A 72,089-nucleotide genomic window follows, 5' to 3' on the forward strand; every position below is an offset into this window, starting at 1 on the left:
TACAGCTAAAGCTATACCTACAGTCTACAGATACAGTTATACCTACAGTCCACAGCTACAGTTATACCAAGAGTCCAAAGCTACAGTTATACTTACAGTCCACAGCTACAGTTATACCTACAGTCTACAGCTACATTTATATTTACAGTCTACAGCAACAGTTGTACCTACAGTCTACAGCTACAGTGATACCTACAACCCATAGCCACAGTTTTACCAACAGTCCACAGCTACAGTTACACCTACAGTCCACAGCTACAGTGATACCTACAGTCTAAAGCTACAGTTATACCTACAGTCCACATCTACAGTTATACCTACAGCCTACAGCTGAAGATATACCTACAGTCCACAGCTACAGTTACACCTACAGTCCACAGCTACAGTTATACCTACAGTCCACAGCTACAGTTGTACCTACAGTCCACAGCTACAGTTATACCTACAGTCCACAGCTACAGTTATACCTACAGTCCACAGCTACAGTTATACTTACAGTCCACAGCTACAGTTATACCTACAGTCTACAGCTACAGTTATACTTACAGTCCACAGCTACAGTTATACCTACAGTCTACAGCTACAGTTATACCTACAGTCCACAGCTACAGTTATACCTAAACCCCATAGCTACAGTTATACCTACAGCTACAGTTATACCTACAGTCCACAGCTACAGTGATACCTACAACCCATAGCTACAGTTATACCTACAGTCCAAAGCTACAGTTATGCCTACAGTCCACAGCGACAGTTATACCAACAGTCCACAGCTACAGTTATACGAACAGCTCACAGCTACAGTTATACCTACAGTCTACAGATACAGTTATACCTACAACCAATAGATACAGTTATACCTACAGTCCAAAGCCAGAGTTATACCTACAGTCCATAGCTACAGTTATACCTACAGCCAATAACTACAGTTATACGTACAGTCGACAGCTACAGTTCTGCCTACAGTCGACAGCAACAGTTACAGTTATACCTACAGTCCACAGCTACAGTTATACCTACAGCTACAGTTATGCCTACAGTCCACAGCTACAGTTATACCTACAGTCTAAAGCTACAGTTATACCTACAGTCCACATCTACAGTTATACCTACAGCCTACAGCTGAAGATATACCTACAGTCTACAGCTACAGTTATACCTACAGTCTACAGCTACAGTTATACCTACAGTCCAAAGCTACAGCTGCAGTTATAGCTACAGTCTACAACTACAGCTTTACCTACCGTCCCAAGCAATAGCTACAGTTATACCTACAGCCTACAGCTGAAGATATACCTACAGTCTACAGCTACAGTTATACCTACAGTCCACAGCTACAGTTATACCTACAGTCCATAGCTACAGCTACAGTTATACCTACAGCTACAGTTATACCTAAAGTCCACAGCTACAGTTATACCTACAGCTACAGTTATACCTATAGTCCACAGCTACAGTTATACCTACAGTCCACAGCTACAGTTATACCTACAGTCCATAGCCACAGCTACAGTTATACCTACAGCCCATAGCTACAGTTATACCTACAGTCTACAGCTACAGTTATAACTACAGTCCACAGCTACAGTTATACCTACAGTCCACAGCTACAGTTAAACCTACAGTCCACAGCTACAGTTGTACCTACAGTCCATAGCTACAGTTATACCTACAGCTACAGTGATACCTACAACCCATAGCTACAGTTAAACCTAGAGTCCATAGCTACAGTTATGCCTACAGTCCAAAGCTACAGTTATGCCTACAGTCCACAGCGACAGTTATACCAACAGTCCACAGCTACAGTTATACGAACAGCTCACAGCTACAGTCATACATACAGTCTACAGCTACAGTTATACCTACAGTCTACATCTACAGTTATACCTACAGTCCAAAGCTACAGCTACAGTTATACTTACAGTCCACAGCTACAGTTATACCTACAGTCTACAGCTAAAGCTATACCTACAGTCTACAGATACAGTTATACCTACAGTCCACAGCTACAGTTATACCAAGAGTCCAAAGCTACAGTTATACTTACAGTCCACAGCTACAGTTATACCTACAGTCTACAGCTACATTTATATTTACAGTCTACAGCAACAGTTGTACCTACAGTCTACAGCTACAGTGATACCTACAACCCATAGCCACAGTTTTACCAACAGTCCACAGCTACAGTTACACCTACAGTCCACAGCTACAGTGATACCTACAGTCTAAAGCTACAGTTATACCTACAGTCCACATCTACAGTTATACCTACAGCCTACAGCTGAAGATATACCTACAGTCCACAGCTACAGTTACACCTACAGTCCACAGCTACAGTTATACCTACAGTCCACAGCTACAGTTGTACCTACAGTCCACAGCTACAGTTATACCTACAGTCCACAGCTACAGTTATACCTACAGTCCACAGCTACAGTTATACTTACAGTCCACAGCTACAGTTATACCTACAGTCTACAGCTACAGTTATACTTACAGTCCACAGCTACAGTTATACCTACAGTCTACAGCTACAGTTATACCTACAGTCCACAGCTACAGTTATACCTAAACCCCATAGCTACAGTTATACCTACAGCTACAGTTATACCTACAGTCCACAGCTACAGTGATACCTACAACCCATAGCTACAGTTATACCTACAGTCCAAAGCTACAGTTATGCCTACAGTCCACAGCGACAGTTATACCAACAGTCCACAGCTACAGTTATACGAACAGCTCACAGCTACAGTTATACCTACAGTCTACAGATACAGTTATACCTACAACCAATAGATACAGTTATACCTACAGTCCAAAGCCAGAGTTATACCTACAGTCCATAGCTACAGTTATACCTGCAGCCAATAACTACAGTTATACGTACAGTCGACAGCTACAGTTCTGCCTACAGTCGACAGCAACAGTTACAGTTATACCTACAGTCCACAGCTACAGTTATACCTACAGCTACAGTTATGCCTACAGTCCACAGCTACAGTTATACCTACAGTCTAAAGCTACAGTTATACCTACAGTCCACATCTACAGTTATACCTACAGCCTACAGCTGAAGATATACCTACAGTCTACAGCTACAGTTATACCTACAGTCTACAGCTACAGTTATACCTACAGTCCAAAGCTACAGCTGCAGTTATAGCTACAGTCTACAACTACAGCTTTACCTACCGTCCCAAGCAATAGCTACAGTTATACCTACAGCCTACAGCTGAAGATATACCTACAGTCTACAGCTACAGTTATACCTACAGTCCACAGCTACAGTAATACCTACAGCTACAGTTATACCTACAGTCCACAGCTACAGTAATACCTACAGCTACAGTTATGCCTACAGTCCAAATCTACAGCTACAGTTATACCTCCAGTCTACAGCTACAGTTATACCTGGTGGGCCAGGAGGAGAGGTAGTGTATGGTGGGGCAGGAGGAGAGGTAGTGTATGGTGGGCCAGGAGGAGAGGTAGTGTATGGTGTGGCAGGAGGAGAGGTAGTGTATGGTGTGGCAGGAGGAGAGGTAGTGTATGGTGGGCCAGGAGGAGAGGTAGTGTATGGTGGGGCCAGGAGGAGAGGTAGTGTATGGTGTGGCAGGGGGAGAGGTAGTGTATGGTGGGGCAGGAGGAGAGGTAGTGTATGGTGGGCCAGGAGGAGAGGTAGTGTATGGTGGGGCAGGGGGAGAGGTAGTGTATGGTGGGGCAGGAGGAGAGGTAGTGTATGGTGGGTCCAGGGGGAGAGGTAGTGTATGGTGGGCCAGGAGGAGAGGTAGTGTATGGTGGGGCCAGGAGGAGAGGTAGTGTATGGTGGGGCAGGAGGAGAGGTAGTGTATGGTGGGGCAGGAGGAGAGGTAGTGTATGGTGGGGCAGGAGGAGAGGTAGTGTATGGTGGGCCAGGAGGAGAGGTAGTGTATGGTGGGGCAGGAGGAGAGGTAGTGTATGGTGGGGCAGGAGGAGAGGTAGTGTATGGTGGGGCCAGGGGGAGAGGTAGTGTATGGTGGGGCAGGAGGAGAGGTAGTGTATGGTGGGGCCAGGGGGAGAGGTAGTGTATGGTGGGGCCAGGGGGAGAGGTAGTGTATGGTGGGCCAGGGGGAGAGGTAGTGTATGGTGGGCCAGGGGGAGAGGTAGTGTATGGTGGGCCAGGGGGAGAGGTAGTGTATGGTTGGGCAACAGCCAGGGGAGTATGGGTAAGGGGATTTTGTCACCTGAATGTTTCGGAGTTATGACACCTCTTCACAGATCTCTCTCATCAACACTCATACATTCACAAAGTTGGTGGCTGAGTCACATTGCAGTCCCTTGGCTTTGAACCAGCTGATTAAGATAGAGACTTTGAGACTATTCTGAAGACTATTACCACCATATAAGCCTTTTCAAAGGGGTCATATGAAATAGTATAAATGTATAGCACACATGCATAACTCTGATTGGTAATGAGATGGGGTCATTTTGTTGCCTCATCCAGTGAAACGCCCACTAGCATCGCTCCAATCTCCGCTCATCACTCTCTCCCCGAGACCTCCAATCAATCTGCAATAAAATACTGAGAGGACAGGAAGGACTTAAACGCTCCCTATCTCTCAGCAACTCACTCACTCAAACTAGCCAACTACATTAAGGGGTGGAAGTGGAGACGGCGGTGGCGGGGACATTCTCTCACCCTCCCTCCCTTCCCTTTTCTTACATTTTGATAGCTTAATAACATACAATTGACTATCTGAGTGCAATCTGACGGTCAGGGCCTTTTCCACTAGTTTTCCCCAGGCGAAAGGCTCTGTATCTCTGGGTGTTAACCTGGTCGAGCCACAGGGTAGGTGGCTCTTGGGGGTATATCTGTGTCCCAAATGACACCCTGGGATCTGGTCAAAAGTTGTACACTACTGTATATAGGGTACCCTCTGAAACTCAACCTCAGTCTCACACTGTTCTCTCTCTCTCTCTCTCTCTCTCTCTCTCTCTCTCTCTCTCTCTCTCTCTCTCTCTCTCTCTCTCTCTCTCTCTCTCTCTCTCTCTCTCTCTCTCTCTCTCTCTCTCTCTCTCTCTCTCTCTCTCTCTCTCTCTCTCTCTCTCTCTCTCTCTCTCTCTCTCTCTCTCTCTCTCTCTCTCTCTCTCTCTCTCTCTCTCTCTCTCTCTCTCTCTCTCCCACTATAGCCCGGGGCTAGGAGAGAATGTCACATTTTTATTGAATTAGGGTCTATTAAACATAATTAAATTGCGCTGAATCTTAAGACGGCTAAGTGGCAATATAAGGCAGTCGCTGAGCAAGGCTCCGTGTCCTGCTGATACTAGAGAGTAGGAAAACTATTGAATTCAACCCTGGAGTGGTTCCACTTCAATGGCTGCCCTATATACTCACATATAACATTGACTTTCCTTACAGCTGGCCAGGTCAGGGGAGGAAGATAATGGCTACTGTAAAAGGGAATACGAGGTGATGCAGGTGTGGACAACATTTCTCTACACTGAGGAGCGTTTTTCTGTTTTTTTCTCTTTTTCCCCCTTGATAAGGAGTTTGGATATCAAAGCGTTTTTTTTTATCAACATCCTGAACGGAGTAGGGGCTGGGTTGTTGTGTACACCACTGCGTTCTGCTTTCAGATATGCTCTGTGTTATGTTTCCTCCACAGACATGCTAAATAACAAAACAGGCTATTTCAGCCAGGTTGCCTGCTGTACTGCAAAAACACTCCAGATGGCAGGGAGTGATCACTAAGTCCTGGCCCCTCCCTTTCCTGTGTGAGAGCTGTCAGTCTTAGGGCAGGTGTGTAGTGTGGTGATGAGATGGTGTCTGATGGCTGGGTGAAGCAAGAGAGTGTGCAGCCTGTCAAAACAACACATCTATGTCTGCTAGGGAGTATCCCCTCTCTCACCCAGACACACATCAAACTGCTGTTTGGACGTGAAGACTTCAGAACAGAGAGAGGCTGAGACAGAGGCCCTCAGAGCACAGAGACTGATAATATTGTTCTGTTCACAATCAACTGCTACTTTTACTGTGGAAGCTCTCCCTCCCTCCCTCCCTCCCTCAGAAGCTGCCAGATGGATATATTTAAAGAGAGGGAAAAAACTAACAATTCATGCCAAATTATCACTACTTAGAGAGCAAAGATACCACTTCTATTTTTTTAAAGCAGTGTGTTTGTGTGTGTGTCTGTCTTCTTTTCCCCTTTTCCATTTCATGTTGAGAACAAATGGAAGAGGAAAGGTTTAGCCTAAAAGAATACTTTACCCTGCTGGGAGGCAATTATGAATGGTGGTCGGCTGCAGGCTTGTGTTTAGCCCCACGTACAAGCTGACATTCAAGCTTCTTAATCGCTTTCTGAGGACGCCGCCTCTGTTCCTCGCCCTGCTTTCTATCTCACACCCCATTCTCTCTCGCTCTTGCCCTGTCTTTCTCTCCCTCTCCATATCTCCCCCTCTCTCACACTAATTTAAGGTGTAAAATGTACTCCTATAAAAACTGTAATAATATTTACAAAGGCACATTTCACCTGTCCTTACTTTAATCTTCCTTGATTATTCTCTAAATTAAACGCAAAAAATAACTTATTAAAAGAATCTTCTTGGATATATTTCATGTGTAAATTGTATAAGACTGTGAGAAGAACTTAGTAACATTAAATGTTACTGCTGTGGTTTCATTTGCTATTGGTGCCTCGCACATCAAATTTAACCTGTAATATGTTTTTCCTTTTGAATCTGAAAATAATTTCCAAGTTCTATTATTAAAATAAATATTGTGCGATTCGATTTTTCACAAGCATAATTTATTTTTAAATGTAGAGCTGATTTCACAAAAAGACTATGCAGTAAAATAGTTATTGATAATATGTGGTAACATATTTATTTGGATAGTCCATCTGAAGATGCTCTGCAGACTATCAAATATGAATATCCCCTTAACATGACCTCAACTGAACAATGCCAATCAATTAGTGCACATGCCTGAGTACACTTCTCAAGGCAGGCTCCACGCAGCTGTGGAGTGTCATTAAGTCGTGGTCTATTTACACTCTATTACCGCTCCCTCCTTGGAGAATAAGAGCACAACATTTAAAAAATAAATAACATCAAGCTTAAATTTAAGACACATTTTGAACATGCCTCAAATGACCATATCAAAGAGTTATTTGGTGTTTATGTAGCTAGCGCTATAAAAATAGATAAACTGTTAAACTGCACATGCAGGGATCTGCAGAAGAGTGCATTCTGGGGCAGGACGGGACCTTCTGAGAGGTGTTGAGAGGAGTTACACAGTGGTAAAATATTGATGAAGTTCCCCTAAACACTAGTGTTTTAGAGCACCGGCCTAATCGCAGAGTCCACACACACTGGAGTGCAGGAGTATACACAAGGATCCGCAGACTTGGGAGTGCATGACTCGGTGCAGAATAGTACTGTTCAGTTCTAAAATACACAAAGTAGCCATCAAGCCTCTGTTTTATATAAAATACCGCATTCGAGGGCAATATGAAAATATTCAGATAAACCTCCACCTCTGTTCTCTGTCTGTAATGACTACCAGTCTGAATCAGGAAGCAGTGTGGAGCCACTTCCTGATTATTAAGGGACATCTAAATACGTGAGATATCGTAGCGGTGGTGGCAAGGAATAAATCCTCTTTGCTGCCGCGGGTTACCTTCACAAATAACGATTGCAGAAAGAAGGAAGTGGAGACTGATGACAGAAAGAAGAAAGAGAGAAGAGAACAAGAAAAGCTAAATAAAAGCTGTTATGATTAAGACCGAGTCGGTGTCATAAGTCGCTCCCCTGCGTTGGTTTCCCCGCGGTAACTTTGTCCATCCCAGAATTAAAAAAAATGATGAGACCCATTTCCCCTGTGTTCCCTCTGGGTTTCTTTGTGGAGGACTTGGCTGTTGTGAAAGATAACTGTGGCGGAAAAGAGCTCTCTCCCCATGCCTGCAGCTGCTCTAAAGTAAAATGCCTCTTTACCCCACTGAATAGGAAACTACCTATTTTAATCCTGCTCCGTTTTTCCTCTTTCTTTGTGCCTATTTGAATCTTAATGAGCTTTTCACCTTTTAAGCAGATGGCTTAGGCTGGATTTCTCCATGAGAGTAGGGGTGAGTCTCTCTGTCACGTTTTGCACAATTTGTTTCAACTAGCCGAGTCCTTGAGGGGGTTTTAGGGCCTTGAGTGAGTAATGTGCTGTTTCTCCTCTCTCCTCTCCTCACGGCACCCGCCCTAATGAAATCCGCTGAAGGAAAAAACAGCTCTCCCTCTCTCTCCTTCTTTCTCTCTCCTTCTCTCACTACTCTCGCTCTCTAATTTGGGGCTGAGCACAAGCACAATCTCAACAGGAAGGCCCTGTCTGTCTGACTGCTACAGAGGTAAATGAGAGGAGAGAGAATGGGGGGGTCATCAGTTCTGGAGAGCTGTGTGACAGACAGACAGCACAGGTTTGTGTGTATGATGATTAAGTTTAAGTGAGAGAGACAGCGCAGGTCTGTGTGTTTTTAACAGCGCAGGTCTGTGTGTTTTTAACAGAGCAGGTCTGTGTGTTTTTAGAGAGACAGCGCAGGTCTGTGTGTTTTTAACAGCGCAGGTCTGTGTGTGTTTAACAGCGCAGGTCTGTGTGGTTTTAACAGCGCAGGTCTGTGTGGTTTTAACAGCGCAGGTCTGTGTGTTTTTAGAGAGACAGCGCAGGTCTGTGTGGTTTTAACAGCGCAGGTCTGTGTGTGTTTAACAGCGCAGGTCTGTGTGTGTTTAACAGCGCAGGTCTGTGTGGTTTTAACAGCGCAGGTCTGTGTGTTTTTAACAGCGCAGGTCTGTGTGTTTTTAGAGAGACAGCGCAGGTCTGTGTGTTTTTAACAGCGCAGGTCTGTGTGTTTTTAACAGCGCAGGTCTGTGTGTGTTTAACAGCGCAGGTCTGTGTGGTTTTAACAGCGCAGGTCTGTGTGTTTTTAACAGCGCAGGTCTGTGTGTTTTTAGAGAGACAGCGCAGGTCTGTGTGGTTTTAACAGCGCAGGTCTGTGTGGTTTTAACAGCGCAGGTCTGTGTGTTTTTAGAGAGACAGCGCAGGTCTGTGTGTTTTTAACAGCGCAGGTCTGTGTGTGTTTAACAGCGCAGGTCTGTGTGGTTTTAACAGCGCAGGTCTGTGTGTTTTTAACAGCGCAGGTCTGTGTGTTTTTAGAGAGACAGCGCAGGTCTGTGTGGTTTTAACAGCGCAGGTCTGTGTGGTTTTAACAGCGCAGGTCTGTGTGGTTTTAACAGCGCAGGTCTGTGTGTTTTTAACAGCGCAGGTCTGTGTGTGTTTAACAGCGCAGGTGTGTGTGTTTTTAACAGCGCAGGTCTGTGTGTTTTTAACAGCGCAGGTCTGTGTGGTTTTAACAGCGCAGGTCTGTGTGGTTTTAACAGCGCAGGTCTGTGTGGTTTTAACAGCGCAGGTCTGTGTGGTTTTAACAGCGCAGGTCTGTGTGTATTTAGAGAGACAGCGCAGGTCTGTGTGTATTTAGAGAGACAGCGCAGGTCTGAGTGTTTTTAGAGAGACAACGCAAGCCTGTGTGTTTTTAACAGCGCAGGTCTGAGTGTTTTTAGAGAGACAGCACCAGTCTGTGTGTTTTTAACAGCGCAGGTCTGAGTGTTTTTAGAGAGACAGCGCAGGTCTGTGTATTTTTACCAGCAGAGGTCTGTGTGTTTTTAACAGCGCAGGTCTGTGTGTGTTTAGAGAGACAACGCAGGTCTGTGTGTTTTTAGAGAGACAACGCAGGTCTGTGTGTGTTTAAAGAGACAGTGCAGGTCTGTGTGTGTTTAGAGAGACAACGCAGGTCTGTGTGTTTTTAGAGAGACAACGCAGGTCTGTGTGTTTTTAGAGAGACAACGCAGGTCTGTGTGTTTTTAGAGAGACAGCGCAGGTCTGTGTGTTTTTAACAGCGCAGGTCTGTGTGTTTTTAGAGAGACAGCGCAGGTCTGTGTGTGTTTAGAGAGACAGCGCAGGTCTGTGTGTTTTTAACAGTGCAGGTCTGTGTGTTTTTAGAGAGACAACGCAGGTCTGTGTGTGTTTAGAGAGACAACGCAGGTCTGTGTGTGTTTAGAGAGACAACGCAGGTCTGTGTGTGTTTAGAGAGACAACGCAGGTCTGTGTGTTTAGAGAGACAACGCAGGTCTGTGTGTTTTTAGAGAGACAACGTAGGTCTGTGTGTTTAGAGAGACAACGCAGGTCTGTGTGTTTAGAGAGACAACGCAGGTCTGTGTGTTTTTAGAGAGACAAAGCAGGTCTGTGTGTTTAGCGAGACAACGCAGGTCTGTATGTTTAAAGAGACAACGCAGGTCTGTGTGTTTTTAGAGAGACAACGCAGGTCTGCGTGTTTTTAGAGGGACAGTGCAGGTCTGTGTGTGTTTAGAGAGACAACGCAGGTCTGTGTGTTTAGAGAGACAACGCAGGTCTGTGTGTTTTTAGAGAGACAGTCCATGTCTGTGTGTTTTTAGAGAGACAGTGCAGGTCTGTGTGTGTTTAGAGAGACAGTGCAGGTCTGTGTGTGTTTAGAGAGACAGTGCATGTCTGTGTGTGTTTAGAGAGACAGTGCAGGTCTGTGTGTGTTTAAAGAGACAATGCAGGTCTATTTGTTTTTAGAGAGACAACGCAGGTCTGTGTGTGTTTAGAGAGACAACGCAGGTCTGTGTGTGTTTAGAGAGACAGTGCGTCTGTGTGTTTTTAGAGAGACAGTGCAGATCTGTGTGTTTTTAGAGAGACAACGCAGGTCTGTGTGTGTTTAGAGAGACAGTGCAGGTGTGTGTGTTTAGAGAGACAGTGCAGGTGTGTGTGTGTGTGTGTGTGTGTGTGTGTGTGTGTGTGTGTGTGTGTGTGTGTGTGTGTGTGTGTGTGTGTGTGTGTGTGTGTGTGTGTGTGTCCTACCAGCCAGGACGCTCTCCTGCTTGGGGCAAATTCCTTTGGTGGGCGTCACCATCAGCCTCTCGTCCTCCGGTGTCACCTGGATTCCGATTTCCACCGGTTCCACCACTTTCCTCAGCTGGCAGTGGCCGTGGCGACCCTGGTTCTGCTGGTGGGGCGGGGAGGGGCTGCTGCGGTCAGCGGCCATCTTGTCGTAGCAGCCGTGGCCTTGCAGCAAGGTCTGGCACTGCTTCTTCTTGTGCTCGATGAAGAGCAGGATGTCTCCCAGGGGAAAGTTCATCTGACACTGGCCACAGGTGAGCAGGTCGTGGTCAACCAGACCCATGGCCAGGCTGTCGGATAGGCTGGGGTCCAGCAGGGCCGGGTGGGACAACAGGGGGTGAGGGAGGGTGAGGGAGTCAGACACGGACAGTCCACCGTCCACATGGTCAGCCTCCGCCGCTGTGGGAGCAAGAGAGAGAAAATATTATTAATAGTGAGATTTGTTCTGTGGAAGTGTAGAACAGAGCTCTGGGGTATAGAACTGTCTGCATTGCTGTGGAGTCAGTGCTTTTCTGTTCTCCCTGACTGCTACAACCACCACACACCTGGCAGAGCCCTCCCTGAATGTGTCATCTTACATACGCACGTACGCTCTCTCACACACACACACACAGAGCGGCGAGCGGCGGACATTTTGATAAATCTGCATGTGTGGGACAGAGACCGAGCAGAAAAGTAGGTGCTATTAATACTCAACAGAGAACTGGAGATGATGGAAGTGAGAGAAAGAAATAGAGAGAGACAGAGAGAGAGAGAGACAGAGAGAGAGGGAGAGAGAGAGAGAGAGAGAGAGAGAGAGAGAGAGAGAGAGAGAGAGAGAGAGAGAGAGAGAGAGAGAGAGACATACAGAGAGCGAGAGAGAGAGAGAGAGAGAGAGCGAGAGACACATACAGACAGAGAGAGAAAGACACCGACAGACAGACAGACAGACAGACAGACAGACAGACAGACAGACAGACAGACAGACAGACAGACAGACAGACAGACAGACAGACAGACAGACAGACAGACAGACAGGGAGAGAGACAGACAGACAGGGAGAGAGACAGACAGACAGGGAGAGAGACAGACAGACAGACAGGGAGAGAGACAGACAGGGAGAGAGACAGACAGGGAGAGAGACAGACAGGGAGAGAGATAGAGAGACAGAGAAAGAGAAAGAGAGACAGAGAAAGAGAGAGAGAGAGAGACAGAGGGAGAGAGAGAGAGAGAGAGAGAGAGAGACAGAGACAGAGAGAGAGAGAAAGAGAGTGAGGGGTATTTGCCACGACCATGAAAGCATGAAGCTCTGCAGATCTGCTGGCTGATCTGTCACCTATATAAACAAGAGACCACAGAACACAGAACATGCTCTTAGGCCCTCTACTCTCTCTCTCTCTCTTCCTCCTCTCCCTCTTTACCCCCTTCCTCTCTCATTGCATCCATTTTGAAATCTCATTCTCACCTTTCAACACGCGGCTACAATCGCCTCTTTGTAGTCCCAGGCTCTCGCTTGGTGTTGCCACCTTCAGCATAGGCGACAGAGCCCTGACAAAAAGCCCACCAGGGACGTCCTATACTTCTACCAGTTAGACACACACTACTGTTGCTGTTCTATTTGACAGTTTACCCCCCCCACCCTGAGCTGAGCAGAGCGTCTCTCTACTGTACTACGGTTGCTGTGTTGTACTGTGGTGCTCAGGTTCAGGTTCAAGCGGGCAGACAGCATGTTTGTAGATACGTGGGGTGTATATAAACTGTGATGCTATCGCCACGACAGTCATAGGTAAGATGTTATCCTCACACACATACACCAGTGGCGCAGAGTAAAAGGGAGAGAGAGAGAGGGAGAGAGGAGTCAAGGAGAGAGGTAAATTGGTACGCAGGAGAGAAGCTGGGGGTGAGGACAGAGGTAAAGACAGGGGTTAGAGTCAGTGAAAACGACTGAGAGAAAGAGAGAGATATATAAGAGAGGTAGAGGTAGTGTGGGGGGGAGAGCCACTAGTAGAGAGAGGTAGATAGAGAGAGGAGACGGACCCACTGGTTGCCCTCTAGGTTACAGAGAGCTGGTAGTCCCATCCACCAAACTACCAGGTGTGAAACAGGGAAGGGACTGAGGGGGTATGCTAATTTGGTATTGAGCAGACCTAACTCACTCCATTAAATTAATCAAAACAGGAACATTTCACATTTGGCTAGAAATTCAAAAAGAAATGATCTTAACAGAGAAAAATGTCCTCCTGTGTGCTACCTATATTCCCCCACAAGAATCCCATGTTTAATGAAGACAGCTTCTCCATCCTGGAGGGGGGAAATCAATCATTTCCAGGCCCAAGGACATGTACTAGTCTGTGCCAGCCTAAATGCCAGAACTGGACAAGAACCTGACACCCTCAGCACACAGGGGGACAAACACCTGCCTGGAGGTGACAGCATTCCCTCCCTCATATGCCCCCCTAGACACAACTATGACAACATAACCAACAAAAACAGGTCACAACTCCTGCAGCTCTGTTGGATGCTGGGTATATACATAGTCAATGGTAGGCTTCGAGGGGACTCCTATGGTAGGTACACCTACAGCTCATCTCTTGGCAGTAGTACTGTAGACTACTTTATCACTGACCTTAACCCAGAGTCTCTCAGAGCGTTCACAGTCAGCCCACTGACACCCTTATCAGATCACAGCAAAATCACAGTCTACTTGAACAGAGCAATTCTCAATCATGAGGCATCAAAGCCAAAGGAACTGAGTAATATTAAGAGATGATACAGATGGAAACCGACCAAAAAAACTATTAGGCAACAACAAATTCAATCCCTTTTAGACAACTTCCTGGACAAAACGTTCCACTGTAATAGTGAAGGTGTAAATTTGGCAGTAGAAAATGTTAACAATATATTTGACCTCTCAGCATCCCTATCAAATCTAAACATTTCAAACAGAAAACTGAAGAAAATTAACAACAATGACAAATGGTTTGATGAAGAATGCAAAAACCAAAGAAAGAAATTGAGGAACCTGTCCAACCAAAAACATTGAGACCCAGAAAACCTGAGTCTGCGCCTTCACTATGGTGAATCACTAAAACAATCCAGAAATACACTACGGAAAAAGAAGGAACAGAAATCAGCTCAATGTAATTGAAGAATCAATAGACTCTAACCACTTCTGGGAAAATTGGAAAACTCTAAACAAACAACAACACAAAGACTTGTCTATCCAAAATGGAGATGTATGGATAAACCACCTCTCCAATCTTTTTGGCTCTATAACAAAGAACAAACAGCAAAAACATATACATGATCAAATACAAATCTTAGAATCAACTATTAAAGACTACCAGACCTCACTGGATTCTCCAATTACCTTGAATGAACTACAGGACAAAATAAAAACTCTCCAACTCAAAAACAGCTCGTACATTACCTCAGTGAAAACAATGTACTGAACAAATGTCAAACTGGCTTTTTACCAAATTACCGTACGACAGACCACGTATTCACACCCTAATTGACAAACAAATAAACCAAAACAAAGGCAAAGTCTTCTAATGCTTTGTTGACTTCAAAAAGCCTTTGACTCAATTTGGCATGAAGATCTGCTATACGAATTGATGGAAGTGGTGTTGGGGGAAAAACATTCAACATTATGAAATCCATGTACACAAACACAATTGTGAAATTAAAATTGGCAAAAAACACACACATTTCTTCCCACAGGGCCGTGGGGTGAGACAGGGATGTAGCTTTAGCCTCACCCTCGTCAACAGTGAAGAGGTGACTCCGGGATGCTGGCCTTCTAGGCAGAGTTCCTCTGTCCAGTGTTTGTGTTCTTTTGCCCATTTTAATCTTTTATTTTTACTGGCCAGTCTGAGATATGGCTTTTTCTTTGCAACTCTAGAAGGCCAGCATCCCGGAGTCGCCTCTTCACTGTTGACATTGAGACTGGTGTTTTGCGCATACTATTTAATGAAGCTGCCAGTTGAGGACTTGTGAGGATTCTGTTTCTCAAACTAGACACTCTAATGTACTTGTCCTCTTGCTCAGTTGTGCACCGGGGCCTCCCACTACTCTTTCTTTTCTGGTTAGAGCCAGTTTGCGCTGTTCTGTGGTGGGAGTAGTACACAGCGTTGTACGAGATCTTCAGTTTCTTGTCAATTTCTCGCATGGAATAGCCTTCATTTCTCAGAACAAGAATAGACTGACGAGTTTCAGAAGAAAGTTATTTGTTTCTGGCCATTTTGAGCCTGTAATCGAACCCACAAATGCTGATGCTCCAGATACTCAACTAGTCTAAAGGACAGTTTTATTGATTATTTAATAAGCACAACAGTTTTCAGCTGTTGCAAAAGGGTTTTCTAGTGATCAATTTACCTTTTAAAATGATAAACTTGGATTAGCTAACACAGCGTGCCATTGGAACACAGGAGTGATGGTTGCTGATAATGGGCCTCTGTACGCCTATGTAGATATTCCATTAAAAATCAGCCGTTTCCAGCTACAATTGTCATTTACAACATTAACAATGTCTAAATGTATTTCTGATCAATTTGATGTTATTTTAATGGACAAAAAAAGTGCTTTTCTTTCAAAAACAAGGACATTTCTAAGTAACCCCAAACTTTTGAACAGTAATATACAGTGAGGGAAAAAAGTATTTGATCCCTGCTGATTTTGTACGTTTGCCCACTGACAAAGAAATGATCAGTCTATAATTTTAATGGTAGGTTTATTTGAAAAGTGAGTAGACAGAATAACAACAAAAAAATCCAGAAAAACGCATGTCAAAAATGTTATAAAATTATTTACCTTGGCCTAAACATCAGCACCACAGGTAACTTCCACAAAGCTGTGAATGATCTGACTTAAGAATCAAAAGGAACATAAAATTTGACATACCAATTAGGATCTGGCTAAAAATACTTGAATCAGTTATAGAACCCATTGCCACTTATGGTTGTGAGGTTTGGGGTCCGCTCACCAACCAAGAATTCACAAAATGGGACAAACACCAAATTGAGACTGTGCATGCAGAATTCTGCAAAAATATCCTCAGCGTACAACATAAAACACCAGATAATGCATGCAGGGCAATTAGGCCGATACCAGCTAATTATCAAAATCCAGAAAAGGGCCGTTAAATTCTACAACCACCTAAAAGGAAGCGATTCCCAAACCTTCCATAACAAAGCCATCATCTACAGAGAGATGAGCCCGCAGAAGAGTCCCCTAAGCAAGCTGGTTCTGGGGCTCTGTTCACAAATACAAACAGACCCCACAGTGCCCCAGGACAGCAATACAATTAGACCCAACCAAATCAGGAGAAAACAAAAAGATAATTACTTGACACATTGGAAAGAATTAACAAAAAAACTGAGCAAACTAGAATGCTATTTGGTCCTAAACAGAGAGTACACAGTGGCAGAATACCTGACCACTGTGACTGACCAAAACTTAAGGAAAGTTTTGACTACGTACAGACTCAGTGAACATAGCCTTGCTATTGAGAAAGGTCGCCGTTGGCAGACCTGGACCTCAAGAGAAGACAGGCTATGTGCACACTGCCCACAAAATGAGGTAGAAAATGAGCTGCACTTCCTAACCTCCTGCCAAATGTATGACCATATTAGAGACACATATTTCCCTCAGATCCACAAAGAATTCGAAAACAAACCCGATTTTGATATACTCCCATATCTATTAGGTGAAATACCACAGTGTGCCATCACAGCAGATTTGTGACCTGTTGCCACAAGAAAAGGGAAACCAGCGAAGAACAAACACCATTGTAAGTACAACCCATATTTATGTTTATTTATTTCCCCTTTTGTACTTTAACCATTTGCACATCGTTACAACACTGTATATATACATAATATGATATTTGTAATGTCTTTATTATTTTGGAACTTCTGTGAGTGTAATATTTACTGAGGTAGTGTAGAGGTAGTGTGAGGAGGGACAGAGCCACTGGTAGAGAGAGGGTAGAGGTAGTGTGAGCCCCTGGAGCGCTGCTCAGGTAGCCCTGTTTACATGTCCTCCAGGACTCTCTCTCTCTCCACTAATTTTAGATGATGGATCACCAGCAGGCTGTGCGTCCTTCTGCCATTTGTCAACGCTCCAAATTATAAATGCAGACAGATGTGTAATGTCAAACTGAGCACAGGCCTCTTGATTTACTGTATGACCCACCGTTAACAGCGGTTTATTTTAGCTCATGTTTATTTTTAACAGAAACAGCCAGAATGGGTTCAAAACATCATCCTAAATTATCAGCACAGTAAAATTGTTTACAGGACATTAATTGGATAGAAATTCTGTGTTTATTTGAAATATTTTATAACATATAATATGATAAATGATTATTATTTACTAACATACCTATGGACCCTGCAGTAAGAAGAAGAAACAGAAGTAGAAGAAGAAGATAAGCCGATATTGCTTTCCTGTGATGTAAAGGAGCCTGATCTGGGCAGGATGACCTTGTAGTGGAGGAGATGGGGACAGGAGGGAGACTTTGCTTCAGCTTCTCTTGCCAGCATCATGTCTACATGTATGTAGCATTACTGTCTACATGCAACCATTGTGTTGTATGATCACACTCAGGAGGATAACATCAGCTGTGTGTGTGTGCGCGCGCGGGCGGGCGACAGAGACCCGATGTGACCTGCAGGCATAGGCAGGCCATCTGTGCATCAAATTAGGCTGCAGTGGTTCTCCTATGTAAATGAACAGGCCACTGAGATCAGTGCACACACACACACACAGCTATTAACAATAGTGCACTCTGCTGACCTAGTTGACCACCCCATGTGTCACGGTTGTCGTCGGTGAAGGAGGACCAATACGCAGCAGGTACGTGTATGCTCATCTTGATTTTTAATTACTCTCAAAAATGAACATACAAAAATAACAAAGAAACGAACGAACGAACAACTACAAACAGTCTGGCCAAGCAAAGCTCAACACAGAACAATCACCCACGAATCACAAACACAAACACACCCCAATATATGGGACTCTCAATCAAAGGCAGATAGACAACACCTGCCTTCAACTGAGTCTCCCAACCCCAATCAACACAACATAGAAACACTCTCACCAGACTACACATAGAAATACAGCTCCGACGACTGTTGACTGGCGGGCAGCTCCGAGGCCTGTTGACTGGCGGGCAGCTCCGACGACTGTTGACTGGCGGGCAGCTCCGACGACTGTTGACTGGCGGGCAGCTCCGACGACTGTTGACTGGCGGGCAGCTCCGACGACTGTTGACTGGCGGGCAGCTTCGACGACTGTTGACTGGCAGGAAGCTCCGACGACTGTTGACTGGCGGGAAGCTCTGACGACTGTTGACTGGCGAGGCTGGGTTTACGCACTTGCAGGCTAGTGCGGGGAGCGGGAACAGGACGAGTCGGACTGGGTTGACGCACTTCCGGGTCCGCACGAGAGACAGGAGCTGGAAACCCAGGGCTATGGAGGCGCACAGCCGGTCTAGATCTTACCTCCTGCACAACCCGCCTTGGCTGGATGTAACTAGTAGCCCTGTACGAGCGGAGTGCTCGTACAGGGCAGACTGGGCTGTGCAGGGGCCTGATGGTAGCCGTGCGTAGAGCGGGAGTTGGGTAGCCTGCTCTTTGGAGGCGTACCGGCGACCAGATGCGCTGCGCAGGCATCCTCCTACCAGGCTGGATGCCCGCTCTAGCACGGCACCTGCGAGGGGCTGGAATAACTCGCACCGGACTGTGCGTGCGTATGGGTGAAATAGTGCGCTTCTCAGCGAAACATAGCGCTCTCCACCCCATACGCTCCTCCATATAACCACGGGTAGCTGGCTTCCGGCTCTTCCTTCGCCTAGCCAAACTACCCGTGTGCCCCCCCAAAAAATTTCTTGGGGGTGCCTCTCGTGCTTCTCCCTCAGCGCGTCTCTGGCCTCGTACCACCGCCTCTCTGCCTTGGCTGCCTCAATTTCCCACTGCGGGCGGCGATACTCCCCAGCCTGGTGCCAAGGTCCGGCCCCGTCCAGAACTTCCTCCCAAGTCCATTTCTCCCGCCAGTCCAACTCGTATTTCCTCCGCTCCTTCCTCTGCTGCTTGGTCCTGGTTAGGTGGGTGATTCTGTCACAAGTATCTTCGTCTTCTGACGATATAACGAAATCATCGTCGGAAAAGGAGGACCAATACGCAGCAGGTACGTGTATGCTCATCTTGATTTTTAATTACTCTCAAAAATGAACATACAAAAATAACAAAGGAACGAACGAACGAACGAACGAACGAACGAACGAACGAACGAACGAACAACTACAAACAGTCTGGCCAAGCAAAGCTCAACACAGAACAATCACCCACGAATCACAAACACAAACACACCCCAATATATGGGACTCTCAATCAAAGGCAGATAGACAACACCTGCCTTCAACTGAGAGTCCCAACCCCAATCAACACAACATAGAAACACTCTCACCAGACTACACATAGAAATACATAAACATAGACTATAAACCACAACCCCGGAAATACTACATCAAACACCCTTTAAACCCTAAACATAAACCAACACCCGGAATTACTAACTTAAACACCCTTTTAACAAAAACACACCACCCTGAACCACATAAAACAAATACCCTCTGTCACGTCCTGACCAAACTACAATACTAATTAACCCTTATACTGGCCAGGACGTGACACCATGCCTCAGCTCCTGAACTATCCATATGAAATATGACGACCTGTTTCTGATAATGACGTTTGGTGAATTCATTGTTCTATTTCATTTTTTTCAATAAAAAACTGAAGATAATTTTGCATTTAAATATTCAAATTTTCCTTTCAATGAACAAAGGTGTACTAAATACAAGCCCTGGCATAACGTGAGTCTCATAGTGGCAGTCACAGGGGATGTGTGAGACAACCGTGCGTAATGCATGTCTTTGCACTGCATTGTGGGAGCTGCGGTCTATTTCCTGATGTGAGTAGGGAGAGGTGTGACATGAAGTGACTAAAGACAGCTCAACACTCTCTTCCTGATCAGGACCAGTGAATCACGGCCTAGTCAATGTTGCTCTCTGATTGGTGTTACTCACAGCAGACCAAATATTGATACCAGAAGGGTCTGGGTCTTATAGACTACATCAGTGGTGTTAGTGGAAACTGGGCTAACAGGGCTCTGGACTCTAGAAGACTGGCATGAGTCAACAAAGAAACATTGTTATGCTCTCTCTAATTCTCTCTTTCTCTCTTTCTTTCTTTCTCTCGGAGGACCTGAGCCCTAGGACCATGCCTCGGGACTACCTGGCATGATGACTCCTTGCTGTCCCCAGTCCACCTGGCCATGCTGCTGCTCCAGTTTCAACTGTTCTGCCTGCGGCTACGGAACCCTGACCTGTTCACCGGACGTGCTTGTTGCACCCTCGACAACTACAATGATTATTATTATTTGACCATGCTGGTCATTTATGAACATTTTAACATATTGACCATGTTCTGTTATAATATCCACCCGGCACAGCCAGAAGAGGACTGGCCACCCCTCATAGCCTGGTTCCTCTCTAGGTTTCTTCCTAGGTTTTTGGCCTTTCTAGGGAGTTTTTCCTAGCCACCGTGCCTCTTTCACCTGCATTGCTTGCTGTTTGGGGTTTTAGGCTGGGTTTCTGTACAGCACTTTGAGATTTCAGCTGATATACGAAGGGCTATATAAATAAATTTGATTTGATTTGATTTGATTGTTCTCTCATCCATTAACAGCAACTGTTCCCAAAACACAGGCTAATAAAATCCATCCATTGAGGAGAAGCAAGACAGAAATTTAAGCAATATGGCATTGTTTGTCTAACTGTCACCTAACCCAGTACTGGTTGAAAATCCAAGACAGGCAGCCCTATTCCCCACGCACCTAGGTAACTCACACACACTGTCGTCCACCAAACCCATGTGCTACCACCCCGACAACCATGCTGTCACCTAGGTAACTCACACACACTGTCGTCCACCAAACCCATGTGCTACCACCCCCGACAACCATGCTGTCACCTAGGTAACTCACACACACTGTCGTCCACCAAACCCATGTGCTACCACCCCCGACAACCATGCTGTCACCTAGGTAACTCACACACACTGTCGTCCACGAAACCCATGTGCTACCACCCCCGACAACCATGCTGTCACCTAGGTACAGACACACACACTGTCGTCCACGAAACCCATTTGCTACCACCCCCGACAACCATGCTGTCACCTAGGTACAGACACACACACTGTCGTCCACGAAACCCATTTGCTACCACCCCCGACAACCATGCTGTCACCTAGGTACAGACACACACACTGTCGTCCACGAAACCCATTTGCTACCACCCCCGACAACCATTCTGTCACCTAGGTAACATTACATGTCATTTTTCTCTCTGATCCCTCAGAAATTGTCACATGTTATTCATCTTCATCCAGCACACAGGAGGTCTGTGTCACAAATAGCACCCTATTCTCTATATAGGGCACTACTTTTGACCAGGACCAATGTGGACACAGCCTACAGACTAGGGGGAAGATAGGGAGAAAGAGAGAGAGGATGATATCTGCATAGTGGGGTTTAAAAAGGACTTATTCCTATAGAGCATGTACTGAGATATGGTCTACACAGTGGGTCTAATACACACTGAAGACTCAAGGTATTTAACTTGTATTGAAGTCAGTGTTTTTTTAAAGAAAATAAAGTAACATTGAAATAAAATGTCTATTTGTTTTCTAACTGACAGATTCTCTGTGGTTTTTCTCTCCGAGACGCATCATTAGCAGGTCTTGATGATGTTGGTAGGTTGCTGCTCAAGATGGCTTGGCGTGCGTCTGGGTCTCTGAGTAAATGACAGAAAGGAAAAAGTGCTTGACTTTGGCCTAATTGACCGAATAAGGCTGGCTGAGTCTGAGGGGGCTTTGGTCAAATGTAGCGCACTATAGAAGGATTAGGGCTCCATTTGGGTCAGAGAACATACTAAAGGCGTTTCCAGTAGTGTGTGTAAAGCACAAAAACCCAAAGCATACTGAGCGTCTAAAAAAGAACGACAAGCCACAATGCGACAGAAGCCTTCACAATCCAGCAACCAGCCAGCTCATTGAAGCGTAACACATATTTTATCATTTCAGAGACAGTCCACTCAAAAGTGTTTCTCTCAAAGGGGAGTGGAATTGCTGCTGACAGGTATTTGGCCAATCAGATTGTGTGTCTCGCTGGCGATCGGCAAGCCCAGAAAAAAGGCCCACAGATTTAGTTATATAATATGGCCCGGGGAGTGTGTCAATATTCTACGCTAACTTTTGCCATGGTAATAATCAGGGTGATGAGAGATGTCATGTTAATGTCTTGGGGTAAAGTGTTCCACTGCTTTCCTCCTCCGTTTTGTTTGCTCGTCGCTACAAACACACTTTTAATAAAGCAAGACTGTTCACATTTTCCACACTGCAAATAAACCCTGAAGATAACAACCCCCTATTCACACATACAAATGTGATAACGTTTAAACTCTACAATGCTTTTCATCTCTCTCTCTCTCTCTCTCTCTCTCTCTCTCTCTCTCTAATTAAGACAGCACATGTAATTTTTGACTGATTTCATATTGTTTTTGTTAACTGGCACCATAAACTTTCTCATTTAAATCATGAAAGCGCCTCTAATTCTGTCCAGATAGAAAGATCTCCTCTGGTCCAATTAAGACCATTCATAGTGGTGCTGCTACATCTGTGCTACACGGGGAATGGGGTTAAGGAAGGCGTCTGGGGTAGCAATGAAAGCCAGAGGAAATACCTAATCAAACTGTAAAAGACAGAGTTGCCTGTTTGCTCACTATTTCCCTCTACACCGTGCTATGCTGCTCGGCTCTCAACAAGGCTGCATGTTTGTGGCTGAGGATGCAGACGGTGCCACCACACACACACTCACACACACACGGATACACACCAACACACACACACACACTACACATACGCACCACACACACTCACAGAGACGTAAAGCAGATGCACATTCACACACACATACAGACGAACCAAACCCTCACCTGCCTGGCATATGCACACAGACAACATATACTGGGAGTTACAAACTTCCCCTAGCCCAACATATTGTCAACATACCCAATGTTTACCCAACGTTCACCCAACGTCCATAAAACTGAGTTAGTACACACACACACACACCACCCCATCCCATCTCTGCCAAATGTCTACAAGGGGATGTGAAGAGTCCGTGGCAGATACAGAGCATAGTATGACAAGAGGTGTGGAGACTCACAGTCGCTCATCCCCAGCCGCTCATCCCCAGCCGCTCATCCCCCACACAACAAACAAACTGGTGCAGTGCGCTGTGGCGAGGCCCAGAAACAGACATCCAGGTCTGGGTATACTTCCTGCCTCGCTGTACCCACAACAAGACACCCAGGCCTGGGTACACACATTGTACTTGACAAGAAGTGGGCCCAGCTAGAAGAATTTGTCATTAATGAGCGTGACATTTTACATTTACATTTTAGTCATTTAGCAGACACTCTTATCCAGAGTGACTTACAGTAGTGAATGCATACATTTCATACATTTTTTTTTTTCTGTGCTGGCCCCCCGTGGGAATCGAACCCACAACCCTGGTGTTGCAAACACCATGCTCTACCAACTGAGCTACAGGGAAGTGACACTTGAAGTGCTTCTCCAAGGAGTCTAGCAGGTATGCTGCTTGGCCTGATATTTAAATGCTGAATCTGAACTAAGAGACCATGCTCTAACAGAGACACATAACTGTGAAGGTTGGAACAGTCCTACATGCTCTAACAGAGACACATAGCTGTGCAGGTTGGAACAGTCCTACATGCTCTAACAGAGACACATAGCTGTGCAGGTTGGAACAGTCCTACATGCTCTAACAGAGACACATAGCTGTGTAGGTTGGAACAGTCCTACATGCTCTAACAGAGACACATAGCTGTGTAGGTTGGAACAGTCCTACATGCTCTAACAGAGACACATAGCTGTGCAGGTTGGAACAGTCCTACGTGCTCTAACAGAGACACATAGCTGTGCAGGTTGGAACAGTCCTACGTGCTCTAACAGAGACACATAGCTGTGCAGGTTGGAACAGTCCTACATGCTCTAACAGAGACACATAGCTGTGTAGGTTGGAACAGTCCTACATGCTCTAACAGAGACACATAGCTGTGTAGGTTGGAACAGTCCTACATGCTCTAACAGAGACACATAGCTGTGCAGGTTGGAACAGTCCTACGTGCTCTAACAGAGACACATAGCTGTGCAGGTTGGAACAGTCCTACGTGCTCTAACAGAGACACATAGCTGTGCAGGTTGGAACAGTCCTATGTGCTCTAACAGAGACACATAGCTGTGCAGGTTGGAACAGTCCTACATGCTCTAACAGAGACACTTAGCTGTGCAGGTTGGAACAGTCCTACATGCTCTAACAGAGACACTTAGCTGTGCAGGTTGGAACAGTCCTACTGTGCAGAACATGTATTGGCCAGATATGAGAGGGTGTGGAAAAGCTTTTTGTGTGCAAACTTTCCACACACAGCTGTAGCAGAGAACACACACACACACACACACGCGGTAAGAAATGTGTGAATGAAGCTGTTTACATTTGTTTTGAATTAGAATGATTCTAGCAATGGAATTTGAACACACAGACATACACACACACACACACACACACACACACACACACACACAAAGTAATGAAGCTGTAAGGTTTGATTTCAAGGTGTGTGTAAGTTGCAGCTGAGACCACTTGAGATGCATGTTTCCCAGACACTGTTAGACCACAATAGAGACCCAGGGAGTCCTGTCAATCAACCTGTGAAAACCCTGCATGGAGTCACAGACACTGTTAGACCACAATAGAGACCCAGGGAGTCCTGTCAATCAACCTGTGAAAACCCTGCATGGAGTCACAGACACTGTTAGACCACAATAGAGACCCAGGGAGTCCTGTCAATCAACCTGTGAAAACCCTGCATGGAGTTACAGACACTGTTAGACCACAATAGAGACCCAGGGAGTCCTGTCAATCAACCTGTGAAAACCCTGCATGGAGTCACAGACACTGTTAAACCACAATAGAGACCCAGGGAGTCCTGTCAATCAACCTGTGAAAACCCTGCATGGAGTCACAGACACTGTTAGACCACAATAGAGACCCAGGGAGTCCTGTCAATCAACCTGTGAAAACCCTGCATGGAGTCACAGACACTGTTAGACCACAATAGAGACCCAGGGAGTCCTGTCAATCAACCTGTGAAAACCCTGCATGGAGTCACAGACACTGTTAGACCACTATAGAGACCCAGGGAGTCCTGTCAATCAACCTGTGAAAACCCTGCATGGAGTCACAGACACTGTTAGACCACAATAGAGACCCAGGGAGTCCTGTCAATCAACCTGTGAAAACCCTGCATGGAGTCACAGACACTGTTAGACCACAATAGAGACCCAGGGAGTCCTGTCAATCAACCTGTGAAAACCCTGCATGGAGTCACAGACACTGTTAGACCACAATAGAGACCCAGGGAGTCCTGTCAATCAACCTGTGAAAACCCTGCATGGAGTCACAGACACTGTTAGACCACAATAGAGACCCAGGGAGTCCTGTCAATCAACCTGTGAAAACCCTGCATGGAGTCACAGACACTGTTAGACCACTATAGAGACCCAGGGAGTCCTGTCAATCAACCTGTGAAAACCCTGCATGGAGTCACAGACACTGTTAGACCACAATAGAGACCCAGGGAGTCCTGTCAATCAACCTGTGAAAACCCTGCATGGAGTCACAGACACTGTTAGACCACAATAGAGACCCAGGGAGTCCTGTCAATCAACCTGTGAAAACCCTGCATGGAGTCACAGACACTGTTAGACCACTATAGAGACCCAGGGAGTCCTGTCAATCAACCTGTGAAAACCCTGCATGGAGTCACAGACACTGTTAGACCACAATAGAGACCCAGGGAGTCCTGTCAATCAACCTGTGAAAACCCTGCATGGAGTCACAGACACTGTTAGACCACAATAGAGACCCAGGGAGTCCTGTCAATCAACCTGTGAAAACCCTGCATGGAGTCACAGACACTGTTAGACCACTATAGAGACCCAGGGAGTCCTGTCAATCAACCTGTGAAAACCCTGCATGGAGTCACAGACACTGTTAGACCACTATAGAGACCCAGGGAGTCCTATCAATCAACCTGTGAAAACCCTGCATGGAGTCACAGACACTGTTAGACCACTATAGAGACCCAGGGAGTCCTGTCAATCAACCTGTGAAAACCCTGCATGGAGTCACAGACACGGACTAACCGGAACACTACACTACAGCCTGAACCCAGCTCTACAGTATTCTGGGATGTGTGCCACATAGCACCCTATTCCCTATTAAGTGCACTGGCCCATAGGGCTCTGGTCAAAAGTCGTGCACTATATAGGGAATAGGGTGCTATTTGGGATGCAATCTCTGTCTGCTACCCTCACACTGATAGACAAGTATAGAGAGAGAGAGATGAGGCGTTCCACTGGAGGAGAAAACAAAGGCACAGGACACGCAGGAGCAGGAAGGAAGAAGGGAAAAGAGGAGAAAAAAGGACGAAATATGCGAGCGTATTAATCATAGGGACCAGGCAGACATTTTGTTAAATTGCCCTGGGGAGAATACCCTGTCTGAGAAAGGAGAGGAGAGGAGAGGAGCACACCTTATGTTTCTTCAGTGCATGGGTTTATTTACACCACATAATGACCAGCTTTCTGCTAGAGATACCCATTATCTAATCATCCATCTATTTACATAGCTACCGCCATTATCTAATCATCCATCTATTTACATAGCTACCGCCATTATCTAATCATCCATCTATTTACATAGCTACCGCCATTATCTAATCATCCATCTATTTAGATAGCTACAGCCATTATCTAATCATCCATCTATTTACATAGCTACCAACATTATCTAATCATCCATCTATTTACATAGCTACCGCCATTATCTAATCATCCATCTATTTACATAGCTACCGCCATTATCTAATCATCCATCTATTTACATAGCTACCGCCATTATCTAATCATCCATCTATTTAGATAGCTACAGCCATTATCTAATCATCCATCTATTTACATAGCTACCAACATTATCTAATCATCCATCTATTTACATAGCTACCGCCATTATCTAATCATCCATCTATTTACATAGCTACCGCCATTATCTAATCATCCATCTATTTACATAGCTACCGCCATTATCTAATCATCCATCTATTTAGATAGCTACAGCCATTATCTAATCATCCATCTATTTACATAGCTACCAACATTATCTAATCATCCATCTATTTACATAGCTACCGCCATTATCTAATCATCCATCTATTTACATAGCTACCGCCATTATCTAATCATCCATCTATTTACATAGCTACCGCCATTATCTAATCATCCATCTATTTAGATAGCTACAGCCATTATCTAATCATCCATCTATTTACATAGCTACCAACATTATCTAATCATCCATCTATTTACATAGCTACCGCCATTATCTAATCATCCATCTACATTCCATATGAATCTATATTTATCCACAATTATTATGAAATTGGTAACATGGTGACATAAAGTGAAATCAAAACGAATATTTTATATTCTTAAAAAAATCTATATATATAGCTCAGTAAAATCATATTCATCAGATTTAAATCAACTTGAGTATTTGTGTCAAATCTCTTTAATCTGCAAATTAAAAGGAACGGACATGTGGTTAAAGATTTATGTCATAACATCATAATTATCTTAGCAAATGTTGATTATTAGGAATGTTTGAAAGAGAAATAAAAAAGAGAGAAAGAGAGGAGAGGGAAGGAGAGGAGGAAAGAGAAGGAGGAGGACAGAAAGAGAGGAGGACAGAGAAAGAGGAGGACAGAGAAGGAGAGGAGGAAAGAGAAGAGGAGTAAAGAGAAGGAGAGGAGGAAAGAGAAGAGGAGGAGAGAGAAGGAGAGGAGGAGAGAGAAGGAGAGGAGGAGAGAGAAGGAGAGGAGGAGAGAGAAGGAGAGGAGCAGAGAGAAGGAGAGGAGGAGAGAGAAGGAGAGGAGCAGAGAGAAGGAGAGGAGGAGAGAGAAGGAGAGGAGGAGAGAGAAGGAGAGGAGGAGAGAGAAGGAGAGGAGGAGAGAGAAGGAGAGGAGCAGAGAGAAGGAGAGGAGGAGAGAGAAGGAGAGGAGGAGAGAGAAGGAGAGGAGCAGAGAGAAGGAGAGGAGGAGAGAGAAGGAGAGGAGCAGAGAGAAGGAGAGGAGGAAAGAGAAGAGGAGGAGGACAGAGAAGGAGGGGAGGAGAGAGAAGGAGAGGAGGAGAGAGAAGGAGAGGAGGAGAGAGAAGGAGAGGAGGACAGAGAAGGAGGGGAGGAGAGAGAAGGAGAGGAGGACAAAGAAGGAGAGGAGCAGAGAGAAGGAGAGGAGGACAGAGAAGGACAGGAGCAGAGAGAAGGAGAGGAGGACAGAGAAGGAGAGGAGGAGAGAGAAGGAGAGGAGGACAGAGAAGGAGAGGAGGACAGAGAAGGACAGGAGCAGAGAGAAGGAGAGGAGGACAGAGAAGGAGAGGAGGAGAGAGAAGGAGAGGAGGACAGAGAAGGAGGGGAGGAGAGAGAAGGAGAGGAGGACAAAGAAGGAGAGGAGCAGAGAGAAGGAGAGGAGGACAGAGAAGGACAGGAGCAGAGAGAAGGAGAGGAGGACAGAGAAGGAGGTTTGCGGATGCTGTAGGACCAGCTGCCAGAGAGAGAGAGGTGTTGACAGTTAGAATGTACAGTAACCGTGGTGTGTTAAAGCTGATATCATCAAAAAGCCACCACCACTCACTCTAACTCCTACTACCTACGCCCCATCCCCCCATGACAACACATACACACACAATTAGGAAATATGGCTTTCTACTCTCTCTCAATCTAACTACTAGTGCTGCATGCCACCCGCACACACAGCCTAAGAGCTCCCCCTAGCAGGTGAAAGGAAGCACATCTAGAGAGAGAGGGAGAGAGACAGAGAGAGGGAGAGAGACAGAGAGAGGGAGAGGGAGAAAAAAGAAAGATAGAGGGAGGCAAATAGAGACTTGTCCACCATAGAAGAGGTATTGAAACAGCTGACAAGTCATGAAGTCAAAGACAGCGTTAAAAAACCTAGTGATCACAGACAGACAGTTCACCATCCCTAAAGTAAGCAAACCAGGCTTCTGGCATGCAGGTTAAGGAGAGGGAGAGAGTGGGTGAGAGAGAGAGCAGGGGAAGGGGAGAGAGGGAGAGAGCGGGTGAGAGAGAGAGAGCAGGGGAAGGAGAGAGAGAGAGAGAGAAGGGGGATAGTTGGACCATTTGTTTTCTTCATCTGGTATTAAAACTGGGGACATGGACTGTGCAGTATTAGTGGTCTATCAGGGACATGGATGGTACAGTATTAGTGGTCTATCAGGGACATGGATGGTACAGTATTAGTAGACTATCAGGGACATGGATGGTACAGTATTAGTGGTCTATCAGGGACATGGATGGTACAGTATTAGTGGTCTATCAGGGACATGGATGGTACAGTATTAGTAGACTATCAGGGACATGGATGGTACAGTATTAGTGGTCTATCAGGGACATGGATGGTACAGTATTAGTGGTCTATCAGGGACATGGATGGTACAGTATTCGTAGACTATCAGGGACATGGATGGTGCAGTATTAGTGGTCTATCAGGGACATGGATGGTACAGTATTAGTGGTCTATCAGGGACATGGATGGTACAGTATTAGTGGTCTATCAGGGACATGGATGGTACAGTATTAGTGGTCTATCAGGGACATGGATGGTACAGTATTAGTGGTCTATCAGGCACATGGATGGCGGTTGGACAGGCGAACCAACGGCCATCTAATCAAGAGAATGAGTTTAGGCATGCTGCTTTGTGAAGTCATTGTCTTTCACTGAGTAATGAATTATTCACTAATCTCAAGATGCTTTTTCTGTTTCTCTCTCTCTCTCACACACACACACACACACACACACACACACACACACAGCCCAACGGTGGGTGACATCAGGATTCCCTAAACAACAACAGTACCAGAGATTTCTGCCTTGCTCTTTCTGCTTCTAAGCTCTGTGAATATTATGAATTTATATTTTATGGTCCCTAAAAAATTGTATTCAAGCCTTTGTCGGAATTCATAAATTAGGGCCACATTAGAATTATTAAAACATTGTGCCCCAATCACAAAGACTATCATCATCCAGCTTTGAAACGGTTCAACAAAAAGGCCCATGGCGTTAATAAAAAAAGGTATTTCAGTTCTTATTTTAGGGGATAATGTATTTTTTATTCCAAACAGCACTATTGAGCTCCATGCAGATATTAATTCTCACCGAGACACAGAGAGACGGGCAGTAACATCTCCATCACACCTCAGAATGAGCACTGCTATTTCCTCGGCCTGTCTGTTTGTCTCTCTGGGTTCTCTACGTAACAAAGAACAGCACAGTGGGGCTTCTCTCTGGTCCCCCTCACTCCCAACCCAATGGGAAACATGCATCTCAAGTGGTCGCTGCTGCAATTTACACACTTTGTCACATGCCGGGCCGACAGTCTGTGTGTGTGTGTGTGTGTGTGTGTGTGTGTGTGTGTGTGTGTGTGTGTGTGTGTGTGTGTGTGTGTGTGTGTGTGTGTGTGTGTGTGTGTGTGTGTGTAAACATATGTCAGACGCTACAATAGGACCTCTTCATATACTCTCTATAAATCAGAAATGGCTGTTTTCTAGATCTAACAGAAATATTTAGCCTAAATGTTAACGGATTAACATGAACTTATGAACTTATTGGGCAGTGTGTTAAAATTACGAAATGATTAGGAGTAAATTGTATTTACTAATAAATAAATAAAAACAATGAAATATTTCAATATAAATACATAGAAAATATCTGATCATTATAAAGTCACAAGAATATATATTGGACTCCGTACCCATACAAAATAACCCTATGACTTACCGCAGCCTACATCAGCTATAAATTGCCCTCTGAAAATAACATACAGCTTTAACGCAGCTTACCAATAGTAGTGTTTCATTTCCATGTGTGAAAACATGCTTAAATCCCCCCCCAAAATAAAATAACATATTCAAACAGATATCCATGCAGAACTTGGAAATGTTTCAATGTTTCACACATATTGAGCGGTGGGTGGGTCGTTAAGCTCACAGAGAAGGTGCGTGTTTTAAATGTAGCACACACAACCTCAGAGCTGCTGCCGAGCCTGTAAAACTATTGAAGTGCAACACTGCAAAGTTTGCAGCTCTCCCTGCCTTCCTTCGCTGAGAAGAAAACATCTGAATAAGCCAGTGCAACTGAAACTTTGTAGAAGTCTGAGGAAGACATAAACTTAACTACCACTGAATACCATAGACGACGAGTTGATTAGAAGGCAGACGCACGCAAACACACACATATTTGACTGCCTTCTCAAGACCTCCCCCTTAGGTAAAAAAGGTGGAGAGATCAGAGGAGACGTAGCAGACTGTTTCACCATCGTAAGGCAGAATAATAATATTCATTCCAGTAAAGATTGTCACAAAATACCTTTTGGTGACTTCAACAGAAAGATTTAATCAGGTTTAATTAGATTTAATCAGGTTTAATTCGATTTAATTAGCTTCAACAGATAAAAGATAAATACATTTTTATCTTCTTTTACACAATTTCTCACCAGTAAAAACAAACGCTTTTGCTACATTAAATATTGGTTGCTTCAAATGGATATACGATCTAGTGCATGAAAAAATTATGCTGATTTTGCTGATGCCGCATGTGAAATTGTGAATTCACGTGTGAATTTGCATATGCATGCATGCGTGTGTGTGTGTGTGTGTGTGTGTGTGTGTGTGTGTGTCTTCAACCATAAATCCCAAAAACCATTGCGTCTCTGACACATAAATGATTAAATGTGCAAGCACCATACCACAGCTTACAGCCAGCTCTCTTCCCATGTCTGAACACCCATCATTTAGGAGTGAATATCACTTTCCAGACAGGTTTGACCTGCTAGACATCATCCAGGCATGGGGGGTACTGTACTATTCTACTGCAGCATTTAAAACTCACTGAAGGCCGACCCTTACCAAGGTTTTATGTTGCAAATGAGTGTGTCTGCATATACACACACACTCACCTTAACCCCTAACGCTAGACTGAACGCCTAACCCCTAACCCTAAACCTAATTGTAACCCTAACCCTAAACCTAACCTCTAAGCTTAAAATAGCCTTTGTCCTCGTGGGATAGTGGGAAATGTCCCCATGAGGGAGAATTTTTATTTGTTTTACTATCCTTGTGGGGACATTTGGGGATTTTTAGGTCCCCACAAGGATAGAAGAACAAGATGCGTGCGTGTGTGTGTGTGTGTGTGTGTGTGTGTGTGTGTGTGTGTGTGTGTGTGTGTGTGTGTGTGTGTGTGTGTGTGTGTGTGTGTGTGTGTGTGTGTGTGTGTGTGTGTGTGTGTGATCTTGTTCTTCTATCCTTGTGGGGACCTAACATCCCCAAACGTGTGTGTGTGTGTGTATTTTCACTATAACAGGGAGGCAGAGTACACTATAAGGCCTTGTGTGTGTGCACCCTCATACCGATCTGAGAGTTGTCTCAGGGGTAGGTTGACGCTTAGATTGTCACTCATATTTCTTCCATCCCCTCAACCATAGTCTAACATTGGATTTGGAGACAACACTAAAACAGGTCTGTTCTACCTCAGCTGAAGCATACCTCTCTCTCTCTCTTTCTCTCTCTCTTTCTCGCTCTTTCTCTCTCTCTGTTTTCTCTCTGTTCTTTCTCTCTCCCTCTGTCTCTCACACACACACACACACACACCCACACACACACACACAAAGACACACACACACACACACGTCTTTGCAATCAGATCTAGGTCTGATAACTTGGAAAAGCTTTAGTTTCCAGATCAACAAGGTACATGAATATATATGACACATGCCGATATAAAGTGTGTATCTCATAGGCCAATGTTAAAGTTTTACTGTCTGGTGTCCTGCAGAGTTTAGTCAGAGTAAGATGGCGGTGATTGCCCCTCCGCAGGACAAACAAAACATTGCTGCTATTTGAATCCATTTGCATGCCAATGACAACAGGAGTGAAGACAACAGGATGGGGTTATAGCTAGAGGAAAAATCTCTGTGTTTGAGAAATGATGGGAGACTGACTGGAGCTGAAGCCATCACCCACAAACCTGTATCCAGAGGACTGACTGGTACATATATAGGCACACACACACACACACACACAGAGAGAAATGATTGGGCCCTAAAAGTGAGAGGTGTGTGTGTGTTGGAGAGAATGTGCAGAGTACACAGTCCTAACAACACAAAACACATTGGACTCAGATGACATCACCATGGAGGGCTTCTGTTCTCAGTTGGCTGGCTGAATACTCTGACACTACTTCAGAACCAGAGAAAAATTCATTATGGCTGGATGGAATTGATTTGAACTTGATGCCTTGAAAGTGCTCTTTAGAATTTGACCACACTATATTTGTTTCACAATTCTTCACATGTCTGGTTGGTGCTTTTCTGGGTAGCTAGACTCAAAGAAAACTTTTTGTGTAACACTATGCTACCACCATATTTAAAAAAAAAAGGTAACAAGTATCTTGCAGTTTAAAAATTCATAACGTAACATTTAATCAATGAATAGGTGTTTCACACACGCTGATGTATGATGTAAAAATAGAGATACGGTCATTATTTCTTCATGAAATGTCTGTGTTTCCTGCTTAATCTCTCATCGGCTCTCGGCTCTCCTCTACCTTGCCACCACACAGCGGTGGCTCTGCGCAGGCAGCTCGGCTCTCCTCTACCTTGCCACCACACAGCGGTGGCTCTGCGCAGGCAGCTCGGCTCTCCTCTACCTTGCCACCACACAGCGGTGGCTCTGCGCAGGCAGCACGGCTCTCCTCTACCTTGCCACCACACAGCGGTGGCTCTGCGCAGGCAGCACGGCTCTCCTCTACCTTGCCACCACACAGCGGTGGCTCTGCGCAGGCAGCACGGCTCTCCTCTACCTTGCCACCACACAGCGGTGGCTCTGCGCAGGCAGCACGGCTCTCCTCTAACTTGCCACCACACAGCGGTGGCTCTGCGCAGGCAGCACGGCTCTCCTCTACCTTGCCACCACACAGCGGTGGCTCTGCGCAGGCAGCACGGCTCTCCTCTACCTTGCCACCACACAGCGGTGACTCTGCGCAGGCAGCACGGCTCTCCTCTACCTTGCCACCACACAGCGGTGGCTCTGCGCAGGCAGCACGGCTCTCCTCTACCTTGCCACCACACAGCCGTGGCTCTGTGCAGGCAGCACGCCGAAGACACTTCGCTCCGGCTCCTATCTGCGCTGTTTCTGCCTGACAATATAACCTACACTTGTACAGGTCACCTATAGTGGGCTATACCTACAGCTGTAGCCTATAAATCAGAACATAGAATCATTAGAATAAATTGGTGATAGACATCTACTAATAGCCTACAAAGACGTTTGGACACACAATTGACTATTGCAAATAAGATGTTTTGCGAAACAAATGCTGAATGAATTTAGAGTATAAACAACGGAGGACATATCCGCAAATCACCATTCAGCAAAACATTTGAAGGTAAATCCATATGGTCCAGATAAGAAGTAGGCTGACTTTCAATTATCTCTTTATATCCTGAGAAATCTGTAGAAATAAAATATGAATGCAGCCTATATATACCATGCCAATGTATTGTTAAATTACTTCAGCTGTCATCATCGCTCTATAATAATTAAATTCGGATTACAAAAGCAGCAAAGCAAAGATAATAAAGTTGTTTGCATGCGTTGGTTTACCTGGCGCGAGGATATCTGACTAGTACTCGACCAAGGGGAGGAGAAATCTGTATAAAATGTATATATTTAAATGTGCTTATAAAATTAAACATATAATTTGTCGTTTCACTATACCAAAAAATAACAGGGATACCGGCTTTGGCTGTTTCATAAAAGTTTGGTGGTTTGATAAAATGCATATTGTGTTGTATTAGTCTAATGTGAAAACGCTTGGAGATGTGATCGTTTTCTGTTTGCAAGGACACACAAGTTAAATCTGTAATGTATCTCAACACGATGTGTCAATGGGTTACTTCGCTATTAGATGAATAGTATTACAATGACATTGTTGGAAATGTATGAGATAATAAATTGAGTGAACAAATGCATATGAGTGGACTATATACAGGAACTTGAAAGCGTGTTGAAACAGAATAATGTATGAATAGACTTTCAGAGTAAGATAGCAATTTTCTCCAAAATGTCAGCGGTTCATCCATTCACTGAAGCCAGGTATTATTCTTGGTTTTCTACTTGGCCCCAGATGACTTAGTGCAGCCAGATACCTGGCGGCCTAAAAGCGCCAACAATACCTTACACTTCACAGTTCCATGGTCTGTTTGGAAGAGAAGACGGTTTGATGGTGAAATGTCATTATAAATGTTATTAAGATGCTGTATTTAATAGACATTTAATATGGTAAAGCCCTTTTTTAATTTATACAGCTTTCACAAAAGTAGTCTCAACTAGTATCCCATGCATAAAGTATATTTAACGTAAATGTTATTCGTAAAATATACGTAAAAAGAACAAGAGTATAGCCAACATGACATCTTTACTCTAAGTAAAAATGGTTTATGGAAATGCCATTGTTAAATATTGAATACCCTATTTAATTTCTCCAATTAATTATACTGTCAAATGCCATAGTTTATGAACTAGTGAAAGCTTGTCAGATTCCGTAGTTCAAAACTCGTTTTTTTCCAACCCTGATGTCACGCGCTGAAGACTTCACTATACCCTCTCTGAAGTTGATCAAATTAGCCAAATGTGCCAGTAAATACAGAAGTCAAACAATTACACATGAATGTTTCTTTTTTTTTAAATAGTCCATTCATGCGTTGTGTGTGATTGAGTGAAAATGAAAAGCAGGTACTTACGTGCTATTAATTCTCTCTGTGACACGTGCTGTGGGTTCCCCTGCTTGCGACGGGACATTGCCCTGGCATTTACACTTGCATTGCCCGGGGACCAGCACTCTGAAGGATGGGCTCGCTTCCCTCCTATTGCCTCCACTTGCTCGGCACTCAACTTTTCCCGGGACCTCCAAAAGTACGAGTCTCCTGCGCTCGGACTGCCGGCCGGGGTGGGTGGTTGATCGTGCTTTGAGCTATTGGCTAGTGGTCCCCTCACTCCGAGAGGCGAAAGTGTCTTTTGCGCTTCGCCTCGTTGGTCCACTCTGCCCTGTGTTTGTATGTGACGAGACCGTGGATAGCCTGGGCTATACCTTCAGTTCTCTTTCACCGCTTCTCTCTGTAGGTTACTCACACCATTTGGCAAATGTGTGTGAGAGAAGTGATCTGTCCGAGTAGAAAAAAGAAAGATATCAGAAGTGGGGAAATATCCTTGGATGTTTGACGGATGTAGTGAGTGACAGTTGGGATCAAACCCTGGCGAGTGTCCCTCCACCTTGTGAGAGAAGAAGAATCAGAACGCGATGGTCAGTGCGCGCTGACAGCTCGGAATGCGCTGGGTGTCACTGTGAGTCCAGTCAATTGCCCGGCCTCTGAACTTATTTCGTTTCTTCTTTTAGAAACAAACACAAAAATAAAAGAACAATCGCAAACATTCACAATTACAATAATTGATAATACAATTTTACAAAATTATGAATCCAATTTTTCTTCTCGGGCACTTGGGTATCACCAAGTGATGGACACTTCTGTTGGTGCAGCCTTGAGCATCAGCATGCAATGGCAGGTACTTTTCAGTCTCCTCAACTCCAAGTGCTCTGCCCCCTTGTACGGCTCTGTGTAGACCGGGCACACAGACTGCCACCTCTTTTCTAAATAAATCAAGACCTGCACTCTTTTTTCTCCCCTTTCTCTGTGTGAGTGTGACGATTGAGTAGTGAGTCCTGCTTCCCCCGAGCTCTCGGTCTCTCTGTGGCTAGGGTTGCCTCCGTACAATGGGATACAATTCAAGTTCAAGTGCGGACGTGACGTTAAGTCTACAGTGAGAAAGAAAAATGGCAGACTGCAAGAGCACTGAGGGCGACTAGTGGTGGCTTTTCACAACTATCGGATCACCAGCAGCAAGCGGTGGACAGCGCCCTGTCGCGGTGTCTTCGGTAGAGGAGCAGTGGACGGAGTCTCTCTTACTGCCTCACACAGACAGGCACGCTGAAGGGAAAGTCGCAGTGTTCAGAAAAAGTCACACTATTCTTTATGTTCAAATAACATTTTCCATTGACCAATATGCCCTAATAGTAGAATAAGATTGTTTGTTGATTTTTTGCATAGACCTGCTGGACAGTTTACAAGACCATTTCTATCAAATGCATTCATTGTCACCCGTCAAATATAATTTATTAGAAATATTATTCAAGTGGCTTTTTAATTTTTTTTTTTTTACATATAGGCATAAGGTGAATACATTTATAAGTGGATGACTCTTGTTAAGATTTAGTCAACGTTTTGGGGTTTTTTTTGCGGGCATTTCTGTCCGCGCTTTTGACGTCCTATTCGATTACAATAGGAGCTAATACGGAGGTGGGGAATAGACATTGATATAAAGTTCTTGGAAATATAATGTATTACGTGTCTTGTTACATTATCCATACAGACGACATTTGACAACATTTGCTTGGCAATTTGCGTTGGAATGGAACACATTTGAACATAGATTCACTTGTTCAGAGATTTTATCATAAAATACCAGAACATCTTTACTCACTGCAAATTCTCTAAATAAATACTCGGAAGCAATTTTGATGTTGATTAGTCAACAACAAGTGTAGCCTAGGCTACTGTAGTGCATCTTATTTATCTCTGAACAGGTTCTCCCCGCAAAGATTCATTTATATACGTTTGGATTTATTCAGTTACATATTCTCTCATAAATGTATCAAGACCTAGTAAAAGACGCAAAGCAAATTCCCGAGCTTCAAACACGATTCATCAGAGGTCGATCAAATACATAATGAATGTGCTTAAGCTATCTGTGCACTTTATTACAAGGTTATGCCTAGACCACCTGGCTATCCTATAGTCTGTCTTATTTGTTATTTACATAGTTTACACATGATTCGGGCTCACAAAGTATCCAATGATTAACCAGAATAATTAAATACAGTCTATGTGTTTTTTTTTAAATAATGAAATGGAGTGTACTATTTATAATGTGAAAGTTCATTCCTCATTCCTGCGTTCTTAATTCAAATCTATTTATCTCCGGACTCCAATGTGGTTATTACCAGTATGGTACCAGGGAAGCATTTCATGTGGATCCTCTTTTGTCCTAATTCTGCACACTGGAGTTCAAATCCATGATCAGGGCCTTATCAACAAGATGACAGCCATAAATGACAGAAATAAACTTCCAAGTGGTATAAACTCAAGATGAAAATGAGAAACACACACTGGAACACAGAATGAGAAACACACACTGGAACACAGAATGAGAAACACACACTGGAACACAGAATGAGAAACACACACTGGAACACAGAATGAGAAACACACACTGGAACACAGAATGAGAAACACACACTGGAACACAGAATGAGAAACAGATCCTCATCACACTGTGTCAGCAGCATCTATATTGTAGGCGTACAATGCAGATGCTCGCCCCCATCCTCTGCTCTGCTCTGCCTGCCTGCCTGCCTGCCTGCCTGCCTGGGACTGCTCCAGTGCATGTGAGACTTGGAGACACACAAGAGCAAGGCACTAAGTCAAATAGTGTGTTTGAGCTGAGCTTCTACCCTCTAGCTACATGGGGCTGTAGTGGTAATCTTCAGCATGTCTTACTGGGAGCTGATTGACGAGGCAAGGAGATAGGCAGTAGTAAGGCAGTAGCAAGGCAGCCGGTAAGGCAGGCAGGCAGCAGGGCAGGCAGTGTAGTGAGGGAGGCAAGCAGGCGGGACAGGGAGAGCGGCAGAGAGGCAGACAGACATGCAAGGATAGGCAGGCAGGCGAGTCAGGGAGAGAGGCAGGCAGGCGAGGCAGGGAGAGAGGCAGACAGGCAGGCAGAGAGGCAGACAGGCATATTGGGTGTTAGTGGGGGGAGGGGGGGGAGGGGGGGATCATGACAAGTAAGTTATTGTGTAACTGATGAAGATATCTGGGACAATTGACAAATGAATTAAATTGAAGAGGTTGGAAGGCAAGTACAAAATAATGTTTGATTCAAAATAAATATAGTATTCCACACCTTCTAGAGTGGTTGTGTTCTGGTGAAAAGAAGGGCACTATGTAAGAAATAGGGTGCCATTTGAGATACACTATGACTATGTCTGTGCTGTGGTAATACATACATCTGGTTTTGATCTAGCGAGTGATGCTGAGCTGCATATTGTTCCAACACTCCCATTCAACTTTCAACCCAGACGTGCTATCTATCTATCTATCTATCTATCTATCTATCTATCTATCTACTAACTTTAAACATCAGCTGTCAGAGCAGCTAACCGATTGCTGCAGCTGTACACAGCCCATCTGTAAATAGCCCATCCAACTACCTACCTCATCCCTATATTGTTTTTATTTACTTTTTTTTGCTCTTTTGCACACCAGTATTTCTACTTGCACATCATCATCTGCACATCTACCATGCCAGTGTTAATTTGCTAAATTGTAATTACTTCGCTACTATGGCCTATTTATTGCCTTACCTCCTTACTTCATTTGCACACACTGGATATAGATTTTTCTATTGTTATTGACTGTACTTTTGTTTATTCCATGTGTAACTCCGTGTTGTTGTTTGTGTCGCAGTGCTTCGCTTTATCTTGGCCAGGTCGCAGTTGTAAATGAGAACTTGTTCTCAACTAGCCTACCTGGTTAAATAAAGGTGAAATAAAAAATAAAAATATAAAATATCTATCTATCTATCTCGTCTTTTTAAACATTTATCTATAGTAGCCTATAGTGACAGGGATTCACTTTGTCGAAAACAACAACTTTTCTTAGTGGAGGGAATTACTAGGCATCAGAAAGAGAGGTGGGGGTTTATTTTTCACTAGACATGAACGGTAGGTCAAAGGTCAAAAGCAAACTCTCTGGTCATCCTTTCCTTTCCACATGGCGTTGATTGGCTCAGCTGATGCCAACTCCTATTGCTATTTAACACCCATCTCCACATCTCACTAGCTGGATTTGTGGGCAAACCCCCTGCAAACCCCCTAGAAAAACTCCCTCTTCCTCTAGCCGTATTTGAATCCGTGCATCATGCCTTCACGCCGCTCCGTGTTGAGATGTTCATGCATATTTATCTCCAAGTGGTGCCGTATCAGGTATTCACCCATCTCTTCTTCCTCTCTCCGTTGATCACGGGGGAATCCGAAGGCCTGCTTTCCCAGGGTTTTATCCCGGTGCAACGCGGAACGCTGGCTGAGAATCCCTCTCACATCTAGATTTGGGGGAAAGAAGATTTTGTTCCTGTGCCAGGTGGTCTGCTCCACAGTTCTTCTCATCTGCTGAGGAACCATGAAATACGCTTCTTTAAGCCTTAGTGGCCTGCCGCTCACCGCTGGCTGAGACCGAGGCTGAGCTGCCGCTACTGCAGAGCACTGTGTAAAACCACCACCGCGATGCGCTGAATGGACTTTGTTCAGTCGTCCACATTGCCTTGAGTGCTCTTCCCTTCTTCTCTCTCTCTCTCTCTCTCTCTCTTTGTCGATACCAGTCCCTTTCCTCTCCTCTCCTATCTTCGCGGCCCATCTTGGCTGGGGCCCCGAGCTTCAGCTGTCTTCAGTAGCAGCTTGACAGACTCAGAGCCAAGCGCTTTCCTGTTTCCCTCCTTTCCTCCTTTCCTCCTTCCCTGCATACACCAGCACCAATGAGTGGGAGGATATAAATAGACATTCTCATGCTCATTTACAATAAAAGGGGGGATTGCAGGTTCTTCCCAATGATGTCTTTACCGTACTGTATAACAGAACACCCAACTCCTATTTGGAAGGATATCCAAACGTTTTGTCCTCACATTACTTAGCTGAAGGCATTACGTTGAAATGTAAATCATTTTCATGTTTAAGATTAAGTACATGCCAATGGTTTTGGTTTTAGGTGTTATGGAAAGTAATGTATGAGATTAAGATTAGTATTCATTTGTTGGTTCATCCCTGTAGTTAATTCAGTGGTCAGAGGGACTAAGTAAGTGGAATATAGGATTCAATCCCACTGTGAACCTACTGTTGGGTCCTAGGGCCATAGGGCTCTGGTCTAAAGTAGTGCACTAAATAGGGAATAAGGTGCCATTTGGAACACTCGTGTCTCATTCAAAGGTCACCAACTGACAAGTCTTCCATATTGTACATCATACTGTAATCACAGCAGAGCAGGGTGAAATGTTCTCATAATCAGACCATTTCCTCATCATCACCCAGGTAAAGAAGAAGAAGTGAACTGTCCATTTGAGTTGGTTGCCATGCATGGCTTATCGCGGCTCTCAGAATGTGCTCCTCATCCTTTTGCTCTCTGCTCTCAGACCCATGTTGGGCAACAGCATTCAACTCTCTATTGCACCGGGGCCAATACCTCTCTGAGCTGAGGATCATCAGTGTTATAAGTTATGGGGATGTCCGTCGCCACGGCGACAATTCTTGGATGTAAATGTTCTGTTTTTGCCCCCTGGTTTCATTTGCATATGTAGTATATGCAGTGTTTGGGTTTTATGCTAATGCCAAACAAGCTGTTTCTCTAGGCGAATGATTCCAGCTGGCGATTAGAGGATAATTAACGGGAAATAGAGGTGTCCAACCAATTCTTTCGGTGACTTGCATCCTAAAGAACAATTGTTCAGGAACGGGCTGCTAATATTTGGAGTCTTAGGGTTTTACAATCACTAATTTTAACTGATTGTTGTTTATGTAATAAGAATGCATCATCAGATATTTCACTCTCACTCTGGAAGATACCAAACAAAATCGCCAGAGGACTCAACGCTTCCCTCCAAAATATCATATTCAACAGAGAAGTAGAGGCAGAGAGAGAGAGAGGCAGAGAGAGAGAGAGAGAGAGAGAGACAGAGAGAGAGAGACAGAGAGGCAGAGAGAGAGGCAGAGAGGCAGAGAGAGAGAGGCAGAGAGAGAGAGAGGGGCAGAGAGAGAGAGAGAGGCAGAGAGAGAGAGGCAGAGAGAGAGAGGCAGAGAGAGAGAGAGGCAGAGAGAGAGAGAGGCAGAGAGAGAGAGAGGCAGAGAGATTGAGAGGCAGAGAGAGAGAGGCAGAGAGAGAGAGAGGCAGAGAGAGAGAGGCAGAGAGAGAGGCAGAGAGAGAGAGAGAGAGACAGAGAGAGAGAGGCAGAGAATGAGAGAGGCAGAGCGAGAGAGAGGCAGAGAGAGTGAGAGGCAGAGAGAAAGAGAGGCAGAGAGAAAGAGAGGCAGAGAGAGAGAGAGGCAGAGAGAGAGGCGAGATATGAATGTGACAGTGTTAATACCTCTACAGCCCTGTAAGAGCCCTGTAACGTCTCCCAGACAAAGACTTGTAATGCAACAGTACCCTCTGTTGGCTAGCAGCTGCCAGATGCAAATTACAGGCCTCTGTCTACGCACCCACTGCACAGAGCAGGCTTAGCTCGCTCATTGCAATTTGGGACCTTCACCCCCTCCTCTCTACCCCCCTACTACCATTCCTGGTAACCAACACCCCACCCCCCTCCTCTCCGGATGCAAGGGAAGAAGAGACAAGAAGAATAGTCTTGTTTGTTGTCTTCAGTGGTGTACTACAGTTCTCTTGTTCTAGACCTGTCTGACTGCCTGAGTCCATTTGAAAGTCAATGTTAAGTATGATTGATCACATAGAGATGCATGTAGCTGTATAGGCCCCTAGACTGGGTCGACACTGTAGCCACATTAATAGATAGCAGGTTGATTTTAAACTGCCCTGAAATAATATTCACTTAGGGTGTCCTCCTTACTGGGTTAATGTTTCATTAAAAAGTGGTTTTGGTGGTTTTATTTTCTTATTATAGATGTTGAGAATAAAAGGCAACCTTTAAAGTGCTAAAGAGTACTCCCAAGACGTTCTCCACATGACACAAGTGTTTGAGGGGGAGCTCGCGAGCAGAGAACAAGCCCTTAAGCACAATTAAGAATATCAAAGTTGAAATGATTCCCTTTAAAGGGAAAATGCTAATGATAGGTTTATTTATAACAAGTTCACACATTCCCCTGCTCTGCTCAGCTGCAGCCGATGCGCTCATTGACTCACACACTTCTTCCCTCTACTCTTAATCAACAAGGGTTGGGGTATTGTTCTTTTTTCAAAATTAACTTTATTTTCGGGATAACTAATGCTATTACAACTAACTAACGTAGATAGGATGGTTGTGTTGGTGATTATCTCTGATGCGTTATATAATGAGGGTAAAAACAACCTAGAAAACATTGTATTTTTAACTCACAGAGCCAGAACTGTCTTTATGCGGTAATTAGATATGCATTCAATTACCAGCTGTATTTATGAGACTGCCTTGTGATGTCATAACACTGTAATATGTTATGTGCTTATTTTCATTTTTTCTTATTTTTCGCAAGGAATTGAATATAAATTGTATTCAAGTTTTTATTGCTGTAACCTATTGTATCCATATATATATCCATCATTTGATATATGTTTGATTGAATTGCTCACACATTTTGACAGGGCTCTCTCTCTTTCTCTCTGTCCCTCTTTCCCCGGTCCCTCTCTTTCCCCTCACACACGCACTCGCTCGCATGCACGCACTCAACAGAGAGAGAGAGAGAGAGAGAGAGAGAGAGATAGAGAAAAAAGAGGGAGAGAAATGGTCCATCACTCAAGTAAAGGAATGTGCCCTTTATTAATTCCCTTTTCAGCAAGAAAAGTGAAATAAAAGTTCAATGGTTCCCTATTCCCTATATGCACTACTTTTGACCATAGGCCTCTGATGCTCGGGTCAAAAGCAGTACACTGTGTATTGAGAAGGGTATCACTTGGGACGCAGCCCAAATGCTTTGATAATAAAGATGGGTGATATAAAGCTGTCTGGATGCTCAAGGATATTCCATGTTTCCAGGATGCTCCATGTTTCCAGGATGCTCCATGTTTCCAGGATGCTCCATGTTTCCAGGATGCTCCATGTTTCCAGGATGTTCCATGTTTCCAGGATGTTCCATGTTTCCAGGATGCTCCAGGATGCTCCATGTTTCCAGGATATTCCATGTTTCCAGGATGCTCCATGTTTCCAGGATGCTCCATGTTTCCAGGATGCTCCATGTTTCCAGGATGTTCCATGTTTCCAGGATGCTCCATGTTTCCAGGATGTTCCATGTTTCCAGGATGCTCCAGGATGCTCCATGTTTCCAGGATGCTCCATGTTTCCAGGATGTTCCATGTTTCCAGGATGCTCCATGTTTCCAGGATGTTCCATGTTTCCAGGATGCTCCAGGATGCTCCACGTTTCCAGGATGCTCCATGTTTCCAGGATGCTCCAGGATGCTCCATGTTTCCAGGATGCTCCAGGATGCTCCATGTTTCCAGGATGCTCCATGTTTCCAGGATGCTCCATGTTTCCAGGATGCTCCAGGATGCTCCATGTTTCCAGGATGCTCCATGTTTCCAGGATGCTCCAGGATGCTCCATGTTTCCAGGATGCTCCATGTTTCCAGGATGCTCCATGTTTCCAGCTTTCTGTTGGTATCTAGACTATCCACCCCCAGACCAAGAGACAAAGAGACAGGGGCCAGACGATCTCTGACCCCTGCTAAATGACAAATAAACCGTGTTGGGGTGCTAGGGGCCCACTTGATCACTTTAGGAAGCCCCCCTCTCCTTTAGGAAGCCCCCTCTCTCCTTTAGGAAGCCCCCCTCTCCTTTAGGAAGCACCCCCTCTCTCCTTTAGGAAGCCCCCCCCTCTCCTTTAGGAAGCCCCCTCTCTCCCTTAGGAAGCCACCCTCTCCTTTAGGAAGCCCCCCCTCTCCTTTAGGAAGCCCCCCCTCTCCTTTAGGAAGAACCCCCTCTCTCCTTTAGGAAGCACCCCCTCTCTCCTTTAGGAAGCACCCCCTCTCCTTTAGGAAGCACCCCCTCTCCTTTAGGAAGCCCCCTCTCTTCTTTAGGCATGAGAGTGTGTAATAATTGACCATATTTAGGAAAACCCAATTTTGACCATATTTGGTGAATATCTTCATGTGTTTAAATAATATGTAGGCTTGTGAGCCTAAGTGCCTGCATCCTGTGTGTATATATGTGTATGTAGGGTGTCACTACAGTTGTCACCCCTTGTTGTTTGGCTTGTTAAAATAGGAGGAACAACGGCCTTCTACCTGTTAACCTTCGACCTGTTGTCACTGACCTGTCAGCTTGTCACTCAGTCTTATAAAGGACCGTGGCAGCCCTAATGGTTTGTGTGTCATGACCCATCTGAAGCCCATTGAGTTACCAAGTCAACAACATTTTCTTATTACTTCAACAAATGCTGAAATAAGAAACAGAACAGGGCTCTCATGTGTTACTCTTGTGGCTCCCCCAACAGTCTATCATCATTACCTTAACTATAGCGTTTGGAGTTTTCTTATGAACAACAGAAGTGTTTGTGTGTCTACGTGCTTAATGTTTAAACTGTTACACAAACTGTAACTCAATATCAGCTTAACGTGTGTCATGTATGTGTGTCTGTGTCTTTCCTGTTACTTTTCAGTCAACGGATATTGAAATTAGATAGTGGAGATGGACCTCTTAGCGTCAGTCAATCTTAGGTTAGGACAGTGGAGGGAAATTCTCAACAGCCACTGTTAACAATTTTTACCTCATGAGGCAACCTCATGAGGATTACCAAATCAAAGTTGTTTACAGATTATTTCAACAAATATTGACAATAGAAGAGCAGAAGAACAAGTATTGTCACTCCCCTGATGAATAACCTGGGTTGTCTGTGTGCCACTATACTGTGTGTGTGTGTGTGTGTGTCTGTGACCCTCAACACAGGAGCTCCTCAGGGGTAAGTGCTGTGTCCCCTCCTGTACTCCAAGTTCACCCATGACTGCGTGGCCAAGCATGAAAACATTTGGCATGTGCTCCTCAGATCTTCATAAAGTTCTACAGCTGCACCACAGAGCATCTTGACTGGCTGCATCACCGCTTGGTATGGCAACTGCTTGGCATCCGACCGCAAGGCGCAACAGAGGGTAGTGCGTATGGTACCAGTACATCACTGGGCCAAGCTCCTAAGTAAAAGTGAAAGTCACCCAGAAAATACTACTTGAGTAAAAGTTTTTAAAAAAATGGTTTTAAATATACTTAAGTATCAAAAGTAAATGTTCAAGTTGAAATCATTTCAAATTCCTTATATTAAGCAAAGCAGATTTTTCTAGTTTTTAACATTTATTTACAGATAGCCAGGGGCACACTCCAACACTCAGACACCATTAACAGATAGCCAGGGGAACACTCCAAAATCATTTACAGATAGCCAGGGGCACACGCCAACATCATTTACAGATTGCCAGGGGCACACTCCAACATCATTTACAGATAGCCAGGGGCACACGCCAACATTATTTACAGATAGCCAGGGGCACACTCAAACATCATTTACAGATAGCCAGGGGCACACTCCAACACGCAGACATCATTAACAAATGAAGCATGTGTTTAGTGAGTCCACCAGATCAGAGGCAGTAGGGATGTTCTCTTGATAAGTGTGGGAATTAGACCGTTTTCCTGTCCTGCTAGCCATTCAAAATGCAAAGAGTACTTTTGGGTGTCAGGGAAAATGTATGGAGTAAAAAGTATATCATTTTCTTCAGCAATGTTGCGAAGTAAAAATAAAGTTGTCAAAAATATAAATAGTAAAGTAAAGTACAGATACCACAAAAAAAATACTTAAGTAGTACTTTAAAGTATTTTTACTGAAGTACTTTACACCACTGTGTAATATATATATTTTTTAAATTAAAAACTGTGTCAGGAAGGCCCTAACAATTGTCATGTCAAAGACTCCAACCACCCAAGTCTTAGACTGTTCCCTCTGCTACCACACGGCAAGCGGTACCGATGCACCAAGTCTGGAACCAACAGGACCCTGAACAGCTTCTACCCCCAAACCATAAGACTGCTAAATAGTTAACCAAATATTTAACTAAATAGTTAGTTAAAGAGTTAACCAAATAGTTAACCAATAGTTAAATAGTTAGTTAAAGAGTTAACCAATAGTTAAATAGTTAGTTAAAGAGTTAACCAAATAGTTAACCAATAGTTAAATAGTTAGTTAAAGAGTTAACCAAATAGCTACCCAAGACGATCTGCATTGACCCCCCCTTTGCACAAACTCTTTTGACTCATCACATACGCTGCTTCTACCTCAATTACCTTGTACCCTCATATCAACTCGGTACATGTACCCTGTGTCTATAGCAAAGTTATCATTACTCATTGTGTATTTATTCCTTGTGGTATCTTTCTATAATTTTCTTATTTTTCTCTCTGCATTGTTGGGAAGGGCCTGCGAGTAAGCATTCTCCCCCCCCAAAACATGTATACTACTGTTAGTCTCCACCTAATGTGACAAATGACATTCTATTTGAGAGAGACAGTGCGCTGCATCACAGGTATGTACAGTGATGGATAGGGGTGGCTGCGTCTCTGCCTATCCTCACACAAGAGTCACCTCTAGTTCAACCTGATAACAGCAGCTCAGTAAATATGGCCTTCATTAACATGGAGCAGTGCTGTGTGTGTGTGTAGACAGTTTATACTATTGAGGTGAGTCAGCATGATGTAATTGCAAGCAAATCTATCACTTCCATTTGAATCCTGTCCCATTCATTCACATTGGCACACATACACACACCCCGGACCATATACATTCTGTCCCAATATAGCATTGAAACATTTTTGAAACAGGAACAGATTTGAGGGGCTAAAGGGGGGATGTGGTTCGCTCAGAGTCTCACCGGTGGTCAGTGAAGGTGTGTGAGACCTGCCCTCCCTGCTGGAGTAAGTGAGGGACAATCTACACGCACACACAGAGCAAGCACAATAACACACACAGATCTGATTGTGAATAATAGCATTGCTATAGGAGACGGGCAGTGCCAGTGCTCTCCCAACTCCATCCAGCACCATCAGCGCTTTGAAAGATTAAGTCTTCCTACCTTTCTTTATTTCATCCCCCTCTCTCTCCCCCCCCCCCCCCCCCCGTCTCTCTCTCCCCCTCTCCCTCAGTCCGGCCCGCATCCCCTCTCCTAACACCCCCCCCCCCCCCCCCCGTCTCTCTCTCTGCCTCTCCAGCTACTATCTGCTTGTTTCACATTTCAGCCGCTCACTACACCATCTCTTGCCGGCCTCATGATTCATCACTGGCCCATCAGCTGGCAACCATGGACAGCAGCGGCGCTGCAGTGGAGAAGTAAACAGCAAACGGCCGCTCTGTCATTCACCTTTATCTATCATCTGAATGTCACTCCTACACTGCCCACAGCTACAAACACATCTACAGCCCACAGCTACAGCCCAAAGTTACAGCTTACAGTTACAGCCACAGTTACGGCCCACAGCTACAGCCCAAAGTTACAGCTTACAGTTACAGCCACAGTTACGGCCCACAGCTACAGCCCAAAGTTACAGCTTACAGTTACAGCCACAGTTACGGCCCACAGCTACAGCCCAAAGTTACAGCTTACAGTTACAGCCACAGCCCACAGTTACAGCCCAAAGTTACAGTTTACAGTTACAGCCACAGTTACGGCCCACAGTTACAGCCCAAAGTTACAGTTTACAGTTACAGCCACAGTTACGGCCCACAGTTACAGCAAGAGCTACAGCCCACAGCCCACAGATTCAGCCCACAGATACAGCCCACAAATACGGCCCACAGCTGCAGCTACAGCCCACAGTTACAGCCCACAAATAAAGCCCACAGCTGCAGCTACAGCCCACAAATTCAGCCCACAGTTACAGCTCAACTCACAGCCACAGCCCACAATAACAGCCCACAGTTAGTCCACAGCTACATCCACAGCTACAGCCCACAGCTAAAGTACCAGCCCACAGCTACAGCTAAAGCTACGCCCACAGCTACAGAAGGTTGGTTGCACCTTAATTGGGGAGGACTGGCTCGTGGTAATGGCTGGAGCGGAATTTGTGGAATGGTATCAAATACATCAAACACATGGTTTGATACCGTTCCATTGGCTCCGTTCCAGACATTATTATGAACCATCCTCCCCTCAGCAGCCTCCACTGGTTACTGCTACAGCCCACAGTCGAAGCAGCAATCACCAACAAACTAGTCTAGACACACACACACAGCCAACCAGCCTGGAGAGACCAGAGATTTCCCCTCTCTTTGGGTGGTATGTATGCGTGCATGAGAAATCCAGGAGAACAGACCAGTTGTCTTTTGCCCTAACCTACAGTAGGCCTTCACACAGAGGGTGCTTCATGTACAGACACACAGGGAGATGGTACAGTATAGATAATACACTCTGCCTCAATTGGCCCTCTACTCATAGGTACTCCTGTAGTGCAGCTGCATCAGTCATAGGAGAGAGTAGATACGAGTCTACAGTCTTCTCCCTCTATGATGCTATACAGTGAAACTACACATCTCACTCTCTCCCCTTCCCTCTACCAGTATTCTCTCCCTCTCTCTGTCACCTCCTCTCTCTCTCCTACCTTCCCCCTTTCTCGCTCTCCCACCCTCCCCCTGTCTCTCTCTCGCTCTCTCTCTGCAATGCCTGAGTGACAGTAAAACAGAGTTACTAATAATGAACTTAGACTCATTAACTGTCGTTCCACTGCCCTCTGCTGGTCGAAAATTGCTTCTATTGACTTCCCAGTACTCTCTACTACAGTAGAACAGAATTGGAGCAAATATATTTTGGGAAATTTACACCAAATGTATAGTCCAGTAAAACACATGCGCTGACTCACATCCAACATTTTTAAAGAGGTGCTGACTAACAGAAAATAAACTGGATGAAAATAAAAGTCGCATACCATATATCGTCTCCCAACTAATTAATGGGACAATTTCCTCATTAACGTTGAAGCACTCCATTGAGGCATTCTGTTGAGGCACGCCCTTGAGGCACTCCGTTTTTTATTTATTAATTTCATCTTTATTTAACCAGGACCTGGCCAAGATAAAGCAAAGCAGTGCGACACAAACAACAACAGAGTTACACATGGAATAAACAAACATGCAGTCAAAAATACAATAGAAAAGTCGATATACAGTGTGTGCAAATGAGGTAGGATAAGGGAGGTAAAGGCAATAAATAGGCCATAGTGGCGAAATAATTACAATTTAGCAATTAAACATTGGAGTGATAGATGTGCAGAAGATGAGTGTGCAAGTAGGGGTGCAAAGGAGCAAAATAAATCAAATAAATAACAGTATGGGAGATGAGGTAGTTGGATGGGCTATTTATAGATGGGCTATGTACAGGTGCAGTGATCTGTGAGCTGCTCTGACAGCTGGTGCTTAAAGTTAGTGAGGGAGATATGAGTCTCCAGCTTCAGTGATTTTTGCAGTTCGTTCCAGTCATTGGCAGCAGAGAACTGGAAGGAAAGGCGGCCAAGGAGGAATTGGCTTTGGGGGTGACCAGTGAGATATACCTGCTGGAGCGTGTGCTACGGGTGGGTGCTGCTATGGTGAGCAGTGAGCTGAGATAAGGTGGAGCTTTACCTAGCAAAGACTTATATATGACCTGGAGACAATGTGTTTGGCGACGAATATGAAGTGAGGACCAGCCAACGAGAGCATACAGGGCGCAGTAGTGGGTAGTATATGGGGCTTTGGTGACAAAACGGATGGCACTGTGATAGACTGCATCCAATTTGCTGAGTAGAGTGTTGGAGGCTATTTTGTAAATGACATCGCCGAAGTCAAGGATCGGTAAGATAGTCAGTTTTAAGAGGGTATGTTTGGCAGCATGAGTGAAGGATGCTTTGTTGCGAAATAGGAAGCCGATTCTAGATTTAATTTTGGATTAGAGATGCTTAACGTGAGTCTGGAAGGAGAGTTTACAGTCTAACCAGACACCTAGGTATTTGTAGTTGTCCACATATTCTAAGTCAGAACCATCCAGAGTGGTGATGCTGGACGGGCGGGCATGCGTGAGCAGCGATCGGTTGAAGAGCATGCATTTAGTTTTACTTGCATTTAAGAGTAGTTGGAGGCCACAGAAGAAGAGTTGTATGGCATTGAAGCTCGTCTGGAGGGTAGTTAACAGTGTCCAAAGAAGGGCCAGAAGTATACAAAATGGTGTCGTTTGCGTAGAGGTGGATCAGAGAATCACCAGGAGCAAGAGTGACATCATTGATGTATACAGAGAAAAGAGTCGGCCCGAATTGAACCCTGTGGCACCCCCATAGAGACTGCCAGAGGTCCGGACAACAGGCCCTCCAATTTCACACAATGAACTCTGTCTGAGAAGTAGTTGGTGAACCAGGCGAGGCCGTCATTTGAGAAACCAAGGCTGTTGAGTCTGCCGATAAGAATGTGGTGATTGACAGAGTCGAATGCCTTGGCCAGGTCAATGAATACAGCTGCACAGTATTGTCTCTTATTGATGCCGGTTATGGTATCATTTAGGACCTTGAGCGTGGCCGAGGTGCGCCCATGACCAGCTCGGAAACCAGATTGCATAGCGGAGAAGGTACGGTGAGATTCGAAATGGTCGGTGATCTGTTTGTTAACTTGGCTTTTGAAGACCTTAGAAAGGCATGGTAGGATAGATATAGGTCTGTAGCAGTTTGGGTCTAGAGTGCCTCCCCCTTTGAAGAGGGGGATGACCGCGGCAGCTTTCCAATCTTTGGGGATCTCAGACGATATGAAAGAGAGGTTGAACGGGCTAGTAACAGGGGTTGCAACAATTTCGGCGGATAATTTTAGAAAGAGAGGGTCCAGATTGTCTAGCCCGGCTGATTTGTAGGAGTCCAGATTTTGCAGCTCTTTCAGAACATCAGCTATCTGGATTTGGGTGAAATTAGAAATGGAGGAGGCTTGGGCAAATTGCTGTGGGGGGTGCAGGGCTGTTGACAGGGGTAGGGGTAGCCAGGTGGAAAGCATGGCCAGCTGTAGAAAAATGCTTATTGAAATTCTCAATTATCATGGATTTATCGGTGGTGACAGTGTTTCCTAGCTTCAGTGCAGTGGGCAGCTGGGAGGAGGTGCTCTTATTCTCCATGGACTTTACAGTGTCCCAGAACTTTTTGGAGTTTGTGCTACAGGGTGCAAATTTCTGTTTGAAAAAGCTTTCCTAACTGCCTGTGTATATTGGTTCCTAACTTCCCTGAAAAGTTGCATATCGCGGGGGCAATTCGATGCTAATGTAGTACACCACAGGATGTTTTTGTGCTGGTCAAGGGCAGTCAGTTAAGGCATTCTGTTGAGGCACGCCATTGAGGCACTCCGTTAAGGCACTCCGTTAAGGCATTCTGTTGAGGCACGCCGTTGATGCACTCCGTTAAGGCATTCTGTTGAGGCACGCCGTTGATGCACTCCGTTAAGGTATTCTGTTGAGGCACGCCGTTGATGCACTCCGTTAAGGCATTCTGTTGAGGCACGCCGTTGATGCACTCCGTTAAGGCATTCCGTTGAGGCACGCCGTTAAGGCATTCTGTTGAGGCACGCCGTTAAGGCATTCTGTTGAGGCACGCCGTTGAGGCACGCCGTTGAGGCACTCCGTTAAGGCATTCTGTTGAGGCACGCCGTTGATGCACTCCGTTATGGCATTCTGTTGAGGCACGCCGTTGAGGCACTCCGTTAAGGCATTCTGTTGAGCCACTCCGTTGAGGCACTCCATTGAGACATTCCGTTAAGGCATTCTGTTGCCTAAAACGTTGCTGATGAAGTTTACCCATTAAATTGCTGGGAGTTGATATAGAGTATGCAACTTTATTTATTTTCACACCAAGTGTATAGACACTGACATTAACTCCTAGGCATGCTAACACACGAACACGCATGCACATCTTCATACACACACACACACGCACACACACAATGTGAGTCCTCCTCCAGCTCTGTCCCATGACTCTCTTACTGAGCAGAGTTCACACTGTACAGTACGTACCAATAAACAAGGTAATGATTCAGCCCGTACGAAAGCACAGTTAAATATTCATTACATAGTGGGTTGTGTGTGTGTATACAGTACAGTACACTAGAGTACAACAGTTTAACTCCTGGTAAAGTAAATATGTAGTATCATAATTTGAGCCAGTTTGCTACAGCAGGGAAATAATCCTTCAGCAACAGGAAATGTGAAATGTTATGTGGATTATAATTTTAAAAAATGCGGGGGTTGATACATTTTTCATAAGAGAAAATCAAATCTGAAATTTCTAAATGGAAATTACAAACTTCCGAAGCCTTTTTAAACCTCAAATACACTACAAGTAATGCATTGCAAATTTCTCCTGCAACAGGTGATCCAATTAAGGTCCTACATCTGGCCAATCCTTAATCAAGTAATAATGAGCACTATGCTATATGTCAACAGGGCCTTGTTATGCTGCCATATCAGCAAGTATAATGGGAGAAGGTGAGGCAAACAGCTCTCTGTGAAGAGTCGGAGTCACTTAGATCCACTCTCATGTAATTACACTTCAATAAGAACAATTCAAATATTCAATGAAGACACTAGCAAGAGAGGTTTGGCTTTCGATTACCATAAACTAAAATTCAAATGGCACTCGCACATCTGAGCTATCTTTTTTGCAGGTGCATGGTATTACTAATACCTAAATCCCCTGAGTGTGTGTACAGTGTGGGGAAAACGTATTTGATCCCCTGCTGATTTTGTACGTTTGCCCACTGACAAAGAGAGGATCAGTCTATAATTTTAATGGTAGGTTTATGTGAACAGTGAGAGACAGAATAACAACAAAAAAATCCAGAAAAACGCATGTCAAAAATGTTATAAATGAATTTGCATTTTAATGAGGGAAATAAGTATTTGACCCCCTCTCAATCCGAAAGATTTCTGGCTCCCAGGTGTCCTTTATACAGGTAACGAGCTGAGATTAGGAGCACACTCTTAAAGGGAGTGCCCCTAATCTCAGTTTGTTACCTGTATAAAAGACACCTGTCCACAGAAGCAATCAATCAATCAGATTCCAAACTCTCCACCATGGCCAAGACCAAAGAGCTCTCCAAGGACATCAGGGACAAGATTGTAGACCTACACAAGGCTGGAATGGGCTACAAGACCATCGCCAAGCAGCTTGGTGAGAAGGTGACAACAGTTGGTGCGATTATTCGCAAATGGAAGAAACATAAAAGAACTGTCAATCTCCCTCGGCCTGGGGCTCCATGCAAGATCTCACCTCGTGGAGTTGCAAGGATCATGAGAACGGTGAGGAATCAGCCCAGAACTACACGGGAGGATCTTGTCAATGATCTCAAGGCAGCTGGGACCATAGTCACCAAGAAAACAATTGCTAACACTCTACGCCGTGAAGGACTGAAATCCTGCAGCGCCCGCAAGGTCCCCCTGCTCAAGAGAGCACATATACATGCCCGTCTGAAGCTTGCCAATGAACATCTGAATGATTCAGAGGACAACTGGGTGAAAGTGTTGTGGTCAGATGAGACCAAAATGGAGCTCTTTGGCATCAACTCAACTCGCCGTGTTTGGAGGAGGAGGAATGCTGCCTATGACCTCAACAACACCATCCCCACCGTCAAACATGGAGGTGGAAACATTATGCTTTGGGGGTGTTTTTCTGCTAAGGGGACAGGACAACTTCACCGCATCAAAGGGACAATGGACGGGGCCATGTACCGTCAAATCTTGGGTGAGAACCTCCTTCCCTCAGCCAGGGCATTGAAAATGGGTCGTGGGTAGGTATTCCAGCATGACAATGACCCAAAACACACGGCCAAGGCAACAAAGGAGTGGCTCAAGAAGAAGCACATTAAGGTCCTGGAGTGGCCTCGCCAGTCTCCAGACCTTAATCCCATAGAAAATCTGTGGAGGGAGCTGAAGGTTCGAGTTGCCAAACGTCAGCCTCGAAACCTTAATGACTTGGAGAAGATCTGCAAAGAGGAGTGGGACAAAATCCCTCCTGAGATGTGTGCAAACCTGGTGGCCAACTACAAGAAACGTCTGACCTCTGATTGCCAACAAGGGTTTTGCCACCAAGTACTAAGTCATGTTTTGCAGAGGGGTCAAATACTTATTTCCCTTATTAAAATGCTGATTCAGAGGACAACTGGGTGAAAGTGTTGTGGTCAGATGAGACCAAAATGGAGCTCTTTGGCATCAACTCAACTCGCCGTGTTTGGAGGTCCTCTCCTGTCTCTCTGCGTGATGACCTCTAGGGTTTTCCCCTGGCTGCAGAACGCTGCCCCTTTACCCTCCTGTCCTCTCCTGTCACTCTAGGAGGTAGAGAGACTACAAAATCTGCTCATATCAGGCCTGATTCCCTCACATCTCCACACACACACACACTGCTGTGCCTGGACGGTGTGCTGGGATGTTACGCGGCCAGGCCCACGGTAAAGGGCCAGTGCTGTCCTGGTGTCCCTCCATCAGTCCCCAACCCTGGTCCCTGACCTAGAAACCACAGATCTGGCTGCCACAACCGTGCACACCGTGCGAGTGTGTACTCTCCTCTTCACCCCCCCCCCCCCTTTCTGCCACCGCTGCCCAGTTCGGGGATGAAGTGAAGTTACCACGGTGACAGGTTGATGGTCATTCCTGCTCAGGTGGACCGAGGGTAGCGAGGGGGAGTGGGGTGTGTGTGTCTGTTGGGGGCAAAGTAGGACACAAGATGGTTTGTGGCACGAGGCTCTCCTGTTAGGCTTAGTGTCTGTACTGGAGGAGAGGGCGGGAGGGATGGATGGAGGGAAAAGGAGGAGAGGAAGCAGTGGGGGATACATAACGCAGGAGGGATGGAGGGAATGAAGGTCAAGGAAGGGGAGAGAGCAAAGGTGAAGGAAGGTTTGGAAGATTGGAGGAAGGTGGTATGGATAGAGTGATGGAGGTGGGGGGGTAGTAGAGGATACCAGGTCTACCAACCTGACATCAACCCCTCTTGGCAAATTCAGACCACAAGCCTATGATCACTCCTCTCCAAGAAGGTGGTGGGGGGAGAGGAGAGAATGAGAGAGAGAAAGAGAGAATGAGGAGACAAAGACACACGCATAGAAAAAACCAATACACACACAAACACCAGAGGAGAGAGTAGAGAGCCCATAGTACCAGAGGAGAGAGTAGAGAGCCCATAGTACCAGAGGAGAGAGTAGAGATCCCATAGTACCAGAGGAGAGAGTAGAGAGCCCATAGTACCAGAGGAGAGAGTAGAGAGCCCATAGTACCAGAGGAGAGAGTAGAGATCCCATAGTACCAGAGGAGAGAGTAGAGATCCCATAGTACCAGAGGAGAGAATAGGGAGCCCATAGTACCAGAGGAGAGAGTAGAGATCCCATAGTACCAGAGGAGAGAGTAGAGATCCAATAGTACCAGAGGAGAGAGTAGAGATCCAATAGTACCAGAGGAGAGAGAAGAGATCCCATAGTACCAGAGGAGAGAGAAGAGATCCCATAGTACCAGAGGAGAGAGTAGAGATCCCATAGTACCAGAGTAGAGATCCCATAGTACCAGAGGAGAGAGTAGAGATCCCATAGTACCAGAGGAGAGAGTAGAGATCCCATAGTACCAGAGTAGAGATCCAATAGTACCAGAGGAGAGAGTAGAGATCCCATAGTACCAGAGGAGAGAGTAGAGAGCCCATAGTACCAGAGGAGAGAGTAGAGAGCCCATAGTACCAGAGGAGAGATCCCATAGTACCAGAGGAGAGAGTAGAGATCCCATAGTACCAGAGGAGAGAGTAAAGATCCCATAGTACCAGAGGAGAGAGTAGAGAGCCCATAGTACCAGAGGAGAGAGTAGAGAGCCCATAGTACCAGAGGAGAGAGTAGAGATCCCATAGTACCAGAGGAGAGAGTAGAGAGCCCATAGTACCAGAGGAGAGAGTAGAGAGCCCATAGTACCAGAGGAGAGAGTAGAGAGCCCATAGTACCAGAGGAGAGAGTAGAGATCCCATAGTACCAGAGAGTAGAGATCCCATAGTACCAGAGAGTAGAGATCCCCTAGTACCAGAGGAGAGAGTAGAGAGCCCATAGTTCCAGAGGAGAGAGTAGAGATCCCATAGTACCAGAGGAGAGAGTAGAGAGCCCATAGTACCAGAGGAGAGAGTAGAGAGCCCATAGTAACGGAGAGAGTAGGGAGCCCATAGTACTAGAGGAGAGAGTAGGGAGCCCATAGTACCAGAGGAGAGAGTAGAGATCCCATAGTACCAGAGGAGAGAGTAGAGATCTCATAGTACCAGAGGAGAGAGTAGAGATCCAATAGTACCAGAGGAGAGAGTAGGGAGCCCATAGTACCAGAGGAGAGAGTAGAGAGCCCATAGTACCAGAGGAGAGAGTAGAGATCCAATAGTACCAGAGGAGAGAGTAGGGAGCCCATAGTACCAGAGGAGAGAGTAGAGATCCAATAGTACCAGAGGAGAGAGTAGGGAGCCCATAGTACCAGAGGAGAGAGTAGAGATCCCATAGTACCAGAGAGTAGAGATCCCATAGTACCAGAGGAGAGAGTAGGGAGCCCATAGTACCAGAGGAGAGAGTAGAGATCCCATAGTACCAGAGGAGAGAGTAGAGATCCCACAGTACCAGAGGAGAGAGTAGAGATCCCATAGTACCAGAGTAGAGAGTAGAGATCCAATAGTACCAGAGGAGAGAGTAGAGATCCCATAGTACCAGAGGAGAGAGTAGAGATCCCATAGTACCAGAGGAGAGAGTAGAGATCCCATAGTACCAGAGGAGAGAATAGAGATCCCACAGTACCAGAGGAGAGAGTAGAGATCCCATAGTACCAGAGTAGAGAGTAGAGATCCAATAGTACCAGAGGAGAGAGTAGAGATCCCATAGTACCAGAGGAGAGAGTAGAGATCCCATAGTACCAGAGAGTAGAGAGCCCATAGTACCAGAGGAGAGAGTAGAGATCCCATAGTACCAGAGGAGAGAGTAGAGATCCCACAGTACCAGAGGAGAGAGTAGGGAGCCCATAGTACAAGAGGAGAGAGTAGAGATCCCATAGTACCAGAGAGTAGAGATCCCATAGTACCAGAGAGTAGAGATCCCATAGTACCAGAGGAGAGAGTAGAGAGCCCATAGTACCAGAGGAGAGAGTAGAGAGCCCATAGTACCAGAGGAGAGATCCGATAGTACCAGAGGAGAGAGTAGAGATCCCATAGTACCAGAGGAGAGAGTAGAGATCCCATAGTACCAGAGGAGAGAGTAGAGATCCCATAGTACCAGAGGAGAGAGTAGAGATCCCATAGTACCAGAGGAGAGATCCAATAGTACCAGAGGAGAGAGTAGAGATCCCATAGTACCAGAGGAGAGAGTAGAGATCCCATAGTACCAGAGGAGAGAGTAGAGATCCCATAGTACCAGAGGAGAGAGTAGAGAGCCCATAGTACCAGAGGAGAGAGTAGAGAGCCCATAGTACCAGAGGAGAGAGTAGAGATCCAATAGTACCAGAGGAGAGAGTAGGGAGCCCATAGTACCACAGGAGAGAGTAGAGAGCCAATAGTACCAGAGGAGAGAGTAGAGAGCCCATAGTACCAGAGGAGAGAGTAGAGATCCCATAGTACAAGAGGAGAGAGTAGAGAGCCCATAGTACCAGAGGAGAGAGTAGAGAGCCCATAGTACCAGAGGAGAGAGTAGGGAGCCCATAGTACCAGAGATTACACTTCTGTAATTATAGAAACACAGAGTAATATATCTCCACACGCACAGACCGGCACACACACACACACACACACACACACACACACACACACACACACACACACACACACACACACACACACACACACACACACACACACACACACACACACACACAGATAAATGATATTACAGCAAGCCTGCATCAGATCCAATGAAATATTTCATTGTATCTTGAAGCAACAAAGTCCATGAAATATAAAGTGCCATCAATAAAAGATGGAGGAACATTTTAAGAGCATTAGAAGGTTGACCTGTTTCAGGGGAGTCCGCCAGGGACTTCAGAAGCAGGAATTATTTATCAAAATGAAATATCATACTAGTTTGTTTCTTTCTAATTAGATTGGGGCTTTTATTGTGGGTTTGTTTCATCTTAGTGGCAGTTTCCATTGGACTAGAGTAGGGATATGTAGATTACTCAGCGATGTTATGTAATATGGAGAATATACATTAAAAAACATGTTTTTACTTAAACAGTACTGTACTCAGGTGACTATTGTGCTATTGTGACAATCTCTGGCAATCATAGAACCAGATACCATTGTAGAGGTCCATCTGACCACACACACACAAACACACACTCTCCCCATCTCTCTCAGAGGAGAGCTCCTCATGGCTAGTCCTGTGTGGGGAAGATCCGCCATTACAACACCAGCTCACCAGATCCATCAAACAGACAGGCCACCACCAACCACCACAGTCACATGCAAAGCAAGGACACCCTGTGTGTGCCTGTGGGTGTGTGTGTGTGTGTGTGTGTGTGTGTGTGCCAAACAAGCTCTCACAGCAGAATCCAGTGGTTTTCCATAAACGTACAATTCAAAGGTTAAGTTTAGGCATTCATTCTGAATGGTTAAGATAAGAGTTACAGTTTTGAAGTAATCTCCCAACGTTCTACTCACCTGGACGGATGTTGAATTTCGCAGTGGATCTTGAGTGACCTGGCTGGCATATGTGCGGGTGTGCGTGTATGTGTGACAGGGGCGGTGCGGAGGCGGTGGTAAGGGCAGACACAGATGTCCTTTCAGTGCAGACACACCTTGTTAAGGGTATTAGGATCAGCACAGTGATTGATCTACATGCCAGGTGCCTAAGTGGAGCACTGCAGCCATCCATACACACCTCATTTTACACCACAGGGTCAATTAAGACCTGGAGAGGAGGGAAGAAGAAGGGGGATGAAGAGGGGTGATGAGGACAGAGGAGACACATACACACTGTAAACCCTGAGGTCATAGTGTGAGGAGGAGTACTTTGTTGTTTACAGGTACCAGTAACCACACACAGAGAGAGAAAAGACAGTGTGAGACTGAGGTTGTGTCTCAGAGGTGGCATTAGTTGGACTAATGATCTTACAATGACACTCACTCACTGTAGTTCCCACAGTCATTTCTCTCAGTGATCTCCTTCCTTGTCTTCTCCCCATGGTTGTGTACTGGAATCTCTCTCTCTCCACACACACACACACACAGTCCCTCCCACGTCTCTATACACACACTGTCCCTCCCACGTCTCTATACACACACTGTCCCTCCCACGTCTCTATACACACACACACTGTCCCTCCCACGTCTCTATACACACACACACTGTCCCTCCCACGTCTCTATACACACACACTATCCCTCCCACGTCTCTATACACACACACACTGTCCCTCCCACGTCTCTATACACACACACACTGTCCCTCCCACGTCTCTATACACACACACACACTGTCCCTCCCACGTCTCTATACACACACACACTGTCCCTCCCACGTCTCTATACACACACACACTGTCCCTCCCACGTCTCTATATACACACACACACTGTCCCTCCCACGTCTCTATACACACACACACTGTCCCTCCCACGTCTTTATACACACACACACTGTCCCTCCCACGTCTCTATACACACACACACTGTCCCTCCCACGTCTCTATACACACACACACACACACACAATCCCTCCCACGTCTCTATACACACACACACTGTCCCTCCCACGTCTCTATACACACACACACTGTCCCTCCCACGTCTCTATACACACACACACTGTCCCTCCCACGTCTCTATACACACACACACTGTCCCTCCCACGTCTCTATACACACACACACACACACTGTCCCTCCCACGTCTCTATACACACACACTGTCCCTCCCACGTCTCTATACACACACACACACACTGTCCCTCCCACGTCTCTATACACACACACACTGTCCCTCCCACGTCTCTATACACACACACTGTCCCTCCCACGTCTCTATACACACACGCACACACACTGTCCCTCCCACGTCTCTATACACACACACTGTCCCTCCCACGTCTCTATACACACACAATGTCCCTCCCACGTCTCTATACACACACACTGTCCCTCCCACGTCTCTATACACACACACACTGTCCCTCCCACGTCTCTATACACACACACACAGTCCCTCCCACGTCTCTATACACACACACACAGTCCCTCCCACGTCTCTATACACACACTGTCCCTCCCACGTCTCTATACACACACACACACACACACTGTCCCTCCCACGTCTCTATACACACACACACACACTGTCCCTCCCACGTCTCTATACACACACACTGTCCCTCCCACGTCTCTATATACACACACACTGTCCCTCCCACGTCTCTATACACACACACACTGTCCCTCCCACGTCTCTATACACACACACACTGTCCCTCCCACGTCTCTATACACACACACACACACTGTCCCTCCCACGTCTCTATACACACACACACACACAGTCCCTCCCACATCTCTATACACACACTGTCCCTCCCACGTCTCTATACACACACACACACACACACACACACACACACACACACACACACACACACACACACACACACACAGTCCCTCCCATGTCTCTATACACACACTGTCCCTCCCACGTCTCTATACACACACACTGTCCCTCCCACGTCTCTATACACACACACACACTGTCCCTCCCACGTCTCTATACACACACACACTGTCCCTCCCACGTCTCTATACACACACACTGTCCCTCCCACGTCTCTATACACACACGCACACGCACTGTCCCTCCCACGTCTCTATACACACACACTGTCCCTCCCACGTCTCTATACACACACACACTGTCCCTCCCACGTCTCTATACACACACACACAGTCCCTCCCACGTCTCTATACACACACACACAGTCCCTCCCACGTCTCTATACACACACTGTCCCTCCCACGTCTCTATACACACACACACACACACACACACACACACTGTCCCTCCCACGTCTCTATACACACACACACACACTGTCCCTCCCACGTCTCTATACACACACACTGTCCCTCCCACGTCTCTATACACACACACACTGTCCCTCCCACGTCTCTATACACACACACACTGTCCCTCCCACGTCTCTATACACACACACACACACTGTCCCTCCCACGTCTCTATACACACACACACACACACACAGTCCCTCCCACATCTCTATACACACACTGTCCCTCCCACGTCTCTATACACACACACACACACACACACACACACACACACACACACACACACACACACACACACACACACACACACTGTCCCTCCCATGTCTCTATACACACACTGTCCCTCCCACGTCTCTATACACACACACTGTCCCTCCCACGTCTCTATACACACACACACTGTCCCTCCCACGTCTCTATACACACACTGTCCCTCCCACGTCTCTATACACACACACACACACACACACACACACACTGTCCCTCCCACGTCTCTATACACACACACACACACACACACACACATACACTGTCCCTCCCACGTCTCTATACACACACAGTCCCTCCCACGTCTCTATACACACACACACACACACACACTGTCCCTCCCACGTCTCTATACACACACACACACACACACACACACACACTGTCCCTCCTACATCTCTATACACACACTGTCCCTCCCACGTCTCTATACACACACACACTGTCCCTCCCACGTCTCTATACACACACACACTGTCCCTCCCACGTCTCTATACACACACACACTGTCCCTCCCACGTCTCTATACACACACACACTGTCCCTCCCACGTCTCTATACACACACACTGTCCCTCCCACGTCTCTATACACACACACACTGTCCCTCCCACGTCTCTATACACACACACACTGTCCCTCCCACGTCTCTATACACACACACTGTCCCTCCCACGTCTCTATACACACACACACTGTCCCTCCCACGTCTCTATACACACACACTGTCCCTCCCACGTCTCTATACACACACACACACACACTGTCCCTCCCACGTCTCTATACACACACACTGTCCCTCCCACATCTCTATACACACACACACTGTCCCTCCCACGTCTCTATACACACACACTGTCCCTCCCACGTCTCTATACACACACACACACTGTCCCTCCCACGTCTCTATACACACACTGTCCCTCCCACGTCTCTATACACACACACACAGTCCCTCCCACGTCTCTATACACACACTGTCCCTCCCACGTCTCTATACACACACACACACACACACACACTGTCCCTCCCACGTCTCTATACACACACACACACACTGTCCCTCCCACGTCTCTATACACACACACTGTCCCTCCCACGTCTCTATACACACACACACAGTCCCTCCCACGTCTCTATACACACACACACTGTCCCTCCCACGTCTCTATACACACACACACACACACTGTCCCTCCCACGTCTCTATACACACACACTGTCCCTCCCACGTCTCTATACACACACACAGTCCCTCCCACGTCTCTATACACACACTGTCCCTCCCACATCTCTATACACACACTGTCCCTCCCACATCTCTATACACACACTGTCCCTCCCACGTCTCTATACACACACTGTCCCTCCCACGTCTCTATACACACACTGTCCCTCCCACGTCTCTATACACACACTGTCCCTCCCACGTCTCTATACACACACAGTCCCTCCCACGTCTCTATACACACACTGTCCCTCCCACGTCTCTATACACACACTGTCCCTCCCACGTCTCTATACCCACACTGTCCCTCCCACGTCTCTATACACACACACACTGTCCCTCCCACGTCTCTATACACACACACACTGTCCCTCCCACGTCTCTATACACACACACACTGTCCCTCCCACGTCTCTACACACACACACTGTCCCTCCCACGTCTCTATACACACACACACTGTCCCTCCCACGTCTCTATACACACACACACTGTCCCTCCCACGTCTCTATACACACACACACACACTGTCCCTCCCACGTCTCTATACACACACACACACACAGTCCCTCCCACATCTCTATACACACACTGTCCCTCCCACGTCTCTATACACACACACACACACACACACACACACACACACACACACACACACACTGTCCCTCCCATGTCTCTATACACACACTGTCCCTCCCACGTCTCTATACACACACACTGTCCCTCCCACGTCTCTATACACACACACACACACACACAGTCCCTCCCACATCTCTATACACACACTGTCCCTCCCACGTCTCTATACACACACACACACACACACACACACACACACACACACACACACACACACACACACACACTGTCCCTCCCATGTCTCTATACACACACTGTCCCTCCCACGTCTCTATACACACACACACACTGTCCCTCCCACGTCTCTATACACACACTGTCCCTCCCACTTCTCTATACACACACACACACACACACACACATACACTGTCCCTCCCACGTCTCTATACACACACAGTCCCTCCCACGTCTCTATACACACACACACACACTGTCCCTCCCACGTCTCTATACACACACACACACACACACACACACACATACACTGTCCCTCCCACGTCTCTATACACACACTGTCCCTCCTACATCTCTATACACACACTGTCCCTCCCACGTCTCTATACACACACACACACTGTCCCTCCCACGTCTCTATACACACACACACTGTCCCTCCCACGTCTCTATACACACACACACTGTCCCTCCCACGTCTCTATACACACACACACTGTCCCTCCCACGTCTCTATACACACAGTGAGCCTGCCACTGGGTGATGTATTGAGTAGTAGAGTGTGTCTGGTGGTTGTTAAATTTAGATGCTGTTGGATGAGAGTGTAACGCAGCGTAGCTGTAACGTTATGAGAAAGCATGATTAATGTTAGATTGGACTGGATTTTGGGCCCTACTTACTCCATCACGATTAGACTAATGGATCTTCATTTGATACTGATCACCCCTTCTATTATATTCCACCACCAGCACTTCCACTCAGCACACACTGTATAGGGAGACAGGAGTTGGGATAGAATACATTACAATTAGGGTTGCAAATTAACTAACTTCCCCCAAATTCCCAAGTTAACGAGAAATCCTGGTTGGACGGTTCCCGGAATCAAGAGGGAATAAGCAGGAAATCCAGAATTCCTTCAACCAGGATTTCTGGAAAACCAGGGAATTTAAGGAAAGTGACTAATTTTGCAACCCTAAATAGAATAGAGAAATGTACTGTCCAACAGTGGATGTAATGGCCCCACTTCAAATGTCAACAAGCCTTTCCTTCTGGTTGTTCTCTAGGTTTGCAGACTACTAAACTAGAAACATCTGCAAAGGCCTGATCCAAAGAAAAGAAGCTAGTCTACAGTATTGTTAGTCACTCCTCTGTGTCCAAATCTGCATTCATTCCAATGCAGAGTGCAAATGAAGTTAGTTGTGCAAGAGATTTTATAGATAAAACGACCATAGCATGTTGTTTTTACATGTGTGTATGCTTTCCTCCTCAGAGCTCACTCAAAGTGGGTGTGGCAGATTAGAAACCTTTTCAGAGAAGGACTCAGGTGGGAGACACGACTATCCTAAATGAAAAGGTGTCTATCGAGGAGGGCTCTTCCGTTAGCCTACTAACGAATTGACATCTCCTTGACCACTCAACCACTCATCGGTTTCCAGGTAATGGAGGAGAGAGAACGGAGGAGAGAGGGTGGAGGACAGACTTTGCCCAAACGAGAAAAGGCCTCTCCTTTGTCCTTGGAAGGAAGGATGGAAGGGCCTGGAAAGGGTTAACCATTTTCCCCCCTCTTCTCCTCCCCCTCGCTTGCTCCTGACTTTCCCTCTCTCCCGCCATCCCCCTCTCTCTCCCTGCATCCATTTGCAAATGATCTCGCTTGTCTGCATATTGTCACTTGCAGCCTGCCTGGCCATTCATCAGCTGTCGGCCGGCTCGCCGTGCGCTCCCCCCACTCCCTTTCCCCTCCGCTCCTCCAACCACGCTCCCTGTGCCCTACACGCTTAATTGTTCCCTCTCTGACCTGGGAGAATAGAGAATGATGTTCTCCTCTTCCCTCTCTATCCCTCTCCCTCCATCTTTTTCCTTTCCTCTTTGTCTTTCCCCCACTATCATTCTCTCTCTAGAAGGTGAGGACGGGCAGAAGGCCCCCAGAATTAACAACTCTGTATTGACGGCCCTGCCACGACACGGTCACTCTCTCCTCCTGCACTCGCTCCCTTTCTTTCTTTCTCTCCACCCTGTGTTTCTGGGGCATGGCCCTATCCGATATTGGAGGAGAGATGAGAAGAGGAGAAATCTTTGGGAACAAAAAAGTAGAGGACCAGTGGACGAAAGGCATTTTTTCTGGCGACTGAGAATCAGTCCACCTTTCCTGGTTAAGATGGGGTTTAGATTTTTTTGTTGACCCCCCTCCCTCTGCCCTCCATCCCCTCTTTCCTCTCTCCTCCTCCTCTCCCTTACCTCTCTCTGTGTGACTGGGCAACCAGATTTGATCCATGTCCACAGCGTCTTCCATGCATCACTCTGGCTCTCAAAACATGCCCAGTGAATTAGCAAATACAAAGCATCCATTATAGATGCAGTGCAAAATACTGTTTCCAGTTGGCTTAAATAGGATTAAAAATTCCATGTTACTTGCTGTGGAGTAATACCAAATCCTCTTGATCTTGTGCCACCTGGGAGGGTGGCCATTTAGAACATCAGGGAGTGAACACAGGGTTGCTTTGCATGTGTGTGGGCTCCTCTGTGTCCATGTAATAGAAGGGCATACAGTGCAGTGCAACCATGCAAAGCTAGATTTTGTTGACACCAAGGTTATTATACTAAATTAAAATAGAAACGAATCATAAAAAACAATTTCTTGAACTGAAATAAAATTAATAAACCAGTTGGAAAAACTAAAACGATACTGAAACTATTATCTTTGAGTGCAAAACTAAGTAAAATAAAAACAGTTTAGTTTTTCCCCCCGAACTTTTGGGCATGGGTTTTCCATGGATTCTTTTTTCCTTATCTAACGGGTTTTCAAGTTTCTGAATCTGGACGGGTAGATGGTGCCAGGTGAAGTTTCAAATAGGCATAGCTTGTCCATCACCATCTATCACTTGATAACAGGGAAGAAATCTGCTAGGTAGCTAGCCTAGCCATAGGGCGAGCACATAGCGTTAACAATCTTGTCAGCAAACCCTAAACCACCAGTGATCGGATGAGAGTTTCCTTCCAAATAACATTGCATTTGTCACGTCCAGATTACAGCAGGTATAAAAGCTGCTGCTAAATGCTTGTTCGCTAGCTACCTCAACATTCCAGTACAATAATCAATATAACAAATAAATATTTTGCTTTGCGACGTGGAATTTAATTTAGGAGCACCAGTGAGTGTACCTAGAAAAAAATAATTGGCCATATAATTGTTGTAATCAAATAACATTGCATTTGTCACGTCCAGATTACAGCAGGTATAAAAGCTGCTGCTAAATGCTTGTTCGCTAGCTACATCAACATTCCAGTACAATAATCAATTTCAACAATCGTAAAGTCAAATAAAAAGTAAAAGAAGAGTTAGTATGCCTAGTAATAGCCTGGTATGTAAACAGGATATAATAGGATATTAAGCGGAGTTAATGAACAATAGGATATACAGTATAGATAATTAATTCAAATCATTTTAATTGGTCACATACACATATTTAGCAGACGTTATCGTGGTTGTAGCAAAATACCTGTGTTCCTAGCTCCAACAGTGCACTAATATAATCATATTTAATACACACAAAAAGTTACAGAATTGAATTAAGAAATATATTAATATTAGGACGGGCAATGTCAGAGTATAAATAAATAAATAAATAATATACATACACACACACACACACACACACACACACAGTGGGGAGAACAAGTATTTGATACACTGCCGATTTTGCAGGTTTTCCTACTTACAAAGCATGTAGAGGTCTGTAATTTTTATCATAGGTACACTTCAACTGTGAGAGACGGAAATCCAGAAAATCACATTGTATGATTTTTAAGTAATTAATTTGCATTTTATTGCATGATAAGTATTTGATCACCTACCAACCAGTAAGAATTCCGGCTCTCACAGACCTGTTAGTTTTTCTTTAAGAAGCCCTCCTGTTCTCCACTCATTACCTGTATTAACTGCACCTATTTGAACTCGTTACCTGTATAAAAGACACCTGTCCACACACTCAATCAAACAGACTCCAACCTCTCCACAATGGCCAAGACCAGAGAGCTGTGTAAGGACATCAGGGATAAAATTGTAGACCTGCACAAGGCTGGGATGGGCTACAGGGCAATAGGCAAGCAGCTTGGTGATAAGGCAACAACTATTGGCGCAATTATTAGAAAATGGAAAAAGTTCGGTCAATCACCTTCGGTCTGGGGCTCCATGCAAGATCTCACCTCGTGGGGCATCAATGATCATGAGGAAGGTGAGGGATCAGCCCAGAACTACACGGCAAGACCTGGTCAATGACCTGAAGAGAGCTGGGACCACAGTCTCAAAGAAAACCATTAGTAACACACTACGCCGTCATGGATTAAAATCCTGCAGCGCACGCAAGGTCCCCCTGCTCAAGCCAGCGCATGTCCAGGCCCGTCTGAAGTTTGCCAATGACCATCTGGATGATCTAGAGGAGGAATGGGAAAAGGTCATGTGTTCTGATGAGACAAAAATAGAGCTTTTTGGTCTAAACTCCACTCGCCGTGTTTGGAGGAAGAAGAAGGATGAGTACAACCCCAAGAACACCATCCCAACCATGAAGCATGGAGGTGGAAACATCATTCTTTGGGGATGCTTTTCTGCAAAGGGGACAGGACAACTGCACCGTATTGAGGAGAGGATGGATGGGGCCATGTATCGCGAGATCTTGGCCAACAACCTCCTTCCCTCAGTAAGAGCATTGAACATGGGTCGTGGCTGGGTCTTCCAGCATGACAACGAGCCGAAACACACAGCCAGGGCAAATAAGGAGTGGCTCCGTAAGAAGCATCTCAAGGTCCTGGAGTGGCCTAGCCAGTCTCCAGACCTGAACCCAATAGAAAATCTTTGGAGGGAGCTGAAAGTCCGTATTGCCCAGCGACAGCCCCGAAACCTGAAGGATCTGGAGAAGGTCTGTATGGAGGAGTGGGCCAAAATCCCTGCTGCAGTGTGTGCAAACCTGGTCAAGAACTACGTATGATCTCTGTAATTGCAAACAAAGGTTTCTGTACCAAATATTAAGTTCTGCTTAAAGTTCACGCCCCCCATCCACATCCGTCGATGTGGATGGGGGGCGTGCTCCCTCTGCTGTCTCCTGAAATCCGCTCCTTCGTTTTGTTGAGGTTGAGTGAGAGGTTATTTTACATTTTAGTCATTTAGCAGACACTCTTATCCAGAGCGACTTACAGTAGTGAATGCATACATTTCATACATTTTTTGTTCCGTACTGGTCCCCCGTGGGAATCGAACCCACAACCCTGGCGTTGCAAACACCATGCTCTACCAACTGTGCCACACGGGACTTTTCCTGGCACCACTCTCCCAGGGCCCTCACCTCCTCCCTATAGGCTGTCTCGTCGTTGTTGGTAATCAGGCCTACTACTGTTGTGGGTTCGATTCACACAGCGTGGCCGCTGCCACTCTAACCTGGTGGTCCCAGCACGCACGACCCACGTGGAGTTCCAGGTCTCCGGCAGCCTCTGGAACTGCCGGTCTGCGGCCAACAAGGCAGAGTTCATCTCAGCCTATGCTACCCTCCAGTCCCTCGACTTCTTGGCGCTGACGGAAACATGGATTACCACAGAAAACACTGCTACTCCTACTGCTCTCTCCTCATCTGACCACGTGTTCTCGCATACCCCGAGAGCATCTGGTCAGCGGGGTGGTGGCACTGGAATCCTCATCTCTCCCAAGTGGACATTCTCTCTTTCTCCCCTGACCCATCTGTCTATCTCCTCATTTGAATTCCATGCTGTCACAGTCACTAGCCCATTCAAGCTTAACATCCTTATCATTTATCGCCCTCCAGGTTCCCTTGGAGAGTTCATCAATGAGCTTGACGCCTTGATAAGTTCCTTTCCTGAGGATGGCTCACCTCTCACAGTTCTGGGTGACTTTAACCTCCCTACGTCTACCTTTGACTCATTTCTCTCTGCCTCCTTTCCACTCCTCTCCTCTTTTGACCTCACCCTCTCACCGTCCCCCCTACTCACAAGGCAGGCAATACGCTTGACCTCATCTTTACTAGATGCTGTTCTTCTACTAATCTACCAGGACAGCGGAGTCAATCACCACCTTCCGGAGACACCTGAAACCCCACCTCTTTAAGGAATACCTAGGATAGGATAAAGTAATCCTTCTAACCCCCCCCCCCCCTTAAAATATTTAGATGCACTATTGTAAAGTGGTTGTTCCACTGGATATCATAAGGTGAATGCACCAATTTGTAAGTCGCTCTGGATAAGAGCGTCTGCTAAATGACTTAAATGTAAATGTTAAATGTAATCTCACTGCAACTCCCCTCCAAGTCTCCGACCACTACCTTGCATCCTTTTCCCTCTTGCTCTCCTCCAACACTACTCACTCTGTCCCTACTCAGATGGTATTGCACCGTCGCAACCTTCGCTCTCTCTCTCCTGCTACTCTCTCCTCTTCCATCCTATCATCTTTTCCCTCTGCTCAATCCTTCTCCAACCTTCTCCAATCTCCTGATTCTGCTTCCTCAACCCTCCTCTCCTCCCTTTCTGCATCCTTTGACTCTCTATGTCCCCTATCCTCCCGTCCGGCTCGGTCCTCCCCTCCTGCTCCGTGGCTTGACGACTCATTGCGAGCTCACAGAACAGGGCTCCGGCCAGCCGAGCGGAAATGGAGGAAAACTAGCCTCCCTGCGGACCTGGCATCTTTTCACTCCCTCCTCTCTACATTTTCTTCCTCTGTTTCTGCTGCTAAAGCCACTTTCTACCACTCTAAATTCCAAGAATCTGCCTCTAACCCTAGGAAGCTCTTTGCCACCTTCTCCTCCCTCCTGAATCCTCCTCCCCCTCCCCCCTCCTCCCTCTCTGCGGATGACTTCGTCAACCATTTTGAAAAGAAGGTTGACGACATTCGATCCTCGTTTGTTAAGTCAAACAACACCGCTGGTCCTGCTCACGTTGCCCTACCCTATGCTTTGACCTCTTTCTCCCCTCTCTCTCCAGATGAAATCTTGCGACTTGTGATGGCCGGCTGCCCAACAACCTGCCCGCTTGACCCTATCCCCTCCTCTCTTCTCCAGACCATTTCCGGAGACCTTCTCCCCTACCTCACCTCGCTCATCAACTCATCCTTGACTGCTGGCTACGTCCCTTCCGTCTTCAAGAGAGCGAGAGTTGCACCCCTTCTGAAAAACCTACACTCGATCCCTCCGATGTCAACAACTACAGACCAGTATCCCTTCTTTCTTTTCTCTCCAAAACTCTTGAGCGTGCCGTCCTTGGCCAGCTCTCTTGCTATCTCTCTCAGAATGACCTTCATGATCCAAATCAGTCAGGTTTCAAGACTGGTCATTAAACTGAGACCGCTCTTCTTTGTGTCACGGAGTCTCTCCACACTGCTAAAGGTAACTCTCTCTCCTCTGCTCTCATCCTTCTAGACCTATCTGCTGCCTTTGATACTGTGAACCATCAGATCCTCCTCTCAACCCTCTCCGAGTTGGGCAACTCCGGCGCGGCTCACTCTTGGATTGTGTCCTACCTGACAGGTCGCTCCTACCAGGTGGCGTGGCGAGAATCCGTCTCCGCACCACGTGCTCTCACCACTGGTGTACCCCAGGGCTCAGTTCTAGGCCCTCTCCTATTCTCGCTATACATCAAGTCACTTGGCTCTGTCATATCCTCACATGGT

General features: G+C 45.8%; 1 protein-coding gene and 1 long non-coding RNA gene across 2 annotated transcripts; both read right to left on the minus strand.

Moving 5' to 3' along the window:
• Positions 1-10,868: 10,868 nt before the first annotated feature.
• On the minus strand, positions 10,869-37,048 carry LOC115162054 (B-cell lymphoma/leukemia 11B-like; the record flags this gene model as incomplete). The annotated part of the gene is made up of 2 exons (XM_029712975.1): positions 35,998-37,048; positions 10,869-11,332 (listed from the first exon to the last, which is right to left on the minus strand). Coding segments are annotated over exons 1-2 (522 nt in total), but the record flags the coding sequence as incomplete, so codon positions are not given.
• LOC115162055 (uncharacterized) lies at positions 33,626-34,474 on the minus strand. Its single transcript, XR_003869481.1, has 2 exons — positions 33,852-34,474; positions 33,626-33,800 (listed from the first exon to the last, which is right to left on the minus strand). It is a non-coding gene; the product is annotated as an uncharacterized LOC115162055 (long non-coding RNA).
• Positions 37,049-72,089: the final 35,041 nt, after the last annotated feature.

This window comes from Salmo trutta, chromosome 25 (assembly GCF_901001165.1).
Source record: "Salmo trutta chromosome 25, fSalTru1.1, whole genome shotgun sequence".
NCBI lineage: Eukaryota > Metazoa > Chordata > Actinopteri > Salmoniformes > Salmonidae > Salmo > Salmo trutta.